The sequence below is a fragment of the Ovis aries genome, chromosome 1 (assembly GCF_016772045.2).
Source record: "Ovis aries strain OAR_USU_Benz2616 breed Rambouillet chromosome 1, ARS-UI_Ramb_v3.0, whole genome shotgun sequence".
Lineage (NCBI taxonomy): Eukaryota > Metazoa > Chordata > Mammalia > Artiodactyla > Bovidae > Ovis > Ovis aries.
In genome coordinates, this window is record NC_056054.1 from 13711392 (window position 1) to 13782676 (window position 71285).

A 71285-nucleotide genomic window follows, 5' to 3' on the forward strand; every position below is an offset into this window, starting at 1 on the left:
TGACAAGATCTATTGAACATGTACTGTGTTTTCACTTTTGCCTTGGCAGCTAGAAGACTGAGAACAAAAATATCAAATTCAGTCACAGCCATGTTTAATTTACAGGATAATTGTGATCTCCTTTTTCTTTGGCCCTAGTGCTCTATTCCCTAGTGGCTCGGACGGTAAAGCGTCTGTCTACAATGCGGGAGACCTGGGTTTGATCCTTGGGTTGGGAAGATTCCCTGGAGAAGGAAACGGCAACCCAGTCCAGTACTCTTGTCCTAGAAAATCCTATGGACTGAGGAGCTTGGTGCAGGCTACTGTCCATGGGGTTGCAGACTGAGCAACTTCACTTCAGTGCTCTATTTCTTGGAGTTTTGTATGTTTGTTGCTCTTGTGTTTTTTGTGTTGTTTTTGTCTGTTGTAAACCTTTATGTCCTTATGGAAAAGAAATAGGATAAAATAAGCTAAGCATTTAGTATGTTCAGTCATTTTAGAATTATTTCTGCTATTTGCCAAAGATAAATGCAAAGAAAAAAACCTATGTTTGGATCTTAAAAAAGTCTGGAGAAACTGGGAAGGACAAAGAAATGCAACAGAAAGGCGCAAACAATGGAACTTGAGGTAGTATTGCCCATTTTCTCTGATTCAAATACTGGGCCACATTGATCTGGCATAAGGTCTAGTAGAAGAGAATATTTGAAATTTGCACTGTTTAGGAAAATCCCAGATATATGGTTAGGCAGACAGATCCCAGCAGGTATGACCATTACATATATATAAATACACACACACACACACACACACACACATATATATACGTAGTTATAGATTTAGCCTTCTTTCTTTCTTTTTTTTTATTTAGTCTTTTTTCGATCACAGATCCCTTTGACCATCTCTTCAAAGCACTGAAACTGCTTACCAGTAATAGACTTTCAAATACAGTTTCTGAAAACAGAACACTCCAGTTTTCTATTTATCTTTCCAGAATATCAAAAGTACTTTATAGCTGGCACTGCTTCAAAGAATTCAGATAGACCTGAGGAAGCACCTGAGCTGCCAGGTCAAACAAGGGGCCTGGCAAATCAGCTGTCAGCTCAAGTTCTAAACACTCCGACACTATTCTTGGATGATTCAAACCAGGGGCATGTTTTGTGGTTTTTAACTATTTTGAGTAACATACCCTTTTTTGGGCTCTTCCCTGGTGGCTCAGATGGTAAAGTGTCTGCCTACAATGTGGGAGACCTGGGTTCGATCCCTGGGTTGGGAAGATCTCCTGGAGAAGGAAATGGCAACCCACTCCAGTACTCTTGCCTGGAAAATTCTATGGACAGAGGAACCTGGTAGGCTACCGTCCATGGGGTCACAAAGAGTCGGACACGACTGAGTGACTTCACTCACTTACTCACCCTTTTGATGAGCTGATAAAGATACAGGTCATAGATACATATAGATAGACACACGCAATTCTGCATACAATTTTATGGGGTTGATAGACTTCCATAAAGTCCATCCTCAGATTCTAGGTTTCGTTTAAGTGAAGGCTTTCCTGGACTGGGGGTGGGAGGGCAATGTCCTTGTAGAACTTTCAGTATAACCGTCTCTCTTATCACTGGGACTGGAGCGGCTTGGTTATAGGGTAACCGGACCGGAAGACACAGACCCCCATAGCCTCTGGACAGGCCCCTCCAGGCTCTCCCTTCCCCCAATTCCCATTCGCGCAGGTGCGAAAACCTAAGGGGCCACCCAGGCGCTTCGGCTCTGGAAGGTGGGGGTTGGATGGGACCCTGGGAGCGATAGAGGCGGAGGTGGGGGCCTTCCCGAGGTTGCTTGGTGACCAAACTCTCCGCCCAGATCGTTCCATTTCCTCAGCAGGGGGCGCCGCGGGCCCGAACGTTGCTGACGGACCTCCCAGAGCGGTCCTCTTCCGGCTTCCCCCCCTCCGCTGGGTGGTGGCGCGGGCCCGTGACGTCACAGGAGGCGGGGCCAGCGCTGCTGCCGGGTGCTGGAGGCGCCATTGGCGCCGGCTTGGCTTGAGAGCTCCGCTGAGGAGCGGGAGGTTGGGCCTCAGTTACAACCGCGTCGGCTCCTGGTCCCTGGTCTTTCAGCGGCATGGCGTGCGGGGCGACACTGAAGCGGCCCATGGAGTTCGAGGCGGCGCTGCTGAGCCCTGGCTCTCCGAAGCGGCGGCGCTGCGCCCCTCTGTCCGGCCCCACTCCGGGCCTCAGGCCCCCGGACGCCGAACCGCCGCCGCTGCTTCAGACGCAGACCCCACCGCCGACTCTGCAGCAGCCCGCCCCGCCCGGCAGCGAGCGGCGCCTTCCAACTCCGGGTAACCAACGCTGCGGGCTTGGCAGGAAGCCAGGCCCAGGCATTTTTTTTTGCGGGGGGGTGAGGGTTGGAGTGGGGGTGGGAGAAGATCATGAACGCTAGGCTAGTTCACTTGCGGACCCCTTCTTTGCCCTGAGAAAAGGGAACAGGGGTGCCGCTGGGCCTTGTCGCTTCCGGGGATGGAAGACATCCGGGAGGGGTAGTAGGGCCACAGAGTCGGTTTTCGGTTTTCCTGGAGCTGCGGAGCCTAGAGAGGTGGGCAGCGGGAGCAAGATGGAAATAGCCCCGGCCGCTCGGGGCCCTCCCAGACCTTGGAGCCTCTCCTTTCTTCGCTGCCCTCCCCTGTACTGAGCCGCCCTGCAGATCCAGTGGGCCATGGAAAATTGGATTCTACTCACGAACCTGGCCTTGAGGGTGTGGGGGTTGGGGGCGGGTTACTGAGAAGGGGCCTGAGAACGTGCTGTGCAGCACTGTGCTGGGACTTGTAGGGAGACCTGATTTCCAGAAGTCTTTAGGGATCTCGGGCCGCCCTCGGAAGTCGTGGAATCCGATTTCAACCTGTTTCTAAGAGACTGGCCATGTTCTTTTATTGTATGGCTATTGTCTTGCACCATATATGGCTTGAAATCGGTAGATCGTTAGCTAGAATTTGAGAATCCTTCAACATACAGAAGCTCCGGAAGCAGAAATTCAATTATCCGTAACAGAGATTCTCCTTTAATAAGACATTCCACACAGGCCAGGGAAAGACGAGAACTGGTGTGACAATAAAGTTAAAAAAAGAAAAAAACTCAACTAACCACAGCACAAGAATAGAGGGAAAGGTGCATCAGAATGGATATTTAGCAGTTTTAAAGGGCTCCCGGAAATGGGGGGGGGGGTGGCTCACAACTGGACTTTGGCAACTCATTTCTTTGTGTGTTTTTCTATTCCTCAAGCGTTAGCAAAACGTTGAGGTTGCCTTAAAATCTCTTTTCTTACCCCTTTCAGTTACCAGTGTCTTTAGCCATTATTTCCTCCCCACTCTGCATAATGCATATCCACAATGCAGGTTTGAGGCCCTCATCCTCTCACACCAAGATTCCAGCGGTAGCTAGTCAGGCTCTCCTAGGCACTGTGTCCTTACTCATGTTCACCTCACCTCTTCTCTTCTCTTGGTATTCAAAGGATTTATCTGCTATAGGCATTTCTTGCCTAGGCAGTCTTTTATACATTTTTCCCCCATAACTATGCCTTTGCTTTTTTTCTCCAAGCCCCACTTGGCTGTACCTTATCCTTGACTTCCATCATGATGTTTTCACCTGTTTGCTAATAAATACAATTATTTCTTCAAGTCTTCCATCCTTACCTGACTAACCCTGCCCTATAAGGAACTCTATTCTATTTTAGTTGTGTGATCACTTAATGTTGCAAAGCCTTGTGTACTGAATGAAATAATGTTTGCAAAAGCAGGAGACATAGATACCCTCTTGAAGAGAGATATTTTTCTTTCACTGCTAAAGATACCCAAGGTTAGTCACAGAATCTTTTCTGGATCGCTCTTCTCCTGCAAAATAGAATTAATACTTGCCTCACCTATCTTGATGGATTTTATGCAAATTTTTTATTTATTCCAATACTACCATCTAGATTAATTCTGTGTAGTTTACAATATAGCAAATGCTTAGTAAGTAATTGCTGAATGTGTTTGGAAGCCTAAATATGGCAGGGTGCTATACTGGGGTTGTTGGGGTATTTTTTAATCATAAAATTTTTGCATGGATTTCTTGGTTATTTTATGTGAAAGTATTTTATTTAAAATATTCATCTGTAAAGATTGATCAGTTATGTTTCTTAATGCTTATTAGATTATGATTCTGGCATGAAAGAACCAATATGATTTGTTGCTTTGGCTTAAGTGGAAGATGCCTTATGGATTTAAAAAACTGTTCTTACTGAACTTAAAAAAGAGGGGCGGGGGTAATGTATTGTAGCACTTTCTATGGAAGGAGCCTATAAAATTAAGCCTTTTGTATTGTTTAAAGAAACTAGGTGGATACCAGGCATGGAAGGAGTTGCTGACCTCCAGGAGATGTTTGTAAGCATGGATTGAGGTTAGATGTAAAACAGTTAATTAATAATTGGTCATGAACTGAGGGTTGGAGAATAACTTCCAGAAAGAGATAATATTTTAGCTGGGTCTTGAGTAATGTTAGGGGGAGAGACATCCTCAGATCAAGCAAATGAAAAGTGCTAGAGCAAAGGCCAGAAAACCCACAGATTAAAGAAAGAATAGTTTAAGGCAACAGGGTTGTAGTGGGAGATGGAACTGGAAAAGTAATTTGAGGCCAAGTCTTGGAAGGCAAGGGATACCATATTCAAGAGTTTGAATTTGGTCGGTAGCAACCAGAAGCCATTGTAGAATTTTGAAGATGGACTTAGTTTAGTATAACCTGGAAGCACAATCTCAAATAATAATGAAAGGCAGGAATTTAAATTATTATCCACTGTTAAATTTTCTTTAAAATGTCTTTTCCTGTTTTGTGTGGCCTTCTTGGGAAAAAAATCACAGCTACTTCTTTTTATCCCAAGCACACTGTGTTTGGACTCTTGGACTTGCCGGTCCTCTGCCAGCCTTAATGTTGTGTCTTTCCGTTTGTTCACTTTGTTGTACAGGAGGCGGTTAGACGTTTATCAAAGACCTTCTGTTCCCATGCGCATTGTCTTCATACTTGTCCTTTCTTGTTTCAAGTCTTGGCAGTTCCTTACATCCTTGTATTGATTCTGGCAAGTATGTGCTTGGAGAGTAATACATTTTGAAGATGAAGCAGAGACTATAAATTCAGGGATCTAAAATATGAACTTCATAGCACTGTGAAAAGAAAGGTTTGCTAATCCTACATTGTTCCGTGTTCAGGCCGAGAATTCTGGAGTTGAGCTATGTGTGGAGCTACACTGAGCTCATGTCGGACTGTATCATCACTTCCTATGGCATTCTTAACGTCTTTGGTGTAGATGCTCACAACTTTTTGGGTAGACATTTAACATTCATTTTGAAGTACTAGGCTACTCATCCTGAATGATTTCCCAGGGTCATCGTCACATAGGTAGGAAGGAAGCAATGGCATTATTAGCAATTACCCCTGTTTTAAAAAAAATATATAGTTATAGCAAGTATAAGAATAATATAAGTAGGGGAGTGACAGCTTCCTGGTTTTCGTTTTTTATGAGGAAGCTCTGTTATGTGGAAAGTGAATACATGTTTTAATCCCCCCAAAAAAAAAAAAAATAAAAAACACACACACCAGAAAACTTGAAAACCACATCCTTTCAGATTCTGGTCTCTGGGAGAGGCCTTCAGGGTGGTTAGTGATTTGTGTGTTTTGGACTCCCTTTAATAGCATTAGCAAATTGATTTATTACCTTGACACATAATAGTAATCTGAATCCTAGCAATACTGCCTCTTATAGGATCAGAAAATTTATTGCTAAGCTCTGACCACCCATTCCGAGCAATAATGTCAGGTCTTCTCTTGGTCAATGTCCAAGCTGTGAACCTAAAGATTTCTACTGTCCCCTTCCCCAAAGATCTTAAATTCCAAACAGTATAAGAGTTTCATTGTTAGAAGCCCTTGGGTAGTAAGAGACTCTCAGTTCCCTGGTTTGTGAAATTGTGCAACTCAACAGAGATCAAAAATAGCTCTTTATTAGGTGAAGGATGGCTTTGTTTGTTTATTTGTTGCTGTAAGTTGTCCTAGTTAATCCTACAGCAAACGGCAGATCTGGTCATCATTGTCACAGGAAAAGCAAGGGAACTATTAATATCTGGGTGGTTTATGCCAAAATAGCTGCTACCCTATGTAATTATTGAAACAGTGGCAATAAGAGGAAGCACTTTGGGGGTTATAGGAGGAGTGCTGTATCTGGTATAAACATTTTTCTTGTTAATATAACATGGAAAGAGGGACAGGAAGCGGGAAGAAGTAACAATAAAGTGCATGCTCAAGTGTGTTTCTTTTTTATTAGAGCAAATTTTTCAGAACATAAAACAAGAATATAGTCGTTATCAGAGGTGGAGACATTTAGAAGTTGTTCTTAATCAGAGTGAAGCTTGTACTTCGGAAAGTCAGCCTCACTCCTCAGCACTCACAGCACCTAGTTCTCCAGGTAAGCATGTTTTAGTGTGCATAATCCATTTAAGACTTTGTAGTTGGCAATTAAAATGGTTTCCTAAGCCAGAATTTATTTCATCTAAGTAATAAAATTGGTAACGTATATACATTATATTACTACTTATAGATACTTTTAAAACCATAGTCATGAAATTACAAAAGACCTTACTTAGATTGGTTTGATTGACCTTCCTTCCACCCAGTTCAAGAGTACCCTTTGTAACTGCAGCATTTAGTACCATAGCCAGTGGCCACATGTAGCTGTTTAAATTACTTAACATTTAATAAAATTTTAGTTTCTCAACTGCTGTAGCCATATTTCAAACGGTTAACAGCCGCCTGTGACTGTTGTATTAGACAGCACTATAGAACATTTCCGTTATTGGAGAAAGTGTGTGACAGCATTGCTCTGTAACATCAACAGGTGGTCAGAGAGGATGTGCTCAAAAATAGCATCTCAGGGTTGGAGGGAACCTTCATGGTCATAGTTCAGCCATGAGTCCCTGCAAGTAGTCAACAGGCCAGGGCTCAAACATCACCACTGGTAGTGAACTCTGCCTACTTTAACAGTAGAGGAGTTTATTTCCTCACAGAATATTTTCCTTTTAATAGTTCGTAGAGTTAAAAATTGCCTTGATTAAAATTCGTCTCCTTATAGAACACAGATTAATGTTAGCCAGGAGGTCGGGGGAGTGGGGAATGGGGACAAATTGCTTAATGGGTAAGTGGTGTTACTTGGTGGAAACATTTTGAAATTACATAGAGGTGGTAGTTGTACATTATAACTTTACTAAATGCTACTGAATTGTTCAGTTTTAAAATGGTTTGTTTTATGTGAATTTCACATCAAATAATTTTTATTTGAATTGTCTTCTTCTAACCCAGAGGTCTTGGCTCTCAGACAACACCCTTTCCAATTAATTATTCTTGTACATACTTGAGTGATAGATCTTTCAGTGATTGTAACTAGCAAGTCTTCTTAATATTTTCTTGGGATTTTAGTAATATAATTTTGACAGAATATTATGAGTAGAGAAACAATTATAAGTGATTTAACTGGTCTATAGACTAAGAGGGCTCAAGAAACAGATTTCAGGCTGAGCTTTGAGGAAAATTCAGAACTGGGACAGAGCTGCTGCTTTTATCATGATCAGGAAGCCAATTTCCATCTGGCATCCCAGTGGAAATTTTGCTTTCCAGCTGCAATCTTATGAACATTTCATTTTCCTCAACCTAGTTTTAAAAGGGATCAAAGATGAGATGTGTAGTGCCTAAATTGTCTCTTTCCTTCATATGTCAGTGACTTAACAGTTTTTTATATCAGGCAGGTCAGCTATTTCTTATCAGAATCACCTGTGTAACTTAAACAGTCCCCAAGCCCTTTTACCCCAGAATTAAATCAATGTGTATCTTTTTTGTTGTTTATTCTACAGAGAATTATGATGTACTGCCATGATTAGGCATTGGTGTAGATGATCTACAAGGATCAGGGTAGCTCTTACATGTGCTGTGCTGTGCTTAGTTGCTCAGGCATGTACAACTCATTGCAACCCCATGGACTGTGGGGGTTCTCCGGGCAGGAATACTGGAGTTGTTTGCCATGCCCTCCTTGGGGAGTCTTCCCAACCCAGGGATCGAACCCAGGTTTCCCACATTGCAGGCAGATTCTTCACCACCTGAGCCACCAGGGAAGCCCAAGAATACTGGAGTGGGTAACCTATCCCTTCTCCAGGGGATCTTCCCAACCCAGGAATCAAACTGGGGTCTCCTGCATTGTGGGCGGATTCTTTACCAGCTGAGTTACCAGGGAAGCCCAGCTCTTACACTGTGAATCTGTTTTCTCTAATGCAGTCTGTCTATCAGCTTTAACCTTTTTGTTCTTCACCAGGTGAGCATTCTATATGGGCTCAGATTATTAATGGCATCAGAACCATTTTTCTGTGTGCAGACACGCTAACACACTTGAACACACGTTCTTCCTACTAAATTTACCTTGTAGAACGAATGTCAGAAACAGAATTTTGTGAAACTATTTCATGTATTGTAAAGTAGTGGAAATTACTATTTTTTAAAACAATTTTTATATTCTAGGACTCTGCTTAGTTACCAGTTCAGAACCCTACAGTAGCTGGAATGTGTTATGTAAACTAGATTTGTCTTTTGGCCAGGTTCCTCCTGGATGAAAAAGGACCAGCCCACCTTTACCCTCCGACAAGTTGGAATAATATGTGAGCGTCTCTTAAAAGACTATGAAGATAAAATTCGGGAGGAATATGAGCAAATCCTCAATACTAAACTAGCAGGTAGGCTGACGCAGTGGCTATGACCGTTGTTAATAGGATTCAGTAAGGATTAATCCCACTTAAGTAAATGGTAATTTAGAAAAAGCATAAAACTTAATACCAGAGAGTTCAATGAATTTTAAGTATTAAGTTACTCTCCTTGATTACTCTCTTTTGGATTCTAAGCATTTTATATATTATACATTGTATGGAAGGACTTTTCATTTACATTTTTGAAACAAAATAAGCCAAGCTTTTCTTTCAAGAATTTTCCATACGAATAAAAGCATTGAGAAGGTTATTTGGACTAGCTGATGAGTAGACAGGTGGGTAGGGATCATGCTAACCTCCCAACAGGTGGTTGGAAAGAGTATAGTCGACACTTTCAGACTTCTGGTGGGAGTCTCTTTGTGGATGTGGGAAGTCAGGCGTCGTGTGATTTAGAGGTACTTTAATGTCTGGAAAGCACCGCTCAGGCTAGAACAGAGTGATTAGTGATGGCAACAAGTAAAGCCTTTTGTAAAAGGAAGGGATCTAAATCAAGAATAGAAAGTAGTACCTATTTAGTGAGAGAGGATGATGTGATCAGAGAGGTTTTTAGGCAACAACTTCTTCCTATAACAGTATTGTTTTCTCACCTGGTGGCCCACATTACAGAATGTCAGTAGGTCGGCTTTAAACTGAGAACTGTTGACTTAACAGAGTTAAATGAATTTCTTTATAGCAGCACCTCTTTGATCCTTTAATACACTAATGGTGTGTATTGTAAGAAGAAGCTGTAGTATGTCATTCCCCTCTTCCGCCCCCACTCCAAAATTGTTTGGACTTCTTTGGTCATGGATGTCAGACTGCCTTCTGTCTTTCTACTGAGTTTCCCTTCAGAAGGTAGCTTCTGTGGAACTGTCTGTAGTTAGGTACTGTGGAATTTTCTCTTAGCTTTCTAGCCATTCCACCTCTATCACATTGAAATTTATAGCAAAGATAAAGTGCAGAAAAGAGCTTCAAGCTTCATGTCCTATAGGAGATACACTAAAATTTGCTGATTTGTAGTAGTAAGCACAGCTGCCTGTCTTGGAGAGCCATTAGCAGGAGATGAAATTATGGCAGGGGTGAGATTATTACGAAAATGTTAGAGGTGATCAGTGACCAAACCTAGGAGCTAGGGATTTGGCTCTGGGATCTAAGAAAAAGGAATAGATCTCAGAGTGACCATTATAAGGAGGGCCTAAGAGTGGGTAATGTTAAATGGGAAGCTGTATGTGATTCTGACACTTGATTCTTGAAAAACTGTGGGAGGGTTTCTGGGGATAGTATATACTGTCTTTCCCCTCACAGAACAATATGAATCTTTTGTGAAATTCACACATGATCAGATTATGCGACGATATGGGACAAGGCCAACAAGCTGTAAGTATTGCCAAGTCTTTCATTGACTTTTTCAACTTCCAAGAGCAAGAGTTTGACACTGAGTACCTTGTCTCTTGGGAGCAAAAAGCCCCTAGGAAGTAAAATAATAGATGACATTTGAAGAATACTTGTATGTCCAGCACTGTGCTGAACCATTTAAATCCTCCCAAAGTTTATTTAATGCATAATTCCCCTGTGAGGGAGAAACTACTACTTGTCCCATTTTAAAGGTAAGAGTATTTAAAGAAGTTAAATAATTTGTCCAGGCTCATATTGCTAGTGGTTCAGCCAGGATTAAAACCCAGGTAGTCTCACTTCAGCCAGTTTCTTACCTGACTTTTCCCTCAGAAAAGCTGTTAATTTATGAAAATTGAGTCCTTAAGATAGCTTATCAAATATGTAGTCAGAATTTCTTAATTCTAAAGATCTTGTCACCACTGGTTGCTCAAAACATAAATTATAAACAGCTATATATGTAAACTGAATCTAAGTTCTTAAGAATTGTCTTCTCTTAAATTCTTGCGAATTTAGGACCTCTTGAATGGTGATTCGTATCCTCCGTACTGTTTATCACATTCACCATTAGTTAATATTAAAAATGCATGACCCTATATTTTTAATATTCTTAACTCTTTTGTTTTTTACTCCTAATTTATAGATGTGTCCTGAAGCTTTCTTGCATATCTGGGTACCAGGTTTGACCTCAAGAGATGGCTGCTGTACACTTTTTGCAACTGGTTTGATATCACATTTCAGCTCCAACTTTTCATCCTGAGAACACTTAAATGTTTCTGCAGGTCCATTTTATACAACTTGAAAGACCTTAAAACTTTCTGGTTGCCACAAGCATATCTTTCTTTTCTGCTCATCGAATAAACAGCTGTGCCCTACTGTGATAGATTTTTCAAACAAAAACACCTGGAGCAGCAGTTTAGCAAAAATATGCCCTCAATGGCACTCAACAAATGGAGTTTCCCCAAGCACAGTTCTGTAAGAAGTGTGTGTGAGAGTGTGTATATGTGTGTATGTGTATTTTAAGTTATTATTTGTATTGTGCAAATTTTTTTGATCTTGGGGATTCTGGCTGTGAATTTGATGCACGACAATTATGGTTAAAAACATTTGCTTGGTCTACAGAAGATCATTAATGTTTTGTGACCATATAAGTTGTAACAGTGGATTGTTTTATGTGTAGGTATTATTGTTAAATACAGGGACTGTTTCCAGGCACAGAATATGAATCATAAGTTAGGATGGACATTAGATGTGATTATGATGACATAGCAAAGGTCTGTGGTCCTAGGTCTACAAATGTGTGGTGAGGAATAGAACAAACTGGAGACAGGCCATTTGACATCTGATTCTGCCTCGCCGTGTTAGAACATTACTTTGACTCCAAGCCTTAAAAACCCACATGGAGTCTGTGCTCACCTCATTCACACGGGAGCTCCCTGGACACTGAGCCTCTCAGAAGGAAAAAGTCTCCTCTGGAACAAGAGCATCAGGGTTTGATGGGGAGCACAACAAAGGTGGGTGCGGGCTGGGACAGGCCCCAGAGGCACTGCTGCTTGGGAGGAGCCACTTCACCTTTGTATCAGTTATTAAAAATAGAATTTGGATCCTTTGGTCAGGTTCCCCCAAATTCTTTTAAGAGATGTCCGTGTTCAACTGCTTAGGCTTTGTTTTGGCAACCCCTGCCCGAAGTTGCTTACAGACTGTTCTTCACCTCATTTCCAAGGCTGAGGAACAGAAAGTAGCCTCTGTTTTGAGGAGGTGGAAGTTAAGTATATGTTTATTTTTTACTGTGACTTGTTCAGGACCACATTTTACAAAATGCCTTGTTTCCTTTATTATTTCTGGAAAGGAAAGTTCTATTAAAATTGTTTTAGTTTGAATATAGACTAGTTTTTTTAATTAAGGCTTATTTTGGGGAAAAACAAAACAAAACTTGAGTTTAATTCAAACATATGCCAGTACCTTCCAAAGTAAGGTAATATTCAGAGACAGTTGTCCTGATCATATGGCTTAGAAAAATTTCTGGAATATTCACATTCGAAGATTCCTTATTAATGAATGTCTTTGACTTAAATCTAACCAAAACAACAACATTATTCTTTGTACATTTTCATTATATAGTGTTAATAAGCTTAGTTGCAAACAAATAAAATACTTAAGCTATTTGTTTACCTTGCCTTCTTAATACTGTGATATGTTTATTAATTCAAATAATTTATGTGAGGCTGCTATAACTATTGCTCCATTTCAACATTACATTTAAGATTTAAAGACTTTTTAAAGCCCAGAAGTGATCTTTTAATTATTAAAGAATTATTTTGACTTTATATTTGAAGGGCAGTGTGTTTCATCTCTTTGCCCAGGGTAGTCACTTCTTCCTGGAAGAGAAGAATAGCAGTCAGCGGCTGTAATGAGAGTGGCCTTATGGTGGGATAGTCCCAGCAAAACAAGGGACGGGCGAGTGTGGGGGCATCAGACATCCTGATGGAGGGGCCGGGACTGGGGCATGCCGCTTCACCGAAGCCTGGCTGATGCAGAGCCAGTGTGATGCACCAGCTCCCCGTCGCTGGTGTCAGTCCGTTCCTACTAAATGGCTTCTGGGTGGGAAATAGAGTAGGCCTCTAAGGAAGAAGATAGGCACCCTCACGGCACCCAGTATTAGGCTGCTGTATCGTCATGTGATTACCCTTTGGGGCCATGGGCTATAAGACCACACCACCATGACTGGATTTGGGGCTCTTCTCAAAAGGGACTAGACATGTTTGTTTAATGTTTCATGCAGAGAAAAGATGGATCCTAGATCAGAAAATGGGGACATGGAAGGTGATCAGACAAGTGAAAGGAATTTTTTCTCTAGAACTTGATTGCTAGGGCTTTGAACTTAGGGGCAGTTTCCAGGTAGGGAAGTGTCTTTGGCTCACGGAAATAGGTTAAGGCCAAGGGAAGAAGTCAAAGACCTGTAAGGATGGGCCAGGACCTGTAGTCTCAGAAGAGCTGTGTATAGTGAACTAGTTTAAAAATTTTTAATTCCATTTATTATCTTTCAGTAAAGTCTTCCTCTTAAGGGGAAGGAAGGGAGTAAGTGTCCAGGCATACCTAGGTCAGAGGAGTACAGGGGAGATTAAAGTTATGAGGCAGTGATAATTGTTAGGAGTTGCCAAGGAAGAATAATATCAGGAGACTTAAGAACTTGGGCCAGCCTTCCCCACATGGTGAGTCTTCTCTGTCCAGCAGGGAGGATTGGTTGGTTCATGTAGTAGTTACAGGAATGGTCTTTGGATGTTTGTAGCCCTAGAGTTTAGTCTGCTCTGCCACTAATTTGCTATGTGAGCCTTGCCAAGCTACTGAACTTGCTGAGCCATAGTTTCCTTGTCTGTAAAAAGGGTTAATTGTATGTACATCATTGGGGTTTGTTTTCAAATGTAAGATTGCATTTTCCATGTAAAGTATTTAGCACAGTTTGGGACATAGAATATACACTTGAAAATGTTACAGCAGGTCTCTTTACAGTGGTCTTCATCAAATCTGAAGACCAAAACCCTTTCTTTCTGCATTGGTGATTCTCAACTTCCAGAATGAATAGCCCCTTGTTAACATCAAGTCTACATTCTCTTAGAATTTGTACTTTCTAAGTGTTTGACTGAAAAATAAAAAATGAATGACAACTGAATTCAGTGATGCCTTTCAGTGAATCTGTATTTTGTTACTCACTTAGCAGGGATCAGCAAACTGTGGCCTATTTTTTGTAACTGAAGTTACATTGGAACACTGCCCCGCCTGTTTGCATCTGTGGCTGCTTTCACATCACACCTCCAGAGCCAGAGACTGTGGCCCACGGGGTGAAAATACTCTTTGGCCCTTTACAGAAAAGTGTGCGGGCTCCTGCACTGTAGCATCAGTAGACATATTAGAAAGTTTACAAAAAAGGCAAATTGGTACATCATGGATGGGAGAGTCACACCTCGGGTCAAGGTATGAAGAAAAATTCCTCTGCTTACCAAGGTGAACTGAGTGCTGTTAAGGAACAGTGACTTCTGTGCTGCCCTGGTGATTCTTTCCTTGAAAAGGCCTTGAGAGTGTGTGTAGTCTTCTATGGTTTCAGTTAACCTGAGCTTTGAATAAGGTTGACACCTCCAGCAAAAAATGATGCAGGTTTACCTAGGAAAAAATCTCCAGGTCTCAAGCCAAACCACACATTAGCTCTTCATTGTAGGGATGGTGTGACACTTTCTCTAAAATTTCAATATCTGTATTCAGAGACCTCATGTTTTTGCTGCTGTGGCTTATAGTGTTCTGTCTCTGTGCCTGGTTATCTGTGAACTGGACAGTATATTTGAAAAATTATTTGTAGGAATAAACAGGAAAAGGATGCTGCATCTACCTGTAGGAAGGCTATCTGGCTGCCTGTTTTTTAGGAATATTACTAAACCTTAATTGAGATTGAAGGCTGGAGGTTCCATGGATCATCCAGGTAACACACAGCCAGGTGTCAGGTCCATGTGAGAAGTGGTTTCCTTTTGTTTCACCCGTATCTTGAAAGCGTAATACTTTGGAATCCATGCTTGAGGTGTCTGTAGTGGCGGATTTGCACTTTAGCTCAGCCTTAGGTTTTGACTTTTGTCTCCTTCAGTCCATGGTGTTCCTAAAAGTGTAATTCGGGCATCCAGGGGCTTTTTCCATGTTAGCAAATACCTTAAGAGACAGAGCAGCTCTGAGTTCTAGGCTGTCTGGGTTCTCTCTTACCTAGATCTTGGCTCAGTGATTCCTTGAAACTAGTTGGTGCTGTTAAGAAAATGATTTTTATATTTCAACTGTTCAGCTGCTCTTGGCAGTAGCCTGATCCACATTTTCTGAGGCATAGTACCCACTATGCCTTCAGGCTAACAGGACAAAAGTAGGGAAAGATGTTTATATTGGCTTTGAATGTTTTTCAGTCATTCAGCAAGCCTTGCATTACTGGTATCTTCTGAGTTATTTATTTGCGGAAGAGATATATGATTTTTTTGGGGGTAGGGGCACACCCAGTGGCTTGCGGAATGTTAGTTCCCTGACTAGGGATTGAACCCAGGCCTGTGGCAGTGAAAGCACGAAGTCTCAATCCCTGGACCACCAGGGAATACCCTGTGAGTTTTAAAAGCCTGACAAGTCATGTTAAATAGCCCTACTCTGTCTTGTATCACATAAATACTTAGATGGGTCTTGATTCCTGAAAAGGAGCTCAGTCTAGCAAAGAAATGTAAGCGGGGAAAGTAAAAGCTGCTGTGCCATGTGAATGGTACAGGTAGTGGACCGAGAGAAGAGATGGAAGATGCTTCTAAGTAGCAGTAGTGGTCAGGGAAGGCTTCATTTAGGGTGGTAGTGTTGGAATGAGGTTTCAAAGGGTGAACAGGGTTCAGACAAAAGTAATTAGGACTTGAAATAAGCAAAGGCTGGGTGATGGGAAATTGTGCCAATGTTCAGGCACAACATTCTTGTTTCAACCAGAGTAGAAAACGCATAATAGATCTTGGGAAGAGAGCTCGAAGGTAGGTAGTAGGGGCTAGATAATGAGGGGCTTTGACTACCAGGAGTTTGACCTTTCCTCTGTAGGAATCTGAAGAGTTTGAGGGAAACTAACTGAAGTGTGTACCAGACAGAAGGGCAAATACCAAACTAGAGACAGACCAGTCACAGGCCTCTTTGTTGTCCAGTTAGAGATAACAAAGGCCTGAACATTGATGGGGGAGGATGATGAAATGAGGCTCTGGCTTTGCCTGGCTAAGAAGGGCATGGTGCACTTCCCAACAGGCACATTTTTAAAGATCCTTTTTCTTTTGGCTTGTCTTATCTGTGTCTTATTTAATCCAGCCCAGTTCTATAGCTGCTGCTGTTGAATGGTTCTCTTAAATCCACCTGTTATTCTTAAAGGTTCTGGTTATCTCTTGCATGGATTATTAAATTTTCCTCTCAGACTGTCCATCATGGTGCCCCTATTGTTCTGCCTGGAATTAAATCCCTAAATGGCTGCCCCAAGTGGCAGTTGTCTTTGCTCCCTTCTTGAAGGCAGTGTTAATGTAGCCCTTTGATGAATGCTTGTTGAGTACCTCCTGTGTTCTGGGCACTAGGAATATATATATCACTGAGCTGGATAGACCAAGTCCCTGCTCTTAATGGTGCTGACATTGTGAGGCAATACAAACTAGTAAACAGTTTAGTCCAAGATTTAAGTTTGAAGGAAATCAAATGGGAGTGATAGAACTGGATGCCTGAACTGGGTGGCAAAAGAGACCTGAGGAAGTAGTTGTGTAATGCATTTATGAGTCTACATGACTCTTCCCCTATACTGAGCTGTTAGTAGCACCTTGAACTATTATCTATTGGCTCTTAAATGATGAGTGACTAATGGATTATGTGGCCACTCCTCCCCTTTGCTAGTAGTCAGTACACTACCTGAAACTCTTCCTTAACTCTCAGATAAGTAACTTTAAGCTTTCTGCAGGTTGTCTCTCTGTAGCAAAGGTAAGAGATGCAGTCCTTACCCTAGAGAGGCTCACAGTCTCTGGGCAGGAAGGTGATGAAACTTGCTTTGATGTATTCTGTGCACCTGGACGGACTTCCTTTGTGGCTCAGATGGTAAAGCATCTGCCTACAATGCAGGAGACCCGGGTTCGATCCCTAGGTCGGGAAGATCCTCTGGAGAAGGAAATGGCAATCCACTCCAGTACTCTCGCCTGGAAAATCCCATGGATGGAGGAGCATGGTAGGCTGCAGTCCATGGGGTCGCTAAGAGTCAGACACGACTGAGCGACTTCACTTTCACTTGTGCACCTGGACAGAAAGCAGTGTTTCCTGTGGAAGGCCACTCTTGACAGCTTCCCTCCAGGTGTTTAGTTACCCTAATCTGTACTCAGGAAGGCTGACTCACTGGTAAAGCTATGGTGAAGGTGAAGTTGCTCAGTCGTGTCCGACTCTGCGACCCCATGGACTGTAACCTACTAGGCTTCTCCGTCCATGGGATTCTCCAGGCAAGAATACTAGAGTGGATTGCCATTTCCTTCTCCAGGGGAGCTTCCTGACCCAGGGATCGAACCCAGATCTCCCGCATTGGAGGCAGACGCTTTAACCTCTGAGCCACCAGGGAAGCCCAATTGGTCTGTAAAACCAGACTCTAGTGTGTTAATTCATGAGGAGAGAGATGTCTGGTGCAGTAGACGGCCCCATTGGCCTTACTGTGTTTTCTGTATACTTTAGCAGCACTCAGGGATCTTAGTTCTCTGACCAGGAGTGAACTGGTTACCCTGCAGTGGAAGGCCGAGTCATAACCACTGGACTGCCGGGGAAGTCCCTTAGTGTGTTTTCATGTAATCATACCACTTGGGAAGCCTAATTAAAGTCAAGAAAAAGCTCCATGTAAAAGAGCAAGGGGACTTTAATTCTAGGGATGGAATGTTGACCAACATCCAATTATGCCTCCCACAAGCCTCCCTCCTGCCCCCCCTTTCCTCCCCACTTCAGTGGTTCCTGGTTTTGTTGCATCTTTTACCTGATACTGTGAAAGTGAAGTCCTTCAGTCGTGTCTTTGCGACCCCATGGACTGCAGCCTACCACACTCCTCCATCCATGGGATTTTCCAGGCAAGAGTACTGGAGTGGGGTGCCATTTCCTTCTCCACCTGTATCTCCCCCCAGATGCCACATCTTTTGCTCTTTAAGAGTCACTCTGCTATTTTGGGCTCTTCCCTGGTGGCTCAGATGGTAAAGTGTCTGCCTACAATGTGGGAGACCTGGGTTCGATTCCTGGGTTGGGAAGATCTCCTGGAGAAGGAAATGGCAACCCACTTCAGTACGCTTGCCTGGAAAATCCTATGGACAGAGGAGCCTGGTAGGCTACCATCCATGGGGTCACAAAGAGTCGGACACGACTGAGTGACTTCACTCACTCACTCTGCTATTTTATTTCAGGCCTTGGGATCCGTTACTTTCACTTTCGGATTGCTTTGCTTATTGCTTTTGTTGAGTCTATCCTATAGCTCCAGGCTTGGGGGTGAGGGTTGGGGGGAAAGCTTTCAAACTTTGTCTTTTCCACTTGTGCTAGGATCCTTAGGCTACCCAGTTTATTCAAATCTGTTGGACAGTGGTATCAGATAAGGCCTTAAGTTCCCAATGTGCTAAACTATAGATGGCATATCTGCAGAAAGGTAGCATTAAATGCTTTTATCAGGTTATGACTGAGGTGTGTAAACAGGAAATCCTACAGATCAAGGATCAAGGACAGAAGTCTCGTGAAATAGATCCAGGGGTCATTAAATCTGTGGCTGTCCACAGCCCCAGCTCACGCAGCAGCGAGGCTAGTTTTCAGGAGAACGGGAACAGGAACGGGTTGGAGGGGGTGGTGGGGCTTCGATTAACACTGAGCCTTCCTCTTGTTCTTTGAAGATGGGAGCAAGACTCTTGGGGAAGCACAGAATGCCTAGACCTGTTCCACCCGGCCTCTGAGCCTCAGGGTTCCCCAATAAACAATGAACAAGGCAACAGCTCAGGCTTGTTTCTCTGTGTATAACATCTTTTGATTTCGTTGTAAAACTACAATTCCAAGAAGCAGAGGCTTGCAGAAAAAGGAAAAAAGAGATAAACGAGAGGAATACAAGAGGTGGTAACGAGCGCCCCCCCCACCCACCCCCGCCCCCCATGGCAGAGTTAAATCACTAAAAAGCCCAGGAATCTAAGCTGGCGCCCATGGTCGGCATAGCAACGGCGCAGGCGCAGTTCTGGCGTAGGATTTCTGGGAACTGTAGTTTTCCCATCTTCGGGAGCGCCTTGTCGTGGACATCCTTGCACAGCCGCACCAACACCGGGGCCGAATGGAGGGGCTTGGCGTATCAACAGTTAACATCTATAATAGGAAACAGTATACGTTTAACTGGGCTGGTTGGGACCTCAACAAAGCCCTAGTAAATGCTCAGAGTTCAGAAAGATTCCGCAGAAAGCTTCGTGCGATAAACGACGAGAACGGATTAGGCATTTGCCCCAGGGGACATTGGGAAGTCTGTAATGATCCTACAAAATTTGGAAGCATGAGAACAGTTCTGGATGTTTGAGAACACCAGGGTATTGAATACCGGTTGATGAACAATGGGATCTGAGGAGTTACCAATGGAAAGAAATCAGATCATGGTCTTGAATGCCAAACCCCAAAATCTGGACCTTTTCTTGAATAACCTTACACAGAGCCCAAGCAATATGAATGACCCCCTTCCTTTGCATTCTCCATTTATTCATCTTTGTTTTAACCACTTGTCACGGCATTCTGTGCCTTCATCCCAAGAACTCAACAAGGGTCATGGTTGAGATAAGAGCTCAGGAAGTGTTTTCTGAATGATCAGATTTGAATCTTCAGAAAAGCAACAATAATAAGAAGAGAGGGTAAGAAGAGAGTAAGGCTGGATGTGAAAAACCATCAAAGTTCAAAGTAAATTGCTTTCCCAGTCTGTAATTTTCTCTCCATCCAAGATTCGAAATCTGGCAGCTCAAAGGCCATTTCCATGATGGGTTTTGTTTGGTCAGCACTTGAAAAACAAAAAATTAGTTGCCTGGCTTTTTACAACGGAATGTTTCACATTTAAGCAATAACAAAAAATGTCTGGCTTCTCGTGAAAAATTTGAAGAGTTGACAGTTTGGAGCCCTGATTCTTGACAGCAAGAGTGGAGCTGAGGAGCTGCTGCCCCCTTTAGCCGGGACATATGCTCTTCAGGTTGCATATTCCCCACCATCCCTCTCCCCCAAACTGAGGCCAAGGATCAGTTCCCATTTATCATAATGCTTTTGTTTTCATTTCCTTACAGTGAGCTAGCTCTGGCCTTGGAGGCTTTTGAACTGCCATCTTTGTACTAATCTACCCCACCTGGTATCTGAGGAATGATTCAATGAAATTAATATTTTAGAAAGATTAGTGCAAAACAGACTGAAGTGAGGAGCCAGGAGGCAGAAAGGAAGAAATAAATTTGAAAATCTATTGAAGGAATATTCGAAAGCATTTGGCCAGTGATTAAATATTGGATGAAGCAGGAGGAAAAGGCAAAATACAGCTTCAGAGTTTACTACCTGAATGGCTGGAAAGGTGCTATCACCAACATTAAATGGGAGAAGTGAAAGGGGTGGTGGTGATCACTCCCTTGCTACCTCTAGTATTTTGTAGGCAAGGGCCATGAGTTACCACTTCCATCATCCTCCAGTACTGTGCTGGACATGCATTAGGTGCCCAGGAAATTCTAGCTGAACTGAAACTGATCTAAGATGGGGTACATATCTGATGAGGAGGGAAGGAAAGGAGAATTGGAATGCTGGAACAAAACCAGTACATCGTGGGACCTCAGGCATTCTCCTCAGAGTGGATGAAACTAGGGCTTGGTTGATAGTTGATGCATTTTGGAGAAAAACCTATGCAAAAGTCCTGAAGCAGAACAGGAATTTGGCATGCAGAAATGGAAGTGGGGGAGGGAGGAATCAGTATCCTTCCAAGGAAAGAAGAAAAAAAGGGAGAGAGAGACTGGATCACAGGATATTCCTGGAATACACGGAAGAGCAAGCTCTCGGTCGGGGCATTAGGCAGTTTTGGACAATGAGCCTGGGAAGTTTGGAACACTGGACTTCTCTAACAGTTTTGAGAGCTCATCACTTAAAAGAAAAAGAAATCTGCAGTCCAGAGCCACTGCCGCCACCCCCATCTTCCCTGCCTTGGGGAGGGCATAAGGTCACTGATCCAGGAGGACTCAGAAAAGGAAAGAGGCATAGTCTCCACCACAGCACCTGCATCCACCATGCAGAGCATCAGGTGTGTGGTGGTAAGCGAAGGGGCTGTGGTCAAAACACGCTACACAAGCAACGCCTTCCCCAAGGAGTACATCCCCAGTGTTCAACAACTATACGCCCAGAGTGCAGTTGACGGGTGCCCAGTGAACCCGAACCTGTAGGTACAGCAGGCCAGGAGGAGTATGATCACCTCCGCACTCTCCTGCCCTCAGACCAACATGTTTGTCATCTTCTCCATTGTCATCTGCCTTCCTATGAGAATGTGCAGCACAAGTGGCATTCAGAGGTGTGCCACCACTGCCCCGAGGTGCCCATCCTCTTGGTGGGCACCAAGAAGGACCTGACACCCTAAAGGCGCCTGAAGGAGCTGGGCCAGGTGGTGGCCCAGCAGATCCAAGCTGTGCTCGGCCCTGCAGCAGGATGGCGTCAAGGAAGTGTTTACCGAGGCCGTCCGGCAGTGCTCAACACCGTGCCAATCAAGCATGGGCAGTCCTGCATCCTCCTGTGACCTGGCACCCAGCTTGGAGGCTGCCCCTGACCCTCCACCGGTTGCGCCTTTGTGTCTCGGTGCCTCGTCTGCCCCCAGCTGTGCCTTAAGGACTAATTCTGGCACCCCCTTGCTTATGGGGGTCCCCAAATGTCTTTTTCCCCTTAAGGGGGACCCACAGGAAAAGGGGCTTTGGGCCCTGCCCCATTCTGCTTGGAAACACCAAGTATTCTTGAGAGCTCACCCAGGTCAAAGTCGGACCCCTCCTCCAAGAAGCCTCCCCATTTCCCCCTACTCACCAGTTGACCTAGTTTTCCACACAGATATTGCTGCCTGTCCTGGTGCCTTCTCTCCAGAGGGCTCGGCAGAACCTAACCTCTCCCTCACTGCTCTTCAAATTGCTCCGCCCTCAAGATGCTCTCTCTTCCACAGGGAAGAAGCCACTGAATCCTAGTAAGATGAATGTGCCCGAACCTACCCCCATGTCCCTGGGCCTCATGCACCTGCTGACTGACTCGGTTCCACCCACATCGGGCTCCTGGGGCCCCTCTACCCCCATCTGCATCAACAAAACCTTCTGTCTCCAGTGAATCTGGGGCTCCTGCTGTAATCAAGGGGAACCTCTGGAGGTTCGGAAACAGAGGGGCATGGTCTCTGACGACTCTCCAAAATCCGTAAACTTTAAAAACTGAGACACAAAGAACTGCGATTGTCTTAGAGTGCCTTCCACGTGCTAGGAAACGCCTCAGTGGTTCGGTGGTGGTTTACTCGCTAAATCCTGTCCGACTCTTGAGACTCTATGGGCAGTAACTAGCCAGGCTCCTCTGTCCATGGAATTCTTCAGGCAAGAATATTGGAGTGGGTTGCCATAGAGGATCTTCCTGACCCGGGGATCGAACCCTCTTCTCTTACGTCTCTTGCATTGGCAGGCGGGTTCTTTACCACTAAGGCAACCTGGGAAACCCAGTGCTTTAATAGAACTCACTTAATCCCCCAAGCAACTCTATACACTGTATTATTATCTTTTAAGATTATTTTTATCTTAGATGAAACAGAAACATAGTGAGGTTAAGAAATTTTGCCAGGTGACACACAAGTGGCGGAGCAAGAACTGGAACCCACCCTGGGTGTGTTCACACTCCATGAGCTTAACCGCCACTGGAAGGGGATGAAGAGGGTTTCCTTGGTCAAGTCCCGCACCAATCATAGCTGTGGTGAGAGTCCCAGGCACTGAAGAAGGAAGCAGCAGGAAATCACTAAACCCTGGGGATGCCTCTCACGCGGTTATCTGGGCAAGGTCCGCTCGTCAGCAGTCTCTGGAGGTCAACTCAGACGGCCGCGCAGGCGCAGACAGATGGGCTTGGTCTCTATGGTTCCGGGGCGCGACGGCGGAAGGCAGGTCGGCTCCCGGCGTCGCGCTGCAAGAGTCGCGCAGCGGGCTTCCTTTGCGGCAGGCCTCTTCGTAGCCTGAGGATCGTCTAGGAGAGGCGGCCAGCGAGGAGAAAAGGACACAGCGGCCGGACGGTAGGGGCTGTGTGTGTCCGCTGGGCGATAGCGCCTAAAGCGCGTCCTTCCGAGAGCTCTTTAACAGATTTTCTCTTGGCTTGCTGGGTGGATGACCTTTCTCCTGGCCATATTTTCTGCTTTCCCAGGCTCCTTGGTCCACACAGCCTATGTCACTGAAGCCTATAGAGCGCGCCTCTCTCGGCTCTTTTTCCAGGTTGACTTAACTTTCTGACAGACTCATACTTGGCCTTTTGTTTCTTAACCTGAAGTCCACGTTCCTTTCCCAGCTTGCTGAGTGGCCTTGCGGGATTTAGGCCCTGCCAGCCTCTAAAGCTCTTTGCGTTCTTCCCGACGTGCACTCTGCGCTCCAGCCGCGTCTGGGTGCTCAGTGTACCCCAGACATAACCCAGCACACCGGCTGTAACTCGTGCAGCGTGTGCCCCAATGGAATACTCTGTCAACGACCTGCCCTTGATCCGTATCAAACGCCACCCATCTTAAAGGCATTTCCCCAGTTTCCTGGACAGAATAGGTGCTTCCTCCTTACGTCTTGTGCTCGCCCGTTGATTCCCAGCTCCCTCTGTGTGTCCTATGCTAGTGCTTAGGTTGCAGCTGCTCCCCACCACCCCCATCCCAGTGACTGGAACATTATTACTCAGTAAATGACTGAAAGAAAATTATCAATCTGGGTAGAAATGACTGGGTAGAAAACTTTAAAATTACATTCACCTGTAAGCCTACCACTCATAAACGTAACTGTTGACCTTTTTTTGTGCTTCCTTTCAGTCTTCTTTTGAAGTTTTTTTTTTTTTTACATTACTGTAACCCCCTCCTTTTTTTCATTAAACATTAAAAGGTATATTTCATGTGTATTATCCTCCCCCCACCATTGTCTTACCAGATGGGTACTGGATTTAATTATTCATTTCTGTTGCTTCACTGGTGGCTAAGACAGTAAAGAATCTGCCTGAAATGCAGAAGCCCCGGGTTCGATCCCTAGGTTGGGAAGATCCCCTGGAAGGGCATGGCAACCAACTCTAGGATTCTTGCCTGGAGAATTCCATGGACGGAGGAGCCGGGTGGGCTACAGTCCATGGTGTGGAAAAGAGTGGGGACATGACTGAGAGACAAACACTTTAACTTTCTCTATTGTTGCACTTTTAAGTTGTTTGAATTTCTTTTTTTTTTTCCCCCAACAATTATTGAGCTCCTACCTGACTGGTCCCTATCCTCAGAGTTGTTCGAAAAGGAGATGTGCATATGAATAGTACATTACAGGGGCGTGCAAGGTACTATGGAAGGTCTGCGAGCTGATGCTGTGCTAACACAGGATGACATTCCCGCTTCAAGATGGCTTCTTAGAAGTGTCATCTAAGTTATTATGGATCGAAAAGTGGAAAGAAATGTTTTTATGCTGTGCTTTTTTATTTCAGTTATTTCTTCAGATCTATCTCAAAGCATTGGGATTACTGAGTCAAAATATTCAATACAGGGACTTCTTTAGTGGTCCAGTAGCTTAGACTCTACACTCCCAATGCAGAGGCCTGGCTTCAATTCCTGGTTAGGAAACTAGAGCCCAGTTCGCCTGCGGCAGCTAAAGATCCTGCATGCTGCAACTAAGACCCTGCACTGCCAAATAAATAACATATATTTTAAAAATTCAATAAAACACACTTTTCAACTTTTGATTAAAATGACCTTATCAATATAGAGGATTTTTAATGCATTGTTTTTTGGTTCTAGTTCCCTTTTCCTGGAGTTTGAGTTTTGTGAGAGCATGAAAATTGCTTATCTACCATGAACTGGAAGAACTTGTGTAATGAAAAAGTTTGGGGAGAAGAAATTGGGAGACTGGTACAAAATATCTTTCTAGAGGGTGGTTTGTCATAATTATCTCATTTTTCTCAGAAATTTCTCTTTTGACTGCAACTTTATGGCATTCCTTTTTTTCCCCTTCCACTTCAGCCATGCCGTTCTTTGATGTGCAGAAAAAGCTGGGTGTTGACTTAGACCACTGGATGACAATCCAGAGTGCTGAGCAGCCTCACAGGATTCCAGCCCGATGCCATGCTTTTGAGAAAGAATGGATAGAGTGTGCACATGGAATCGGTAGTATCCGAGCGGAGAAGGAGTGCAAAATAGAATTTGAGGATTTCAGAGAATGTCTGCTTCGACAGAAAACGGTGAGGAAGTGATGAAGATGGGAATGGAATTACTTCCTTGTTTCTCTAGAGCTACTTTTAAATACTTCTAACTGATCACTGGGCATTGGCTTGCCCCATGTGAATTGGCAAAACTTTTGTGTGAAATACCTTCTCTACTTAGGTACCATGTCAAGGAAGTTAACTGTGTTAACCTGTTCAGTGTTCTTCCTCATATTCTCACATATTGGGTTGGCCAAAAAGTTCATGAGGGTTTTCCCATCAAACTTTTTGGCGAACCCAATATTTTCCTTAGCATTGTGCCCTGCTGCAGCCATCAGGTTAGAAATTGCATGTGCAGATTTCCATTTTTGCGTAGGCTGGAAAGTAAAGAGTATCAGCTAGTCTTGGGTGTTTGTCCTTGAAAATGTTTGGGCAAATATATTTCAAATTCATTGAACCCTCACTGGGGAAGAGATTAAAATCCTGTAGCTCTATTACACTGAACCTAATAAAACAACCTCTAGATTTCTACTCTGCAGAAGATGGAGGTGTTAATGAGATTGTTTTAGGTGATCCTGACCGAAAATACAGGGGAAAAAGTGTTAGTAGCATAGTGTTTACCTCCTCAAGAGTTGAATGAATTGCATAACATATAGGGTCCTGTTCCCCTTTAGAGAAGAAATCTTTAGCTATGGGCTGTCATTTTGCCTATTTCTGTGCTCCACATATAACATAGAATTATGTTTATTACTGTCAACTCCTTGGGATTCAGGAATACAATTTAGATTTTCAGTTAAATGTATCTCTAAAGTTATCTGTATCCATTTTAATATAGCTTGTCTTTTATAATCTGCTATTGGCATTTGGGTGAAGTAAAGCCAAATTTGGAAGGAATAAATGGTTGTCAGGTAATAATTTTGTCATGTTCTCTGGAAGAATATTTATCATCGAGTGATACTGTAGTAGACAAGGAGTGGGTGGTGGCTGGCCACCAACCAGCTAGTTAGTTCGCAGCATGTCATAACTTCTCTTCTTCTCTCCCCACTTCTCTCCCCACTTATTCCTTGCTCAGATTAACACTTGATTTATTATGGAAAATTTATACCAAGAGGAGACAGTGTGATGAGGTGGAAAGAATATTAGATTGGGAGTTGGGAGAGCTGGATTTTGATGCTGGTTTTACCACCACATTTTTGTGACTTCAAGAAAGTCTTTCCCATCCAATCTTGGTTTCCTTATTTGGAAATATAGTGTTGCTCTAAGGTCACTTCCTCATCCTGTGAATTTCTGAAGAGATGTTACCATTTTAGAGGTCATCTAAGTGAAGATGTTAGTGAATCAAAGAATTAGAATCAAACACTTCTCTAAGTTCTTAGAATGTAATAGTACATATATTTCTTGCAATAATCTCAAATGAGATGCTGTAGAATTATTTTCCCCACTGTATGATTAAAACATTGAAGCAAGGAAATATTAAGTCCATTACCTAAGGTCACATAGCCCAGGAAGAGGTGGAAATAGCATTGGAACCTGGCAGTGCTGATTCTAGACCCTGTGCTTATATTCAGAACACCAAGTCATGATTGGTTCTAGCTGGGAGAGACATTTGACATAACGGCTGTATGATACCTCAACCATAACTAGTTTTATGTTGGGAAATTCTTTACTAGAGAAATGTTAAGAATACAGTTTTTAAAATGGTTAATGTTTAGTATTGGGAATACCTAAAGTTTTTTTCTACTGAAGTTACGTCCTCATTCTTTAAAGTTAATGGGATGTTTAATTGAATGTACTGCCCCTTCATGCCTTTGTGAAAACCTAGTCATTCACTCAAAAAGTATTTTTTGGATCACCTATTATGTCAGGAACTATTCCAGGTACTGGGAGTATAGCAGTAAGCAAAACAGCAAAAAGTCCCTGCCCTAATGGAACTCATTCGTGGGGCAAGGGTTGGGGGTGGGATACAGAAAATCTACAAACAAGGTAAGAAATAGCGTGTCAGGTGTTGGCAAGTGCAGTGGGGAAAATAAACAGAAGGATAGGAAGCACTGGTATGGTTGCTCTGTGCTTCAGCGGAGTGCTCCTAAAAGAGCTCAAGGATAGAAAACATTTGAGCAGAGACTTGGAGATTGTGAACCACGTACACTTGAGGGAGGAGGCAGCGAATGGAAGGGTCTCTGAGTTGGAGCAGAGAGAGCTGGAGGAAGGTAGAAAGACATAAGAGAAGGGTCTTATAAGTCCTTCTAGGGAAGGATTCAGCTTTTCCTGTCAGTAAGATGAAAGCCATTGGGTTTTGAGCCAAGGAATAGTGCATTCAGGATTGGTAAGTCTGTTTTCCATGTCCCAGAATCCGTTAATTGCGGCTCTCACACAGTCTTGGATAGCTTGATTTTCATCCGTAGGGCACGTCCTGCTGAGGGGAAAAGGCAGAACTCAAGGCCCTGCCTCTCTGAGCGACTACTGGCTGGGCACATAGCAGGTCTTTCAATGCGGCCCACAGACCTCATTGGTCTGTTTCTGCTTCATTCATACCTAGTGAGCAGTCACCAGCATATGTGCGAGGTGATGTCAGCTTTTCATATTTTAAAAGATTTTAGCATGCACAAGTATACCTCTTAAAGCTGCTGTATCTCTATTATTTTTGTAAATGCTTATATTCCTCTATATAATAGAAACATACTAGTTACCCGTTTTCAAGGAGGTATTACTATATATACAGCAGAAATTGATTCTTTAAAGATGAGATTTATCTCAGAGGCCCTCCAGGATGAAAAGCTTCCATAGTTTAAAAAGGAAACCAGTTTTGTATTCAGCTTCTTCAGTGCTCACTTTCTGGTGCGTATCTCCCTCCGAGTTTAAATATTTTCCTCCTTTGACAGATGAAACGTCTGAATGCCATCAAGAGACAGCGGGATAAGCTAATCAAGGAAGGGAAGTACACACCTCCACCTCACCACTCGGGCCAGGAGGATCTTCGGCCCTGAGTGGAGCAGCTGCCAGTGGCTGGAGACTGATTCTCACGTTCTCTCTTCTCCACTGGAAACTATGTACTAAAAACCCCTTTGTGAGAGAGTCTAAAAATAAAGGGTTGCTCCATCCTATTTGTTCTATTTTCTTTTGGATCATACTTTTCAATAATGAGGTTGCAACCTATTTTTTAAGTTTGGTAAAATGCCTTTACCTTAAAAATTAGCATCAAGGGAATACCAGTGGTATGTTAGTACTTCTGGTTGAAATGCTTAGAAACATATTTTTAAAAGAGAAAATTCAGATGTAGAAGGGAAGGTATGATCCCTAGAAAATTAAATGTTGAGAATATAATGAAAACCTCAGATATCTTGAGAATTTCTTGAACTATTTTTTGTCTTAAAATGCATATAACATAAAACATACCATCTCAATCTTTTTTTTCTTTGACCTTGTGGCTTGCAGGATCTTAGTTCCCCGACTAGGGATCAAAGCTGCATCCTCGGCAGCTAAAGCAGAGTCCTAACAACTGGACCAGGAAACCAAGAAATTCCTCATCTTAACTATTTTTCAGTGTACAGTTCAGTGGTATAAAGTACGTTTACATTGTTGTACGACCATCCATCTCCAGAAGTCTTTTCATCTTGGAAAACTGAAACTATACCCATGAAACAATAACTTCCCACTCCCTTGTCCCCCTAGCACCCGCTTTCTAGGTCTGTGATGCTGACTGCTCTCAGTACCTCATTATAAGTGGAATCATACAGTATTTGTCTTTTTGTGTGAGAATTATGTCACTTAGCAGACACAGCGTATATCAGGACTTCTTTGAGGCTGAGTACTTTTCCGTTGTGTGCATGTAGCACATCTTGTTTATCCATTCATCTGTCAAGAGACTCTTGGGTTGCTTCCGTGTTTAGCTGTTGTGAATAATGCTGCTATCAATATGGCTATACAGATGCCTCCTTGAGACCCTGCTTTCAATTACACTCCCACCAATAGTGCAGAAGACTTCTAATTTCTCCATGTCTTCACCAACATTTGATGTTTTCTGGAGTTTTTTGATAGCCACCAGATAGAAGTGAGGTATCTCACTGTACTTTTTATTTGCATTTCCATAATTAGTAGTGGTGTTGCATCTTTTCATGTGCTTACTGGCCATTTGTATATCTTGACTATTATATGGATATATGTCTATTAAGTCTTTTGTTCATTCTTAATTGAGGTGTTTTTTTGTGACGGAGTTTTAGGAGTTTTCTATATATTTGGGATGCTGATTCAGATATGTAATTTGCAAATGTTCTCTCCCATCCTGTAATTGCCTTTTTACTCTGTTGATAGTAGCTTTTGATGCACAAATGTAAAGTTCCTCCAGGGGATTTCCCTGGTGATCCAGTGGCTAAGCCGCCAAACTCCCAATGCAGGGGACCGAGTTTGATCCCCAGTCAGGGAACTAGATCCCACATGCCACAACTAAAGATCCTGCATGCCACAGTGAAGATCGACGATCCCACTTGCTGTAACTAAAGTCTGGCACAGCCAAATAAATACTAGAGATTCTATGAATTTTAGGATGAGCTTTTCTGTTTCTGTAGAAAAACTGAGATTTTGATAGAGATAGCATTAAATCTGTAAATTGCTTAGGGTAGTATTGCTGTCTTAATAAGTCTAACAGTCCCTGAACATGAGATTTCTTTCCACTTATTAATGTCTTTAATATTCTTTCAGATATATGTTATAGTTTTCATGGTATAAGTCTTCCATCTCCTTGGTTAAGTTAATTCCTAAGTATTTTTTAGATGCTCTTTAAAAACATGTTTATTTTAAACTGGAATATAGTTGATTTACAATGTTATATTTGTTTCGGGTGCACATGAAGTGATTCAGTTATACATATTATTTTTCAGATTCTTTCCCATATGTTATTACAGAGTATTGGGCAGAGCTCCCTGTGCCATGCAGTGGGTCCTTGTTGATTATCTATTAGATGCTATTTTAAATGGAATTGTTTTTGTAATTTTCTTTTCAGATTGTTCATTGTTAGTCTTAGAGCATTTTAAGCCATAAATGTCAACTGTAAGGCTTGAATATAACAAACTGAAGCAGTGAGCAGTGCTCAGTTGTGTCCAGCTCTTCTCAACCCCATGGACTATAGCCTCCCAGGCTCCTCTGTCCATGGAATTCTCCAGGCAAGAACACTGGAGTGGGTTGCCATTTCCTTCCCCCAGGGCTCCAACCCGAATCTGCATCTCCTGCACTGGCAGGCAGATTCTTTACCACTGTGCAATTCTCAAAAGGGAAAGCACATTGTGTCCTAGTCTCAGAATTGGAAATAGGGGATTTGGCATTCAAGCAGGGTCCTGCTTATTCCTTGTGTGAGCCAAGCACGTTTTCTTAAACTAATCATTAATCCATCACAATGGAGAAGCAAACTGGAGGCCTTCCAGCAAGATCCTGTGCTGTGGCCCTGGGTTAGGGTGTTTTATTTTCTCTAAATACACAAACTTCTCTGAATTCTTAAAGTCCCAAATGGTTTTAAGTACATACATATTTATGGGAAAGCAGAGGCCAATTGGAAAAATCAGAGAGGATAGCAGAATACTAATCAAGGCTTAGTGTAGGTACATGCTCTTTCATTCAAAGATATCTTTTATTCCTGAGCTCTGGGTTGTGTCGACAGAATGAAGGGAAAGCAAATCCCACAAGATTATATTTACCTAAAGGTAAAAAATGTGTGATAGAGAACACTTAGTTGTATTTGTTGGGAAGAATTGCCTTGATGTCTTTACAGGATATCAGAAAGCTTCCTTTACATCAGATACCCATTAACAGCTCTGGGACCAGCAACCCTGCTTCTTTGTCTTTGTGTATTTAGCAAACTTTGTTTCTTAATCGGTATTTTGAGAAAGTAGGACAGCAATGTTATGAGTCGGTGAAAGCAAGGAGCCAGCTCCAAGACCCTCATCCTTTAAGCATTCTAATAAGAACAAGCAGAGCTATCTTTTTGAACAACTAGGCTGGTAAGAATAGGACTGAGAAGGTTAGCGGACAGAATGGCTGTGAAGTTCTTTGCTTTTGATGATGAAACATGAAGTTACTTGCTGCCCTTGCCACCTCCCTTCATCTGGCAAATGGGACTCATAACTTATTTGGTCTGTGCTTTTTAACCCTGACTGCCACAAAGGAAACCACTGAATATTTTGGCAACTGCATTTCAATTTTTCATTTAATTTTTTTGAATAGGTAACTTATGTGGCTTAAAATTCAAACTGGATATACAATGAAAAATCTTTCCCAAGCATCCTGTTCCCCTCCCTATAGGCCACCAATGTTTTCGGTATTCTAGAGATTCTGTCTACACATATATACACACATTTTCTTTACCCTTTTTGAAACAAATGGTAGCAAATTGTTCCCATAGTTTATGCGTTTCGCTTTTTGTCCTTACTGTATTCTCAAAAATGGTCTATGTTAGGCACATGACCCAGTTGAAGCCAACGAATGACTCTTGCTTGGAATCCTAGAAAAGAGGAGTTATATTTCCTCTGGGTTTAATGCTGAGGAGATTTAGTTTTTATGCTGACAGACATAAATAACGTAGTCGTGCATGTTCTCGGGGTGATTACATTTTGGGACTCTGTCGGAGTTGACTCTAGAGATGAATCCCTTAAGAATCTGCCTGCTAATGCAGGGGACACAGATTCAACCCCTGGTCCAGGAACTGAGATCCCACACTCCATGGGGCAACTAGGCTTCTGTGCCGCATCTACTGAGCCTGCACTCTAGAGCCCACGAGCTGAACCTCCTGAGCCCAAGTGCCCTAGAGCCAGTGCTCCACAAGAGAAGCCGCCGCAATGAGAAGCCCAGGCACTGCAAGTAGAGAGTAGCCCCCACTTGCTGCAACGAGAGAAAGCCCACTCACAGCAATGAAGACCCCGTGCAGCCATACATAAATGAAAGTTTATAAAAAGATGAATCACAAACACATAGAAGTGCAACCAACATATTTACAGCTCAAATTCTAGCAAGATCAGAAAGTAGCACCTGGGAAGGTTGGCATTTGGATTAACCACAGGTGAAATCAATCTAATTAAGTGACGTCACTCCCAAAAAAGTGACAACTTATCTTCAACCCTACTCTAGGGGGAATCTGAATGATCATTTCCTCTAACGGTTAGAGGAAAGGGTTTTACTTTGGGGGAAACAAGTAGTATACTATATTAGGGGCTTCTCTGCTGACTCAGATGGTAAAGAATCTGCCTGAAATGCAAGAGACCCGGATTCAGTCCCTTGGTCAGGAAGATCCCCTGGAGAAGGGAATGGCGACCCACTCCAGTATTCTTGCCTGGAGAATCGCATGAACAGAGGAGCCTGGTGGGCTACAGTCCACGAGCTGGCAAAGAGTCAGACATGACTGAGCGTCTAACACACACACACATTGCATTAGCTTCTGTCCTTTTATAAACAGTACCTGGAATACACTATGAAATCATGAGACATGCAGAAAAGCAAGAAAACTTGAAATTTATGAAAATTTAAGAAAACTTGACCTATAAAGAGAAAAAGTTAACCAAGCTATTGTAAACATAAACAAATGAAAATTCTAGAACTGGAAAATACAATGTCTGAAATCAACTCATTGAATGGGCTTAATGGTAGACTGGATACTGTAAAAGAAAGAATCAGTTAATGTGAAGACAGATCAATAAAAATGATCAAAATTAAAGTAGAGAAAAAAGACTGTAGGGAAAAAATATCAGTTATCTATGGACTAATATAAGGCAGTCTATGTATAATTGGGCTTCCCTGGTGGCTCAGCTGGTAAAGAATCCACCTGCAATGTGGGAGACCTGGGTTCAATCCCTGGGTTGGGAAGATCCCATGGAGGAGGGAACAGCTACCCATTCCAGTGTGCTGGCCTGGATAATTCCATGCACTGTATAGTCCACAGTGTCACAAAGAGTCGGACACGACTGAGAGACTTTCACTTTCACTTCACATATAATTAGAGTCTCAAAAGGAGAGGAGAGAGAGAATATGGCATATAACATATTTGAAAACAATCTGAAAATGCAGTTAAGAAAACAATTCCATTTATAATAGCATCAAAAAGAATTTTAAAAATTTAACAAAGAAGGGTAAAACATAAAGTACAAAATATTAGCAAAGGAAATTAAAGAAGACCTTTAAAATGTAAAGTCATCCATGTTCATGATCAGAAGACAAGATTCTTACGATGGCAATACTTCTCAAATTGTTCTGCGTATTCAGCATATTCCCTATCAGACTCTCAGCTAGCTTCTTTGTCAAAATCAGCAGTTCAGTTCAGTTCCTCAGTCGTGTCCAACTGTCTGCGACCCCATGGACTGCAGCATGCCAGGCTTCCCTGTCCATCACCAACTCCTGGAGCCTACACAAACTCATGTCCATCATCCCCATCAGTGATGCCATCCAACCATCTCATCCTCTGTCGTCCCCTTCTCCTCTTGCCTTCAATCTTTCCCAGCATCAGAGTCTTTCCGAATGAGTTGGTTCTTCACATCAGATGGCCAAAGTATTGGAGTTTCAGCCCCCCAAAATCAACAGATTAATCTTAAAATTCACATAGAATTATAAGAGGCCCAGAATAGCCAAAAGAATCTTGAAGAACAATGTTGAAGGACTTTCACCTTCCCAATTTCAAAACTTAATACAAAGCACACTAATCAAGATAGTGTAGTATTAGTGTAAGGATAAATAATTAGATCAATGATTCCAGAAACTAACTGAGTCCAGAAATTAACCCACATATCTACAGTCGATTGATTTTTGACAAGTGTGCCAAGACCATTTAATGGGGAAAGAATAATCTTTTTTAAAAATGGTGCTGCGATAGCTGGATAATCCTCTTGTAAAAGAATGAAGTTTGGACTTCCCTGGTGGTCCAGTGGGTAGGGATCTGCCTGCCAGATGGGTACATGGGTTCAGTCCCTGGTTTGAGAAGATTCTGAATGCCACTGGGCAACCAAGTCCATGTGCCACAACTACTGAAGCCCATACAGCCTGTGTACCGCAACAAGAAAAGCAACCGCAATAAGTCTGTGGACTGCAACTAAAGTAGCTGTGCTTGCTGCAACTAGAGAAAACACACACAGCAACAAAGACACGGTGTTGCCAAGAATTAATTAAATTTTAAAAATAAAAAATATGTATATATTTTTTAAAATGAAATTCGATCCCTAGTTACCATATAAAAATCAGAGTGTCTTTTCACAGACCCATTCTAGCACTGGATAAAATCAAGTTTCCACAAATTCAAGGAAATCAACCAGTAATAATAACTGCCTGAAAGAACAAAAATCAACTTAGAAAATAACAGCAAAAGTCAGAGTCTCTATAACTTATTTTATTCCCAGTGTTCAATATACAGTAGACATGTTTACTGTAAACAGGAAACATGACCCATAGTAAAGGAAAAGAGCAGTCAACAGAAACAGACCCCCAGGAGACTCAGAAGTCCAATTAGCAGGGAAGGACTTAAAAGCATCTATTAAAAATATGTTCAAGGAATTAAAAGAAAAAATTATCATAGTGCATGAACACATGGGAAATCTTAGAAGAGAAATAAAAACCCAGGAAAAGAACCAAAGAAAATTTTAGAATGCAAAACTGCAGTATCCGAAATTTCAAATTCACTGAGTGGGCATAACAACAAATTGAAGACAATATATGAATAAATGTAAAGGTAGCTTTTTTCTTCTTTAACATCTCTGAAAACTACAAAATAGTGATGAGAAAAATTAAAGGGGACTGTGGTAGGCTGCTTCTACAGTGACTCCCAGTGATCCCCATACCCTTACACGATGCCCTAAGTAATCACCTTTGGTTGTGTGTGACCTGATTTAGTGACTTGCTCCTAACAGATAGAATAGGGCAGAAGTGATGGGGTGTCACTTCAAAGACTGATTTACAAAATACTGTTAACTTCCATTTTGCTGATTCTTTCTCTCCCCCAGTCTCACTCACTCTTCTCACTTGCTCACTCTGAAGAAGAAAGCTGCCATGTTTTAACCTGCCTAGGACTTTGACACCACCACCCAGCAGTAAGAAGATGTCACTCATCCATCCAGAAGAGGTTTTGCAAGAGAAAAAATTGATGAAAGGGATTTTTAAACCTGTGTATGAAGTCCAAAGCAAACCCCTGAGTGATCCACATGTCAGACTGAATAGAATCAATATGGCAAATATTTGAGAACTGAATTATAATGTGCCGTATTATGTAGGTTTTCAGCTTGGTCTCAGGTAGCACACAAATGAAGCAGACCAGAGTAGCACCCAAGCACTCTGAAAATTAAATCATCTTTGGAATGACAGCCCATGAAATTAAGCCAGAACCTGCATGCTAAACTCAATAGGGTGACTGCCAGCTAAAACAGAAGATTTAAATAGGATCAGAGTTTTCTAACATAATATGCAAAGTGCCTAACTTTCAATAGAAAATCACTCATTATGCCAAAAACTAGGAACCTGAATGAGAAAACATAATCAATAGATGCCAGCACTAAGACTTTAGATGTTGAACTTATCTAACAAAGATTTTAAAGCAGTCACCATAAAAATGCTTCAACAAGCAATCACAAACCCTCTTGAAACATAATAAAAATCTCAGCAACTAGAGAAATATACAAAAGAACCAATCTGAAATTATTGAACTAAAAAATATAGCAACCAAAACAAAAATTCACTGGATGGGCTAAGCAGTGGAATGAAAATACAGAAGAAAAAATTGGTGAACTTGAAGACAGAGAAATAGCACAGTTCTAGAAAAAAATATAATAGAATGTATTTATGATCTGGGGTTGGCAAAGATATCTTACAAAGAACATAGAAGTTACTAACCATTATTTTTAAATTGATATATTGGATTTCATCAAAATGAAGACATTATTCATCAAAAGACACTATTAAAAAATGAATAGGTAAGCCAAGATTGGGAGAAATCTTCAAAATACATATCTTATATCCAGAGTATGTGTGTGTGTGTGTATATATGTATATATATATATGTAGTGGCAGAGGATGTATATACACACATGTGCATATATTATATTTCTGCAAATCTATAATTAAAAAGCTAACAACCTCAGGGTTTGTTTGCTTGCTTTTTTAATAGCAGAAGATTTGACTAAATACTTCTACAAAGGAAGATATATGAATGGTCAAGGAGAATATAAAAGTACTCAGTCCTCACTAATAACCAGGAAACTGCAAATTGAAACTATAGTGAAAGGGACTTCCTTGGTGGTCTAGTGGTTAGGACTCCGAGATTCCACCACAGGGGCACAACTTCAATCCCTGGTGGGAGAACTAAGATCCTACAAGTTGTGCAGCCAGAAAAAAGAAATAAATGGTTTATTGGTCAGCATTCTGAGCAATAACAACAAATACTCAAGAATCATGGGGCCCAAATGCGGAATATCCAATAGATGAGATGAATCAGGAGTTTACTGATGGCAGTGTAGGAGTAAAGGGATGATGTGGTCAGAGTTTTGGAAAATTGATCAGGTGGTCTCTGAGAAGGATGGGTGGAAAGGACAAGAAAGCTTTTTTAACTTTTTATCACATATTGGAATATAGTCAATTAACAACGTTGTGGAAAAAAAACAACAGCAATGTTGTGATAATTTCAAGTGAAAGTGAAAGTTGCTCAGTCATTTCTGACTCTTTGAGACCCCATGGCTATACAGTCCGTGGAATTCTCTAGGCCAGAATACTGGAATGGGTAGACTTTCCCTTCTCCAGGGGATTTTCCCGACCCAGGGATAGAACCCAGGTCTCCTGCATTGCAGGTGGATTCTTCACCAGCTGAGCCACAAGGAAAGCCCAAGAATACTGGAGTGGGTAGCAGCAAAGGCCTCAGCCATACATAGATCTATGTTTTTTAACAGGAAGCACATATTGGCCCCGCAATCTGTTGCTTGGAGGAAGCAGGGAGACAAGTTGAGGCCGATGCAGGGACACAGACTTGGCCTGGAAGAGTGATAGTGAAAATGCTTCACTATCAGAGGCGTCAGATAGAGGAGGGGGTAGAAAAGAGTCACCTTGAAGGTAAAATCCCTGTCATCCTAAGGGAGGGCAGCCCTGGGGTCCCCACCAGGAGTCAGTTGAAATAGTGTCCTCTCCTCCACCCCACTACCCAACCTAGGCGCCTGGAGGACTCAATTCCAGTGACCACTCAAATTCCTGTAACTGGCACTTGTCACTTGTGGATCAGAGAGATTTGCAAAGAAACAATCCAGGCTGGGTTATTTATTATTAATCTACATATCATTTGAAGACACTTATCTGCCAGAAGATAAAAACCTGAGCAACCCTGGACTTCTGTGGCTCTCACTGCCTGGCAGTTCTCCCAGCCACGAAAGAGACAAGGAGAACTCAAAGTTCCCACAGAATCCCAAATGAAGCCTCAAGTTTGGTGGACATGTTATTTGCATCATAATATCAGGTATCCTCAAACCCACTCTTGATGAGTTACATCTGGAGTGGGGTTTGCGGCATGTAGTGTCTACCAGGATTGGGTATCTAGCCCAGGACGAGTTCCAAAAGGAAGGCCTGAGCAAAGTGTCCAGCCAGCCCACACGGTGGAGAGTCTGGTGCTAACCACCCCAGGAGGGACAGCTCCATAGCACCGGGCTCTGTCCTCCTGCTCCCGCCAGAACGAAGGATACCAGCCACTATGCTGCCCTGTGTTCTTCAGAGTAAGTCCTAGCTGGGGTTCTGAAGGGCTGATGAGGCTAAACCTGAAAACCGAATCTGTGGTACAGGCTATGAACTGTCCTCGGAGGGTCCCAACAGGAAACACACGGCACAACCAATTCAGCAAGATTTGAAGACGGTTTAATCAGCTTTCTGCTTACAGTGGTGCCGGCAGGATATAGAGAAGCCACAAAGGAGAATGTAACACTTTAGGGTGTGAGGAGGCACAGAAGGGAGCTGCTCCTGGAAGCCAGAGACACACGGAGCTGGGCAGAGCGGACCTGGGAGGAACTGCCAGCCTGCAGCAGCCCCGCAGTGGGGGAGGAGGCTGGGGAAGAAGTGCCCTGGTTTCACACTCCTCTCTCCCCGTCTCCCACCCATCCAGCTCCTCACTAGCCAAACCTAAACAGAGGTCAAAGGAGAAGGGAGCCCAGTGATGTTGTCTTATCACTCCTGGGGCATGGAGAAGGGTGAAGAAGAGCGGAGAGCAGAACTGGAGGGGCCAATGGAACATATCCTGCACACAGGCAGAGAGATCTGGAGCCAAACTCCTGCTGTGTGACCTTGAGCAAGTCACACACCCTCTCTGAGCTGCAGTTTCTTCAGCTGCAAAGTCGAGATCATTCTATTTACTTCACAGACTTTCCCTGACAATTAAGTGAATACACAAACACACACACACACACACACACACACACACACACACACACCCCAGAACTACTATGGACACAATAGGTATTAGATGAAAGATAACTGATGTTGCTTCTTCTCTTCCCCTCAGCCTCCTCCTTTTCCTCTGCTCCCTCCTTGTCCTTCCTACTACACTATGGGGCTCTTGAAGGGTCTCTGAGTTGAGCTTCCTCCTAGTCTGCTCTTGTTCCCTTACGCCGCTGAGGGCCATGCATTTGGCACTGTGGCCAAAGAGAATGATAATGTCGCAGGCCAAACACACCTGCAAGATATATTGAACTGAGGCCCTTGTTGATAACCTTGTTTTGTGTTTGACCTCCCCAGAGGTGGATCACCTAAGGGAAGCCAAAGCTCCTGCAGGAAGCCCATGTCCAGTGTCAATTGTCAGGCTTTGTTTTATCCGAACAGAGCACAGAGGTTCTCATCATTCCTCAGCTCTGGTCAGAGTCAATGGTGGCTGTTCCTGCACATAAAAGACCAGAGGTGGGAATTCCCTAGGGGTTCAGTGGTTAAGACACCATGCTGTCATTGAAAAGGGCCCAGGTTCAATCTCAGGTCAGTGAACTGAGATCCCACAAGTTGTGTGATGCAGCCCCCAGGAAAAAAAAAAAAAAAAAAAAAGGCCAGAGATCATGTGCTGGGGACAGGGAGCGCTGAGGATTCAGGCAGCAGAAGGTGGATGCCTTTCTCTTGATGTTTCCCTCTCATGAGGAAGCCAGAGTGCAAGGTATCAAAGGGACTAGGTGGCCCATGAGGCCTCATGCCCCTGAAGCGGGTCCGTGAACTCAGAAGTCTGTTTTGTTTTTTTTTTTTTTCAATTTTCATTTTGTACTGGGGTATAGCTGATTAATGATGTTGTGATAGTTTTAGGTGAACAGCAAAGGGACCCAGCCATGCATATACATGCATCCATTCTCCCCCAAACTCCCCTCCCATCCAGGCTGCCACATAGCATTGAGGAGAATTCCATGCGCTATACAGTAGGTCCTTGTTGGTTAACTATTTTAAATATAGCAGAGTGTACATGTCCATTCCAAACTCCCTAACTAGTCCTGTGTTATGCTATGCTCAGTCACTTCAGTCATGTCCAGCTCTTTGCGATGTAACCTGCCAGGCTCCTCTGTCCATGGGATTCTCCAGGCAAGAATACTAGAGTGGGTTGCCATTCCCTTCTCCAGGGGATCTTCCCACCCCAGGGATGGAACCCACGTCTCTTATGTCTCCTACATTGGCAGGCGGGTTCTTTACCACTAGTGCCACCTGGGAAGCCCAGCTATCCCTTGCCCCTGGCAACCATATGTTCAGAGCTCAAGAGTTTGAAAACATCTGCCTTGAGATGATTTTCCTGCCCTGCTAGTACTGGCAGGTTTGGGCACTGAAATGGCAGAGTGTATCAGGCTCTTTTTTGAATCTAGAACAACTAGTTTGAATCTGTGATGAGAAACAGAGCATTTTTAGATTTCTTCTTGGATCTGTTGAACCTTCCACATTACTGGGATCACCAGTCTGCCTGGAGCCACCAACACAGCATTCTTTGGTGTTTTAGAACACAAAGCTACTTCCCCTCAGGGCTTCACTTTGCAGCCACTGAACATCTAAGGCTTTTGCTGACTTACATTTTTCTCTGGGCCAATTGGCTCATTCTGTAGGGCTTCCACAAGAATGGGCTGGGAGCTTAACTCTGGGTCATGTCCTGATTAGGGGTTTCTCAAGAGGAGGAATGAGCTAGCTATTTCCTGAGATGAGAGAGGGGAATTTGTTTCTTTCTTACTGTAACTGCTCAGAACAATCTGTGCTAAAGCTGAGTTTTGTGCCGGGAGAGAGAGAACATTTTTGCAATGATGTAGCAGAATCCTCAAGGATTCTGCCAATGGCTGTTTCCCTGGTGTCACATTCAATCTCTCCTGTGGCCAACACTTCCTGGAGATCAAAGACAAGTTCTGAAGCAGAGATAGCAAGCTCAGCCTCCTACAGTCACGTAAGAACTAGCAATACAAGTCTTTTGTCACGATAAATACAGTCACTGCAGAGGAGTGGGACCTGTGGTCAGCTCATCACATAACCTCATCACGGGGGCAGGGGATGCCCAGCTCCAGCCGATTGTTACCCAGCAGAAATGCAGGCCAGGATGTTTACCTTCCAGTGTTTCAGGAGAAACCTGAAGTCTACATTTTTATGGGAAACACGGGATTTTCAAGGGTTGCTTTTAATTTTTTTAAAGGATGTGGAACAACTTCCACTTCTGAAAGTATGGACTAGATCTATTTTCCCTATTCCTCATACTAAGCACTGATTAAAACCCTGGACATTATATATTAAACAAACGCAAGACTGTGAAAGAGAAGAATGCAGGCTGGCTAGGGACTTCAAGACCCAAGAAATGACTCAGCAGTGAGTTCTCCGCACTTTCTCTTTGCCTCAAATATGTTTGACTGGGTGCTGGAGAAGCCAGCAACCTCAAAATGTAATGGGTACAGAAAAAAGCCCCAAGAAAAGCCTGCTTTCTCCGGTCAAAGAGCCAGAAAAGGAGCAGCTTAGAAAGACAACCTTTAGACAATATGCCCTCTACTCCGAGCCTGCCTCTACCCCCATCAGCCAAGGTCAAGTGGAAAGCCTAGACCTCTGACCTCCCCAGGCTATGAGGCATCTCCCCTCCTTTCTAGGGTGGTGTCAGAAGAGACCTAGCTACCCACTCAGGACTTTCACCACTGGTCAGTAATACAAGGCCACCTCTCCCCACAGTGACAATAGAGGAAGTGAGAAGGAAGCCCTTCCTCTCTCAGCGGGTGAGGTGTCAGTGAGGACCTAGCGGGAAATCCGAACTTCCACCCGTTCCCAGCAGAAGGTGTCACTGGAGGCCAAGCGGAGGACGAGGACTTCCACACCCACCTGGCAGTAAGGAGGCAGTACCCCCTCTTTCTGACGGAAGCAGTGTTAGAGGAGACCTCCTGAAACATAAGTTAGGAATAAGATCCAGAGTCTTACAACACAATATCTAAAATCTTCAGGTCTTAATCAAAGGTCACTTGTCATAACAAGACCAGAAAAATATGAACTTGACTAAGAAAAGACACACTATAGACCCCAATACTGAAATGACACAGACACAACAATTGGCGGAAAAGGATTTTGAAGTAACCATCGTAAAACTGTTTCAGTGTGTTCAGGGAGAACAAACTTGAAGCAAATGAAACAACTGAGAAACTCTCAGCAAAGAAATATAAAGCCTCAAAAAATATCATGCATAAAACAAGAACCAAGCAGACATTTTAGATTACAGAAATACTATAACAGAAATGAAAACTCAGTGCATGGGTTCAACAGTGAAATGTAAAGAGAGGATCAGTGAACTTGAAAACTTCAGTTAGAAAGCTAGTTACCCTAATCTGCACAACAGAACGAAAATAGAATGAAAAACAACAAAACAAAACAAAAAGACCAAAATATTGCCTCAGGAACACGTGGGACTATAACAGAAGGTCTAGGGGGACTTCCCTGGGGGCCCAGTGGCTAAGATTCCATGTTCCCAATGCAGGGGGCCTGGGTTCGATCCCCGCTCAGGGAACTAGATCCTGCATACTGCAACTAAGGATCCTGCATGCCAAAATGAAGGCAGTAGATACCACATGCCACAGCTAAGACCCAGCACAGCCAAATAAGTAAATAAATCTGTGTGTGTACACATATACCTTTATATATATATGAAAGATCTAACATTCGTGTCATCGGAGTCACAGGAAAGTGTTCAAAGAAATAATGGCTGGAATTTGCCCCCAAAATTGGCAAAAGACTCACAAAGCTAAGTAAACCTCAAAAAGGATAAATTTATGCCAAAACACATCAGAGTCAAACTTCCGAAAACCAAACACAAAGGCAATAATCTTGGAAGCAGCCAAGGAGAAATGACACATTACTTATAGAGAGAAAATGACTCAGATGAGGGCAGATTTCTGGTCAGAAACCACGGAGACCAGGAGAAAGTAGCACAAGATTTTTCAAATGCTAACAGAAAAGAACTGTCGATCTAGAATCATACCTGGTGAAAGCATTCTTCAGAACTGAGGGAAAATCGAAACATTCCTAGATAAAGGAAACTGAGCGATTAATTTGCAATGGACTTACCCTGCATGGATTGCTACAGGAAGTTGTTTAAACAAAAAGGAAATAGTAAAAGAAGGAATCTTGAAACATTGGTTAGGAAAACAAGAACAACAAAAAAAGCAAATATATGGATAAAAACAAAAAACTTTCCTTCTCTTTTCCAATGTCCTGAGTTGTGTTCGACTATAGAAGCAAAAATTATAACATTGTTTAATATGGTTCTCAATGTATGTAGAGGAATTGGTTAAGACAATTACATTATAAAGAGGGGGGCTTCTCTTTACATTATAAAGAGGGGGAAGTGGTAAAGAATCCGCCTGTCAACGGAGGAGGCGGGAGTTCCATCCCTGGGTGGGGAAGATCCCCTGAAGAAGGAAATGGCAACCCACTCCAGTATTCTTGACTGGGAAATCCCAGCGACAGAGGAGCCTGGCTGGCTACATCCATTGGGCTGCAAAGAGTGGGACATGAGTTGGCGACTAAACAACAACGAAAGGTTCTACATTTCATGTGAGTTGATAAAGTATCAAGGGAGTATACTATGCTAAGTTATGTATGTGTAATGTAATACCTTGAGCAACCAAATGATAAAGGAAAATACACTCACACCACTATTTGTTTGTTTGTTTTGGCCATGACACAAGGCTTTCAGGATTTCAGTTCCCTGACCAGGGATTGAACTGGGGTCTTGACAGTGAAAGCACCAAGTCCTAACCACTGGACCACCAGGGAATTCCCTCAAAACACTGTGGATAGGACTTCCCTGGTGGTCCCGTGGTTAAGAATCCACCTGACAATGCAGAGAACAGGGGTTCGATCCCTGGTCCAGGAAGTCCAGGAAGAGCCCACGGAGCAACTAAGCCCGAGAGCGGCAGCTGCTGAAGGCTGTGTGCTCTAGAGCCCGTGCTCCGCAACAAGAGAAGCATCACAATGAGAAGCCCTCCCACCGCAACTATAGAGGAGCCCCAGCTCGCCCCAGCTAGAGAAGACCCTATGCAGCAACCAAGACCCAGCGCAGCCAAAAACAAACCATTAAAAAAAAATGAAAAACACTGTTGATAAATCAAAATGTGCTGAGAGGGAAATTATACCCCTAAATGGTTGTATTTTCCTAACATAAGGAAAAGTCTCAAATCTAATGAGGAAAAGTCCCAAATCAATAATCTAAGCTCCTGGTCATGAAAACCCTGCACATCTGAAGAACATGAACTGAGCTGCTCTAGACATCCCTCACAAAGTTAAAGTTGACATTTGCTCTGTTTTTATTGAGAGTTAATAAAATAAATGCCTACAAGAAAAAAAATCTAAGTTCCCACCTGAAGGAAGCAGAAAATTAAGTAACCCCAAAAAAGCGGATTGAAGGAAATAATAAAAAGCAGAAATCCACAAAACTGGAAAGAGAAAAACAATATGGAATATCAATGAAACAAAAAAGCTCACTCTTGGAAAAGATCAACAAAACTAACAAACCTATAGAAAGACTGACCAAAAATGAGAGAAGACAGGAATCCTTAATATTGGTAATAAAATAGGCTGCCTCTAAAAATCCCACAGATATCAAAAGACAAATAAGGGATTATTGTGAACAATATTATATACATACATTTGACCACATAGATGGAAAGGACCAATTTCTCAAAAAGCACAAACTAAAAAAAAAAAACAGCACAAACTACTACAACTCATCCAGTATGAAGTAGATAATTTGAATGATGTCTTAACTATTAAGGAAATTGAATTCATAATTTTAGAACTCCCCGAATAGAAATCTCCATGCCCAGATGGTTTCAGAGTAGAATTCCCCCAAACATTTAAAAAAGAGTTAACACCAATTCTGTACAACCTTATCCAGAAAATAAAAGAGAGGAAATAGTTCCTAACTCTTTTTATGAGGCCAATATTACCTGATACCAAAACTAAAAAAAGACAATTTAAAAAAAAAAAAAGGGTACAACTGACCAATATCCTTCAGTACAGATACAGATACAAAAATTCTTTACAAATTGCTAGCAAATAGAATTCAGCAATGGGCTTCCCATGCGGCGCTAATGGTAAAGAATCTGCTTGCCAATGCAGGAGATTCAGGAGACATAGGTTCGATCCCTGGGTCGGGAAGATCCCCTGGAAGAGGGCATGGCAACCCACTCCAGTATTCTTGCCAGGAGAATCCCCATAGACAGAGGAGCCTGGCAGGCTACAGTCCATAGGGTCACAAAGAGTTGGTCACAACTGAAACTTAGCACTTAGCACAGAATTCAGCAACATGTAAAAAAACAGCATGACCAAATGGACTTTATTCCAGGGATACAATGCTAGCGCAACATTCAAAAATCAATTAATTTAGCTCAACAAATTAGCAGGCTGAAGAAAAATAAACTGAAACAGAGAAAGCACCTTACTTACGATAAAAAGCTTTCAGAAAATAGAGGGAAATTTCTTTAACTTGGTAAGGAGTATCTATAAAAACCTACAGCTAACACCATACTTAAATGATAAAAGACCAAATGCTTTCCCTAAGAATGGGAACAAGGTAAGGATGTCCACTCTTACCAGTCTTATTCAACAGTGCTGGAAGTTCTAGCCAGTGCAATAAGAATAGGAAAGGAAATAAAAGGCATACAGATTGGAAAAGAAGAAATAAGACTGTCTTTGTAGATAACATTATGACCAATGTAGAAAATTCCAAGGTATTTTAAAAGAAAACTCCTAGAACTAATGAGTGAATTCATCAAGGGCCCAGAATACAAAATCGACATACAAAATTCAGCTGTATTTTTATATATTAGCAATGAACATACGGACACCAAAGTTAAATTTAAAAAACAATTCCACTTAACTTAATAAAATGCTTTGATGCAAGTCAAATAAAACATGTACACATATGGTAAAAACCAAGGCTCCACACTTCCTCTGCAGGGGTGCTGGCTGTATCCCTGGTCAGAAACTGGGAGGGGGAGGGGAAGAACCAATGAATATTTAAATAAATGGAAAGACATTCTATATTTATGGACTGGAAGACTCATCATAGTAAAGATGTCAATTTCCCTCAAATCATTATATAAGATTAATGAAATTCCAATCAAAATCCCAGCAGGGTTTTTTGGTGGATATAGACAAAATTATTCTAAGTTGTGTAAGGAAAGGCAAAGGAACTCAAATAGCTAAAACAACTTAGAAAAAGAGGAATAAAGTGAGAGGAATCACTCACTATCCAATCTGCAGGGTTATCACAAAGCTATGGGAATCAAGCTATGCACTATTGGCAGATGGGGAGGCAATGATCAATGAAACAGAGAACGCAGAAGCAGCCGCATGCAATTCAGTGGAGGAAAGATAAACAACAGAACGCCCAGCCCTACCAGTCAAGCCTCACGCCTCATACAAATATCAGCTCAAAATGATCACAGATTTAAATATACAATCACAAAAACTTTTAGAAGATAACCTAGACTATGTTTAAGACCCAGGGCTCGGTGAAGCTCTGTTAGGCAGGACACCAGACACATATTCCATAAAAGAAAAATACACAAGTTGGACTTTATCAAAATTTAAAACTTTTTACTCTGTGAAAGTTCCTATTTAGGGAGTTTCCTGGTGGCCCAGTAATTAGGACTTTGCCTTCCAATGCAGAGGGTGAGGGTTCAGTCCTTGGTCAGAGAGCTATGATCCCCCATGCCTCAGGCCAAAAAACCAGAACACAAACAACAGAAGCAATATTGTAACAAATTCAGTAAAGACTTAAAAATATAGTCTTTTTTTAAAAAATGAAAAGAAAAGATCCTGTTAAGAGAATAAAAAGAGAAAATACAGAGTGGGAGAAGATATTTGTAGACCATTTATCTGACCAACGACTCTAATCTAGAATAAAGAATATTCAAAACTCAAAAGTAAAAAAAAAAATCTAATTAAAAAATGGACAAAAGACTCGTTGGGACATTTCAGCAAAGAGAATATAGATGGCAGATTAGCATGTGAAACAAAGTTCAATGTCATTAGCCACTCAGTTCAGTTCAGTCGCTCCGTCGTGCCCGACTCTTTGCGACCCCATGAATCGCAGCACGCCAGGCCTCCCTGTCCATCACCAATTCCCGGAGTTCACTCAGACTCACGTCCATCGAGTCTGTGATGCCATCCAGCCATCTCATCCTCTGTCGTCCCCTTCTCCTCCTGCCCCCAATCCCTCCCAGCATCACAGTCTTTTCCAATGAGTCAACTTTTCACATGAGGTGGCCTAAGTACTGGAGTTTCAGCTTCAGCATCATTCCTTCCAAAGAAATCCCAGGGCTGATCTCCTTCAGAATGGACTGGTTGGATCTCCTTGCAGTCCAAGGGACTCTCAAGAGTCTTCTCCAACACCACAGTTCAAAAGCATCAATTCTTCAGCACTCAGCCTTCTTCACAGTCCAACTCTCACATCCATACATGACCACAGGAAAAACCACAGCCTTGACTAGACGGACCTTAGTCGGCAAAGTAATGTCTCTGCTTTTGAATATGCTATCTAGGTTGGTCATAACTTTTCTTCCAAGGAGTAAGTGTCTTTTAATTTCTTGGCTGTAGTCACCATCTGCAGTGATTTTGGAGCCCCCAAAAAAATAAAGTCTGACATTAGCCACTAAGACAGTGTAAATTAAGATCATGATGAGTCATCACTACACACATGAGAACAGCTAAAATAAAAATAGTGACAGTAGCAAACGCTGATGAAGACAAGAGGAAACTGAATCATATACATTGCCGGGATGTAAAATGTCAGACACTCTGTAAAATAGTTGGATCTTTTCTTTACTTTCTATTTACTACTTATTTTTTTATGGATATGTTGGATCTTCATTACTGCACTCGGGCTCAGTAGCTGTGGCTTGAGGAATCTTGGCAGACCAGAGATCAAACTTGAGTCCCCTGCATTGGCAGGCAGAGTCTTAACCACAGGACCACCAGGGAGTCCCTGTTATTTTCTTTAAAAATTAAACATATATTTGCCATACAATCCATAAATCAAACTTACTGCAGATAAAAAGAAACTTATGTCCACATGAAAACCCATAGATGATTGTTTGCAGCAGATTTATTTGTAATAGCCTAGACCTGGAAACAACCCAAATGTCTCTCAGTTAGGTGAATGGTTAAAGAAAGTGTGGTATATTCATATCAAGTGTAATGGGTTAAATGGGGGCCCCTCAAAAGGTATGTTCACCTCCCAACTCCCACTACTATGAACGTGACCTTATTGAAAAAAGTTCTTCACAGTGTGGTTAAGGATCTTCCGATAAGATCATTCGGAATTATCTGAGTGGACCCTAAATTCAATGATAAGCATCCTTATATGAGATGGAAGAGAGGATCTGTGAAGAAGCCTGCCTTAAAATACAGCTGGAGATGGGATTTATGCAGCCGCAAGCCAAGCAATGGCTGGAGCCAGCAGAAACTGGAAGAGGCAAGGGAAGACTCTCCTCTAGAGCCTTTGTGAGCAGTGTGGCTTGGATGGCATCTTGATGTGGAACTTCTGGCCTCCAGAACCAGGAGAGAATAAGTTTCTATTGCTTTTAGCCTCCAACTCTGTGCTCATTTGTTTTGATAGCTGTAGGAAACATATATACTATGAAATGCTGTGCAGCAAGGACATGGACCAATCAGCAGCAACTCAGACGGATCTCAGGGGCTGAGTGAAAAACATCATCTCATAAGATCACGCAGTGTGTATAATTCCATTCACCTTGCATTCCCCAAAGACAAAACTTTAGAGAAGGAAAACAGACAAGTGATCACCAGGGGATAGGAATGGTGAGGGGAGGGTTGTGACCACAGAGGAGTCTACACGGGCGCTCTTTGAGGCGATGGGACAGTTCTATACCTTGGTTGCCCTGGTGGCTAACTGGCTGTGAAGATGCTCAAACGACACAGACTTATCTGTTCACATCATAGATGTGTAAATTTCCTGTTCTTGATATTGTATTGATGCTACGATTAGGTAAGATGTAATCATTGGGGAACACTGGGTGAAGGGCACATGTGACCTTTCTGTACTGCCTTTGCAACTTCCTATGGATCTATAATTATTTCAAAATAAAGAAAAAAGGTTTTTTAAAAAAGTTTAGTGGCATGAGAGAGCTTTATGGGTTAATGTGTATATTCTGTGCTTTGATTATGATAGTGATTATAAGGGTGAATACCACTCTCAAAACTCATCCACCCAGACTCTTAAAATGGGTGTATGTTATTGCATGGAAACTACACCTCAATAAAGTTGAGGTATTTTAAGTTAAAAAGCATCAAGTGTTTTTTCTCTCCCTAGGGTGGTATCCAGAGGCATTCAGAATGGTCCAGGGTTTGACATCTTTGTAGGCTCTGCTCCAGTACAGCCTCTAACAAAACTAGGCTGTCCTGAATCCCTGATAATAGCATCATTTACCTTTATGCTGAGGAGGCTGGGAAAGCACCAACATCCACACATGGTGTGTGCCCAGGTGGACTTCGAGGAGTTCAAACTGTGAGAGATAAAGTTCTCATGAGGTTTTTCTGAATGAAAACACATCAGCAGGCCTGTGGTGGTTCCGTGTGTGCTAACTGTGTCTATGACAACATCAGGCACACTTTCCTTATTGAGCAGCAGAAAATCACTGTGAAGATGTTGAAGGCACGAGCACAGAGTCAGAAAGCTAAATTTTAAAACATGAAGCTTTTTGAGTAACCAGAAGTCAGAACAATAGCCAAAAAAAAAAGAAAAACGTGTGTGGACCAAACTTTCAACCTCAGTTTTTCTAGGTCAAGCACTGGTATAGTCAACCTTTTCTTGCCCTCTTTGCAATCCCATGGACTGTAGCCCGCCAGGCTCCTCTGTTCATGGAATTCTCCAGGCAAGAATACTGGAGTGGGTTGCCATTCCCTTCCCCAGGGGATCTTCCCAACCCAGGGATGGAACCCACGCCTCCTACATTGGCAGGTGGGTTCTTTACCACCAGGCCACCTGGAAGACCCCTTTCCTACCCTATACCTTAGAAATGAACACCTACACCTGAGTACTTAAATGCAAGTGCTCCTTTGCCTCTGCAATATCTGATAGGGAATATAACAGCAACGTTTACCAGTGAAGGTCTGTAAAGGCCTGCTGGAAAGGAGGCAGAGGCTCTGGCCTACAGTCTAATAGAATAACTTGTTTTTTTGCCGGGGTGAGGGGAGCAGGTACACGCCTCACACTGCAGCATGCAGAATCTTAGTTCCCTGACCAGGGATCGAACCCTTGCCCCTGTAGTGGAAGTGCAGAGTCTAAACCACTGGACTGCCAGGGAAGTCCCCAATGGCAGAGTTTAGATTGTCTGTTGCTAACATACCTGAAGCCATTCCCTCTCCTTTTGGTCCGAGAAGTAAGCACATGAAACCAAACAACCTTAGATTATACCCTCTCTGTCCTAGAGAACAAATACTCCTGGATATCGGACTAGAAGGTCTGAACCAGGGGCATTACTCTTTGTATCATTTGGACTGTTATTTCTCTTTCTATATCTTTATTCTTTATTAGACTATGAGCTGGCGGGCAGGACTTTCTTGTTTTTCTAACCCTCTCCATGCTTACCATCTAGCAGGAACTCGAGCATCCTTTGCTGGGCTTCTCTGGTGGTCTAGTAGTTAAGAATCCATCTGTCAATGCCAGGGACCTGGGTTTGATCCCTGGGCCGGGAAGATCCCACATGCTGTGGAAGATCCCACATCCCAACTAAGCCCATGCACCCTAGAGCCTTGGCTCCCCAACAAGAGAAGCCACGGCAATGAGAGGCCCGGGTACGATGCTGAAAAGTGGTGCCCAGCTCACTGCAACTAGAGAAAGCCCTCATGGAGCAGCAAAGGCCCAGCACAGCCAAAAACAAATCAATCCATCCATCTCAAAAAGGAACCCTTTGTCACTGGTGAATTATAACGCCGTTTGTTCAGGGAACACCCAGCTATTTATGATATGAAATGTGAGTTTATATTTAAGAACAAATTGGTAAGCGGACTTGTTTTACGTGAAGACACTAGGTAAAATACTTAAATGGAAGCCTTTCCTGTCGCAGATCAGCCTATTTAGCTTCACACCATTTATCATTTTAGCAGCCAAAACCACTTCTAGGAATAGAGCCTAAAGAAATAATAGCATATGTACGCAAAAAAGCATGTGAAAGAATATTCATTGTAGCATTGTTTGTATTCAACAAATTAAAAATAGAATGTCAATGAGGAAATAGTAAACTAGATTATGGCACTCCCCAAATGTCATACTGCTGCTGCTGCTGCTGCTAAGTCGCTTCAGTCCTGTCCAACTCTGTGCGACCCCATAGATGGCAGCCTACCAGGCTCCCTCGTCCCTGGGATTCTCCAGGCAAGAACACTGGAGTGGATTGCCATTTCCTTCTCCAATGCATGAAAGTGAAAAGTGAAAGTGAAGTCATTCAGTCGTGTCCGACCTCGCAGCGACCCCATGGACTGCAGCCTTCCAGGCTCCGCCGTCCGTGGGATTTTCCAGGCAAGAGTGCTAGAGTAGGGTGCCATTACCTTCTCCAAATGTCACACTAAGTAGCCACAAAAATGGAGAGGCAGACCTTGAAACAGTTCCAATTGTAGTTTATTATTCATTTATTTATTGGTTGTGCTGAGTCTTCGTTGCTGCCTTCAGGCTTTCACTAGGCGTGGTGAGCAGGCCAAGTGCACAGGCCACAGAAGTGGAGCCCAGAACCAAGGTCACCTCTGAAGCTGACGGAGCCCCTTTGTAACTGTTGCCAAAAGCCCCCATGATAAACACTAACTGGCTCCCAGTTAGGCAAACATGCCCACTCCAGTAAACACCCTATGGTACCCCAACCAGTCACCTAAAGCCAACCTTCCAGCAAGAATTTTCTTGGTCTTGAGGTTATAAAAATTGGCTATTAACCCATGAAAACTGTCACCTTTCTCTGATCAGTCAGGAGGTCAGCCCACTGTGCTTGCAGCATCAACTTTACCTCTGCTCTTTGTTCTTAATAAAATCACTCCCTTCTGAATTCTCTGTGTCTAGAAATTCTTTTCCAACTCATGCTCGAACTGCCTCAACATGTACCACCAGCGAAGTCCCAAAGTTCTACATTAAAAGAGATGTAAAGATATCTAACACAATCATCAAAAACATGACTGACAAAAGGTTAAAAAATTTAAAAGGAAATGCAAGTTTCAGAGTTCAGGTATATTCAGTTCAATTCAGTCTCTCAGTTGTGTCCAGCTCTTTGCGACCCCATGGACTGCAACATGCCAGGGTTCCCTGTCCATCATCAATTCCTGGAGCTTGCTCAAAGTCATATTCATGGAGTTGCTGATGCCTTCCAACCATCTCATCCTCTGTTATCCCCTTCTCCTGCCTTCAATTTTTCCCAGCATCAGGGTCTTTTCCAATGAGACAACTCTTCGCATGAGGTGGCCAAAGTACTGGAGCTTCAGCTTTAGCATCAGTCCTTCCAATGGAATATTCAGGACTGATTTCCTTTAGAATCAACTGGTTTGATCTCCTTGCGATTCAAGGGACTCTCAAGAGTCTTCTCCAACACCACAGTTCAAAAGCATCAATTCTTCGGTGCTCAGCTTTCTTTATAGTCCAACTCTCACATCCATACATCACTACTGGAAAAACCATAGCTTTGAATAGATGGACCTTTGTTGGCAAAGTAATGTCTCTGCTTTTTAATATGCTGTCTAGGTTGGTCAGGCTTCCCTGGTAGCTCAGCTGGTAAAGAATCCACCTACAATGCAGGAGACCTCAGTTCAATTCCTGGGTGGGGCGATCCCCTGGAGAAAGGATAGGCTACCCACTCCAGTATTCTTGGGCTTCCCTGGTGGCTCACATGGTAAAGAATCTTCCCTAAGTGCAGGAGACCTGGGTTCAATCCCTAGGTTGGGAAGACCCCCTGCAGGAGGACACGGCAACCCAATCCAGTATTCTTGCCTGGAGAATCTCCTTGGACAGAGCAACCTGGCAGGCTACAGTCTATAGGTCACAAAAAGTCAGGCACAACTGAGCGACTAAGCACAGCACTAGGTTTGTCATTGCTTTTCTTCCAAGGAGCAAGCATCTTTTAATTTCATGCTGCAGTCACCATCTGCAGTGATTTTGGAGCCCAAGAAAATAAAGTCTCTCACTGTTTCCGTTGTTTCCCCATCTACTTGCTGTTAGGCAATGGGACCAGATGCCATGATCTTCGGTTTTTTGAAATGCTGAGTTTTAAGCCAGCTTTTTCACTCTCCTCTTTCACCTTCATCAAGAGGCTCTTTAGTTCCTCTTTGCTTTCTGCCGTAAGGGTGGTGGTATCTGCATATCTGAGCTTATCGATGGTTCTCCTGGCAATCTTGGTTCCAGCTTCTGTTTCATCCAGCCCGGTGTTTCACATGATGTGCTCTGCATAGAAGTTAAATAAGCAGGGTGACAGCCTTGACATACTTGCTTCCCAATTTGGAACCAGTCCCTTATTCCATGTCTGGTTCTAACTGTTGCTTCTTGACCTGCATACAGATTTCTCAGGAGGCAGGTAAGGTGGTCTGGTATTCCTATCTCTTGAGGAATTTTCCACAGTTTGTTGTGACCCACACAGTCAAAGGCTTTAGCATAGACAATGAAGCAGAAGTAGATGTTTTTCTGGAATTCTCTGGCTTTTCTTTTTGTTGGCAATTAACAACTATATATATATATATACTTTATATATATATATATATAAAGCCACCTCACGCCCAAGGCCAGGGCCGGTGACCCTGAGGAACCACCCCAAGCCCAAGGCCAGGGGCAGCAGCTGGGAGGAGCCACCAACGCCTGAGGCCAGGGCCGGCAGCCGGGAGGAGCAACCCGAGGAGCAGTGGCTGCAGACACAGGAGGGCCTAGAGGAGCTATCCTACGTTGAAGGTCAGGAACTGCAGCAGTAAGGAGATACCCCTCGTCCAAGGCAAGGAGCAGTGGCTGTTCTTTGCTGGATCAGCCGTGAAGAGATACCCCATGCCCAAGGTAAGAGAAACCCAAGTAAGATGGTAGGTGTTGCAAGAGGGCATCAGAGGGCAGACACACTGAAACCATACTCACAGAAAACTAGTCAATCTAATCACACTAGGACCACAGCCTTGTCTAACTCAATGAAGCCAAGCCATGCGTGCGGGGCAACCCAAGACAGGCGGGTCATGGTGGAGAGGCCTGACAGAATGTGGTCCACTGGGGAAGGGAATGGCAAACCACTTCAGTATTCTTGCCTTGAGAACCCCATGAACAGTATGAAAAGGCAAAATCATAGGATACCAAAAGAGGAACTCCCCAGGTGAGTAGGTGCCCAATATGCCATTGGAGATCAGTGGAGAAATAACTCCAGAAAGAATGAAGGGATGGAGCCAAAGCAAAAACAATACCCAGATGTGGATGTGACTGGTGATAGAAGCAAGGTCCGATGCTGTAAAGAGCAATATTGCATAGGAACCTGGAATGTCAGGTCCATGAATCAAGGCAAATTGGAAGTGGTCAAACAAGAGATGGCAAGGGTGAACGTCGACATTCTAGGAATCAGCAGGCTAAAATGGACTGGAATGGGTGAATTTAAATCAGATGACCATTATATCTGCTACTGCAGGCAGGAATCCCTCAGAAGAAATGGAGTAGCCATCATGGTTAACAAAAGAGTCCAAAATGCAGTACTTGGATGCAATCTCAAAAATGACAGAATGATCTCTGTTCATCTCCAAGGCAAACCATTCAGTATCACAGTTATCCAAGTCTATGCCCCAACCAGTAACGCTGAAGAAACTGAAGTTGAATGGTTTTATGAAGACCTACAAGACCTTTTAGAACTAACACCCAAAAAAGATGTCCTTTTCATTATAGGGGACTGGAATGCAAAAGTAGGAAGTCAAGAAACACCTGGAGTAACAGGCAAATTTGGCCTTGGAATGTGGAATGAAGCAGGGCAAAGACTAATAGAGTTTTGCCAAGGAAATGCACTGGTCATAGCAAACACCCTCTTCCAACAACACAAGAGAAGACTCTACACATGGACATCACCAGATGGTCAACACCGAAATCAGATTGATTATATTCTTTGCAGCCAAAGATGGAGAAGCTCTATACAGTCAACAAAAACAAGACCAGGAGCTGGCTGTGGCTTAGATCATGAACTCCTTATTACCAAATTCAGACTGAAATTGAAGAAAGTAGGGAAAACCGCTAGACCATTCAGGTATGACCTAAATCAAATCCCCGGCCTAGATCTAATAGATAGAGTGCCTGATGAACTATGGAATGAGGTTCATGACACTGTACAGGAAACAGGGATCAAGACCATCCCCATGGAAAAGAAATGCAAAACAGCAAAATGGCTGTCTGAGGAGGCCTTACAAATAGCTGTGAAAAGAAGAGAGGCGAAAAGCAAAGGAGAAAAGGAAAGATATAAGCATCTGAATGCAGAGTTCCAAAGAATAGCAAGAAGAGATAAGAAAGCCTTTCTCAGCGATCAATGCAAAGAAATAGAGGAAAACAACAGAATGGGAAAGACTAGAGATCTCTTCAAGAAAATTAGAGATACCAAGGGAAAATTTCATGCAAAGATGGGCTTGATAAAGGACAGAAATGGTCTGGACCTAACAGAAGGAGAAGATATTAAGAAGAGGTGGCAAGAATACACAGAAGAACTGTACAAAAAAGATCTTCACGACCCAGATAATCATGATGATGTGATCACTAATCTAGAGCCAGACATCTTGGAATGTGAAGTCAAGTGGGCCTTAGAAAGCATCACTATGAACAAAGCTAGTGGAGGTGATGGAATTCCAGTTGAGCTATTTCAAATCCTGAAAGATGATGCTGTGAAAGTGCTGCATTCAATATGCCAGCAAATTTAGAAAACTCAGCAGTGGCCACAGGACTGGAAAAGGTCAGTTTTCATTCCAATCCCAAAGAAAGGCAATGCCAAAGAATGTTCAAACTATCACAAAATTGCACTCATCTCACATGCTAGTAAAGTAATGCTCGAAATTCTCCAAGCCAGGCTTCAGCAATACGTGAACCGTGAACTCCCTGATGTTCAAGCTGGTTTTAGAAAAGGCAGAGGAACCAGAGATCAAACTGCCAACACCCACTGGATCATGGAAAAAGCAAGAGAGTTCCAGAAAAACATCTATTTCTTCTTTATTGACTATGCCAAACCCTTTGACTGTGTGGATTACAATAAACTGTGGACAATTCTGAAAGAGATGGGAATATCAGACCACCTAGCCTTCCTCTTGAGAAATCTGTATGCAGATCAGGAAGCAACAGTTAGAACTGGACATGGAACAACAGACTGGTTCCAAATAGGAAAAGGAGTACGTCAAGGCTGTATATTGTCACCCTGCTTATTTAACTTCTATGCAGAGTACATCATGAGAAACGCTGGGCTGGAGGAAGCACAAGCTGGAATCAAGATTGCCGGGAGAAATATCAATAACCTCAGATATGCAGATGACACCACCTTTATGACAGAAAGTGAAGACGAGCTAAAAAGCCTCTTGATGAAAGTGAAAGAGGAGAGTGAAAAAGTTGGCTTAAAGCTCAACATTCAGAAAACGAAGATCATGGCATCTGGTCCCATCACTTCATGGGAAATAGATGGGAAACAGTGGAAACAGTGTCAGACTTTATTTTGGAGGGCTCCAAAATCACTGCAGTTGGTGACTACAGCCATGAAATTAAAACCTGCTTACTCCTTGGAAGGAAAGTTATGACCAACCTAGTTAGCATATTCAAAAGCAGAGACATTACTTTGCCGACTAGGGTCTGTCTAGTCAAGGCTATGGTTTCCCCATGGTCATGTATGGATGTGAGAGTTGGACTGTGAGCACTGAAGAATGGATGCTTTTGAACTGTGGTGTTGGAGAAGACTCTTGAGAGTCCCTTGGACTGCAAGGAGATCCAACCAGTCCATTCTGAAGGAGATCAGCCCTGGGATTTCTTTGGAAGGAATGATGCTAAAGCTGAAGCTCCAGTACTTCGGCCACCTCATGCAAAGAGTTGACTCATTGGAAAAGACTCTGATGCTGGGAGGGATTGGGGGCAGGAGGAGAAGGGGACGATAAAGGATGAGATGGCTGGATGGCATCACGGACTCGATGGACGTGAGTTTGAGTGAACTCCAGGAGTTGGTGATGGACAGGGAGGCCTGGCGTGCTGCGATTCATGGGGTCGCAAAGAGTCGGACACAACTGAGCGACTGAGCTGCACTGAACTGATATATATAGCTAAGTATATGTATACTTAGCAACTAAACAACTATATATATATACATGCATATACATGGTTACCATGTGGGCTTCCCTTGTGGCTGAGCATGTAAAGAATCCAACCTGTAATGCAGGAGTCCTGGGTTTGACCCCTTGGTTGGGAAGATCCCCTGGAGAAGGGAAAGGCTACCCACTCCAGTATTCTGGCTGGAGATATCCGTGGGCTGTACAGTCCATGGGATTGTGAAGAGTCGGACACGACTGAGTGACTTTCACTTTCATAGTTACCATGTGCTCAATTGTGTCTGATTCTTTGCCACACCATGGACTGTAGCTTGTCAATGGGATTTCCCAGGCAAGAATACTGGAGTGGGTTGCCATTTCCTTCTCAGGGGATCTTCCCAATCCAGTGATCAAGCCCACATCAGTGCTGGATCTTAGTTGTGGCACGCAGGATCTTCCATCTTCGTTTCGGCATAGAAGTCTTAGCTGCAGCATGTGGGATCTAGTTCTCTGACCATGAAAGCTTTCGTTGAGATTGAGAAGTCTTAGTGACTCTACCATCAGGGAAGTCCCTCTTGTCTGACTTCACTTCAGGGCCTTCCCTCTGGTTGGGCTTTGACCAGCCCTTTCAGAGGCTAGAGTTTATACATCCATTCATTCGATCAATATTGAGCACTATAATCGCCACATGGCATTCTGGACAGGGAGGGTGTAGCAGTGACCAAACAGGCACAGACTGCCTTCATAGAACTTACAATCTCCCTTGGAACCAGATCCCGCGGCCGAGCTCCATTTTCCACTGCTTATGTCCACAGCCTGTCGCCCACATGAGAAAAGATCTGCAAAGCATCTGTCTTTATTCCTGACACTTAAAAGACAGTGTGGCATCATAGAAGGTAGTCAGTTTTGGGACCTTATGACTTGGGGCATATCTTCCACATGGTGCTTACAAGCTACGAGACCTGGCACAAGCCATTTATCCTCGAGCCCTAATTTCCACGTCTGTAAAAATGGGACGATGACAATACCTATCTTGTAGGGCTGTAAGATGGAGAAGGCAATGGCAACCCACTCCAGTACTCTTGCCTGGAAAATCCCATGGATGGACGAGCCTGGTAGGCTGCAGTCCACGGGGTCGCGAAGTCGGACACGACTGAGCGACTTCCCTTTCACCTTTCACTTTCATGCATTGGAGAAGGAAATGGCAACCCACTCCAGTGTTCTTGCCTGGAGAATCCCAGGGATAGGGGAGCCTAGTGGGCTGCTGTCTATGGGGTCACAGAGTCGGACACAACTGAAGTGACTTAGCAGCAGCAGCAGCAGGGCTGTAAGGATTGAATATATTGGTATCTGCATAGCGTAAGTCACCCTATCTGAACAGTAAGAATTTAACACATGGTAAATGTTTGAGCTTTGTATGTCAGAACCAGGAGCCTTGTACAGAGGGCTTGGGAGAGAGAGTGAGTCAGCATCCAGGAACTGGGACAAGAAAACAGAAGAGTGTCAAGGAGAAGTAGGCTCTAAGCAGCCGTCCCTAGCCGGAGCACATCTGCTCAAAACGGATGGAGAAGTGGCAGACGGTGGGCAGCCGCCCCTGCCAGCATCGTCTCTGGTCTGGTGTGTGTGTGGGGTGGGGGGCTCTGAGAGCAACTAGCAAAGAAGAGCAGGCAGGGCTGAGGCAGCACGCAGGTCCCAGGAACCCAGATGACGAAGGGACAGGGGCAACAGGAGACTAGAACAGGCATCCAAGCCTGCCCGCAAGTCCCCTGCCTACATCCCTGCTTGCCCTTCCTCCACTCCTCTGTCCCTGGCCGCCTCTTTAGGAAACTCGCATGGATGGCATTCTTTCCGATTTCTTCCTTTTTATTACTTCTTTCAGATCAACAGTTGAGCAAGGAGACTTCCTCAGTGGTCCAGTGGTTTAGAAACCACTGTGCAATGCAGTGGGTACGCATTCCATCCCTGGTCAGGGAACTAAATCCCACATCCGTGGGGCAACTAAACCTGAGTGCCAGAAAGAAGACCCAGTGCAGCCCCCCCCCCAAAAAAAATTATAATAACAGTTGAACATGCCCAAATCTTTCTCTGCTTAAAAAACATATAAGCAAACAAACCCCCACTCCCATATCCCCTCTGTCACTACCCTCCCATCCCTGCATCCCTTCACTGCCACACCCTCCATCACCTTCCCACTACTCCTCAGCTCACTCCGCCTGGCTTCTCCCCGCAAGAGTTTGCTGTGCCTACTCCTATCCAACCCCAAGAACAAGAGGCGGCTTGCTGTGCACTCTGTTGCAGGCCTTCGATGTCTCTGGGGCTCTGGTCTGCAAATGAGAGACTGGAGAGGGAGCTGGTTTGCCTGTGCAGCAGAAGAGGTATAGAGGGCTGCACCCCGCCTCCCCCGTCGCTGTAAGGGAACGCCTGCCCCGCACTTCATGGCGCAATGGCGCTCAGTGCCCCTTAGCGGTTTCCAGCCACACTGTGAATGAGGCTCACGCGGCTCTGAACTGGGCCTCCCAGGGCCCCTGCCCTTCTCTCCAGCCAGCTTCATCGTCCATCCCACCACCCCTCGCTCCCTTCTGAGCCTCCTGGCTCTCCTCTAACACACAAAACTTCTTCTTGCTACTCCTGCCTCGGCACTTGCTGTTTGTTCTGCCTGAGACATTCTTCTTCACTGCACAATGCAGAATCTACTCGCCCCTGGTGGCTCCCGAGTACCTGAAATGTGGCTCCTCCAAATTGAGATGGGCCACAAGTGTAAAATGCACGTGGGATTTTGAGAAATCAGTTCACAAAAAGAATTTTAACATTTAATGGGTGCTTTTTATACTCATTGCATTCAAAATGATATTAATAATTGCAGCATATGAGATCTAGTTCCCTGACCAGGGATTGATCCTGGGTCCCCTGCATTGGGAGCTTGGGGTCTTAGCCACTGGATCACCAAAGAAATCCCTTCAGATTCAACTTTTCAGTCACTCCCTTCTTACAGAACATGGCCTCTCCATTGTTCCTTGATTCCCCTAGCTTTTCTCCTGCCTCTCTGGGTTCTTCTCTTCCACCTAACCCTTAATTGTTGGCCCAGCTCAGGGCTCTGTCCTCAGTCTTCTCTCCTCACTTTTAACACTTGCCCTGGATGAGTACAACATGGATTCAGCTTCCATCCTTATGCAGACAGATAGGGAATCTAGCTCCAGCCCTGGCCTTTCTTCTGAACTCCAGGCCTGGGGATCCCTACTGTGTAGGCCAGTCAGTTAGTTCAATCGCTCAGTGTTGTCCAACTCTTTGCAACCCCATGGACTGCAGCATGCCAGGCCTTATGTCCCTCACCAGCTCCTGGAGTTCACCCAAACTCATGTCCGTTGAGTTGGTGACGCCATCCAACCATCTCATCCTCTGTCGTCCCCTTCTCCTCCTGCCTTCAATCTTTCCCAAGATCTGGGTCTTTTCAAATGAGTCAGTTCTTCGCATCATATGGCCAAAGTATTGGAGCTTCAGCTTCAGCATCAGTCCTTCCAATGCATATTCAGGACTGATTTCCTCTAGGATTCACTGGTTGGATCTCCTTGTAATGGAAGGGACTCTCAAGAGTCTTCTGCAACACCACAGTTCAAAAGCATCAATTCTTCAGTGCTCAGCTTTCTTTATAGTCCAACTCTCACATCCATATATGACTACTGGAGAAACCATAGCTGACTCGATGGGCTTTTGTTGGCAAAGTAATGTCTCTGCTTTTTAATATGCTGTCTAGGTTGGTCATAACTTTTCTTCCAAGGAACAAGCATCTTTTAATTTCATGGCTGCAGTCACCATCTGCAGTGATTTTGGAGTCCAAAAAAATAAAGCCCCCCACTGTTTCCTCTGTTTCCCCATCTATTTCCCATGAAGTGATGGGACCGGATGCCATGATCTTAGTTTTCTGAATATTGACTTTTAAGCCAACTTCTTCACTCTCCTCTTTCACTTTCATCAAGAGGTTCTTTAGTTCTTTTTTGCTTTCTGCCATAAAGGTGGTGTCATCTGCATATCTGAGGTTACTGATATTTCTCCCGGCAATCTTGATTCCACCTTGTGCTTCATCCAGCCTAGTGTTTCTCATGATGTACTCTGCATATATGTTAAATAAGCAGGGTGACAATATACAGCCTTGACATACTTCTTTTCCTATTTGGAACCTGTCTGTTGTTCCACGCCCAGTTCTAACTGTTGCTTCCTGACCTGCATACAGATTTCTCAAGAGACAGGTCAGGTGGTCTGGTATTCCCATCTTATTAATAATTTTCCACAGTTTGTTGTGATCCATACAGCCAAAGGCTTTGGCATAGTCAATAAAGCAGAAGTAGATGTTTTTCTGGAACACTCTTCCTTTTTTGATGATTCAGAAGATGTTGGAAATTTGATCTCTGGTCCCTCTGCCTTTTCTAAATCCAGCTAGAACATCTGGAAGTTCACGGTTCACGTACTGTTGAAGCCTGGCTTGGAAATTTTTGAGCATTACTTTATAAGCATGTGAGATGAGTGCAATTTTGTGATAGTTTGAACATTCTTTGGCATTGCCTTTCTTTGGGATTGGAATGAAAACTGACCTTTTCCAGTCCTGTGGCCACTGCTGAGTTTTCCAAATTTGCTGGCATATTGAGTGCAGCACTTTCACAGTATCATCTTTCAGGATTTGAAACAGCTCAACTGGGATTCCATCACCTCCACTAGCTTTGTTCATAGTGATGCTTCCTAAGGCCCACTTGATTTCACATTCCAGGATGTCTGGCTCTAGGTAAGTGATTACACCATCATGATTATCTGGGTTGTGAAGATCTTTTTTGTATACTTCTTCTGTGTATTCTTGCCACCTCTTCTTAATATCTTCTGCTTCTGTTAGGTCCATACCATTTCTGTCCTTTATTGAGCCCATCTTTGGATGAAATATTTCCCTGGTATCTCTAAATCTCTTGAAGAGATCTCTAGTGTTTCCCATTCTATTGTTTTCCTCTATTTCTTTGCCTTGATCACTGAGGAAGGCTTTCTTATCTTTCCTTGCTATTCTTTGGAACTCTACATTAAATGGGTATATCTTTCCTTTACTCCTTTGCCTTTCACTTCTCTTCTTTTCTATTTGAAAGCCCTCCTCAGACAAACATTTTGCCTTTTTGCATTTCTTTTTCTTGAGGATGGTCTAGATCCCTGCCTCTTGCACAATGCCACGAATCTCCGTCCATAGTTCTTCAGGTACTCTGTCTGTCAGATCTAATCCCTTGAATTCATTTGTCACTTCCATTGTATAATTGTAAGGGATTTAGGTCACACCTCAATGGTCTAGTGGTTTTCCCTACTTTCTGAAATTTAAGTCTGAATTTGGCAATAAGGAGTTCATGATCTGAGCCGCAGTCAGCTCCCGGTCTTATTTTTGCTGACTGTATAGAGCTTCTCCATCTTTGGCTGCAAAGAATATAATCAATCTGATTTTGGTATTGACCATTTGGTGATGTCCATGTGTAGAGTCTTCTCTTGTGTTGTTGGAAGAGGATGTTTGCTATGACCAGTGCGTTCTCTTGGCAAAACTCTATTAGCTTTTGCCCTGCCCCATTCTGTACTCCAAGGCCACATTTGCCTGTTACTTCAGGTGTTTCTTGCTTCCTACTTTTGCATTCCAGTCCCCTATAATGAAAAGGACATCTTTTGGGGGTGTTAGTTCTAGAAGGTCTTGTAGGTCTTTGTAGAACCGTTCAACTTCAGCTTCTTCAGCATTACCGGTCGGGGCACAGACTTGGATTACTGTGATATTGAATGGTTTGCCTTGGAAACAAACAGAGATCATTCTGTCATTTTTGAGACTGCATCCAAGTTCTGCATTTCAGACCCTTTTGTTGACTATGATGGCTACTCCATCATACTACTCCATCTCTCCTATGTAGGCCAAGGACTCTTCAAAGGGAACATGTCTAAAAATGAACACAGCATCTTCCTCCCAAACCTACTCTTCTTTCTATGTAACCTTAGAGAAGGACACCATTAATCTGCCTGAGACAGAAATCTGGAAGTCACTCTTGGCATCTCTTCTCCCTCACCCTCTAAACCTAGTTCATCCATAAGTCCCATTGGTGCCATTCTATATGCCTTCGATTCCATGCACTTCTCCCCATTTTCACCACTATCACTCTTGTCCAAGAGCTTGTCTTGCCAGGACATGTTTAAATGGCTTCTAACTGGCACCTATTGGTGGTTTTCTCGCACTCAACTTAGCCTCCTTGTAGTCTACTCTCCTATAGTACTTATGGTGATTTTTTTTTTCTAGAATGCATACAGGACAAAGTCCTCCCCTGTTTAAAATGTTAGAATGGGGGACTCCCCTGGTGGCCTAGTGGTTAAAACTCTGCACTCCCAGTGCAGGAGGCCTGAGTTTGATCCCTGGTCAGGGAACTAGATTTCACAGGCCACAACTGAAAAAAAGATCCTGCATGTTGCAAGGAAGATCAAAGATCCTGTGTGTTACAACTAAGACCTGGTGTAGTAAATAAATTAAAAATAGAACTATCATATGATACAGCAGTCTCACTTCTAGGTATACATGCAAAGGAAATGAAAATAGACAATAAAAGAGATATCTTCACTCTTGTGTTCATTGCAGCATTATTTACAATAGCCAAAATATGGAAGCCATCTGAGTGTCCATCAATAGACGAATGGATAAAGACAACGTGTGATATCACATCATCTTTATCCATTCATCTATTGCTATATGTGATATATATCATATATGTATGTGGGAATATTACTCACCCATGAAAAATAAGGAATCCTGCCATTTATGACAACAGGGATGGAGGCATTTTACTGAGTGAAATAAACCAGACAAAGAGAAATCGTGTACAGCGGCACTATGTGTAGAATCTAAAAAAGAAGAGAAAGAAGTCAAACTCATAGAAAGAAAGAGTAGAAAAGTGATCGCAGGGACTAGGGGGTAGGGGAAATAGGGAAAGGTTGGTGAAAGGGCACAAACTTTTAGCTATAAGATGAACGAATGTGCAAGCACAGCATTCACATGATCTCTCCCAAGCACTTCTCCAGCTTCATTTTGGACAATTTACCCCCTCGCACTCTTCATGTCAATTATTCTGAACTTCTTCAATTTCCTGAGTGCCTTATCGTCTCAAGTTCAGGTCTTTGTACTCACTGAATCTCTCTGATGCTAAGTCTCTTCCCCTGCTGTCCTCACTTCATTGATTCATTTGATTATTCTTTTGTTCATTTGACAAGTATCTGTTGAAAGCTTACCATGTGACCTGCACTGTAGGGATACAGCAGTGAAGAGCACAGACATGGTCCCCCCACTCATGGAGCATCCTGGAGAAGGAGACAGAAAATCAACAAGTAAACACAGGAGCAAGATGGTGGAAAAGTGACAAATGTTATGAAGGAAATAGAATAAGGTTTAAATGAGAGGGCTACATTAGACAGGTGGTCAAAAAAGGCCTCTTTGTGAAGGTGATTCGTAAAATGAGTCTTGGATAATGAAAAAGACACCAGTTATGCAAAGCATTTAGGCAGGGGGTAGTTGTAGGCAACCAGAACGGTTCTGCAAAGCCCCAAGATGAGAACGAGATTCATTTATTAAAGGAAGAGGATGATGATCTGATTTGTTGGAGTCCAGTGACCAAGGAATCTAGAGATTAGGTCTAAGCAAGGACTAGATTATATGAAGTGTTATGGACCATTTTATTCTAAGTGCAAATTGGAACTGCCCATGACATGATTTATGTTTAGAAAGATTCACTTTGGCTGCTTCTTGGATTGAAATGGGGGTGGGAGTAAGAGTGGAAATGGAGGTGATTTGGAAGGTAAGCCCAGTTGTCCAGGTGAGCGATGGATTAAGGCATTAAAAAATTGGAAGAAAAGTTATGACCAGCCTAGACAGCATATTCAAAAGCAGAGACATTACTTTGCCGACTAAGGTCCGTCTAGTCAAGGCTATGGTTTTTCCAGTAGTCAGGTATGGATGTGAGAGTTGGACTGTGAAGAAGGCTGAGCGCCGAAGAATGGATGCTTTTGAACTGTGGTGTTGGAGAAGACTCTTGAGAGTCCCTTGGACTGCAAGGAGATCCAACCAGTCCATTCTGAAGGAGATCAACCCTGGGATTTCTTTGGAAGGGATGATGCTAAAGCTGAAACTCCAGTACTTAGGCCACCTCATGTGAAGAGTTGACTCATTGGCAAAGACTCTGATGCTGGGAGGGATTGAGGGCAGGAGGAGAAGGGGACGACAAAGGATGAGATGGCTGGATGGTATCATCGACTCGATGGACGCGAGTCTGAGTGAACTTCAGGAGTTGGTGATGGACAGGGAGGCCTGGTGTGCTGCAATTCATGGGGTCACAAAGAGTCGGACATGACTGAGTGACTAAACTGAACTGAGTAAGAGAAAAGTGGAAGAAATGATTGAATTCAGAATACATTATTGGAGGTAGCTTGTCAGACCTTTCTGACAGGTATAAGGGGGATAAGAGAAAGAAAAATCAAGAGTAACTACTAGATCTTTGACTTGACTAAATGGCAGGTAGTGGGGCTGTGTTTTGAGATGGCCAAGATTCGAGAGGAACAGTTTTGAGGGTGGTCAGGGCAGATATCAAATTTCCACATGGGGCATTTTGAGTTTGAGGTGCCTCAGGGAGGGGTGGGGATGTCAAGGTAGCAACTGGATGTGAGTCTGGAGCTAGGAGGAAAGAGATGAGAACTAAGCTGCAGATGGTACGTGCGTCTGGAAGTCATCCGTGTATGGCTGGGGGAATCAGAGAAAGATCAGAGGGGAAACATTCTATGCAGAGCTTAGAAATCTCTAAGGTCCCTCCCAGTTTGGGGATTCTGGGCTATTTCCTCGGTTTGGATACTTGACTTTACAGGGCTCCAGCCTCTACACATGCTCATGTTTCATCTTCACCTTCAATCAGACACCTGTCTGATTCCAGAGAGTCCAGAGGAGCAGGTGGGGAGAGAGGGCAACAGTGGAAGGAAAAGTCAACATTGAAGAGCAAGCTTTTCCCTGAAACTTTCCAGTGAAATTTCCATTGGCATGAAGACCTAGAAGAACAAAGGTGGAACGCTTGGTAAGAATACCTGGCCTTGAGCTTCTACAAAGTGTTCCTTCTCTGTTTCCCTTCCAGGGTATATCCTGTACTTTCCCCATCGCAGCATGAATCAGTGGAGGTATAACTTCCCTTTTGCTTGTCTATCTCCCACCTAGACTGTGAGCAACACAAGGACAGGGGCCATGCTTGTCTGGTTCATTTTAAAAATTAATCAACACAAATCTTAGTGCTTGAGGCTGAGTCAATGTTTAATGAGGGTTTGCTGAATGGATAGGTTAGAGTACATGTCATTCTTCCGATGTGTCTGGAAAGCTGGTGGCCCAAGTAGTAATCTGGGAACCTACTTCAGGACTCCAAACAGGATAAAAAGTTGTTTTGTCACTCCTCCAAGGAAAGAACCCTGCCCAAGTGTATGGGGTGTAAGGTCCCCTAGTTCCAAGGTCACTAATTTCTGGAGGAAATTAGCAGAGACCTTTAGTTAGTGAAATAAAGGGCAGTAAAGGAGAATACTTATCAGGCTCAGAGGAAATTTTATTGATAGAAGGGAATAATTTTTTTGGGGGTGCCATCCTGCTCAGTATGTGGAACTTCCCCAGAGATCAAACCTGAATTCCCAGCAGTGGAATGGAAGTGTGTAGTCTCAGTCATTGGACCACTGGTGAAGTCCAGAAGGGAATCATTTTTAAGCGCCTGTCCCCTCTATCACCCTGTGACACCTCAAGGACAAAGATCTGATCGGATTCACATCTGTGTTCCCAACAGCACTCAAAACTGTCTCCAGCACATAGTATTCCTCAATAAAAAGTTGCTAAAATGAATCGAAGCCCAGTAGCCCAAGGTTACCGGCCAGCTGCCAGCTGCAAAGAGCTTGACACATGGCACCAGCAGCTCAACCCCAGGCAGGGTAGCTCTGCTGGAACTAGAGCCTCAGGGAGACACAACCGAATGTCCTAAGTCCAGAAGCTTCTGGAAGCTCCACCTTCTCATAGCCCACGGCATGAATAATTCAGGACAAGACTGGTGGTCAGGTTTGGGAAGGACACTGAGACTGGAGAGGAGCAAAACCTGTCCATGTTCTCTAGTTAGAGAGGCAGGGAACTGCAGGCATCCTGGGGACTCGACAGCCCTCCCCCAAGGGTTCCCCTCAGCTGGCCTTGCAAGGCAGATCCTGCCCCTGAGGTGACTCAGCTTCATCCCCAGGCTCCCCACACTTTGGTTATGCGTTCAGCTGGTCTTTCCCCTTGGCACCCGTGTTCTGCCCTCACCAGGGAAGGACTGCTGCATTCATTTCTAAGCTGAGAACGATTCCTTTATCACCTCTTCAGCTATGTGTCTCAGGCATAAAGGAACTTGGAATCAGGCTGGAGAATTCTCCTGGTCTGAGGCCTCTACAGGCTTCTGTGGAGAGACATCCTACACGGGGACTGGCACTATTAGTCCAAGTACTGGTTAGTTTACAACTATGGACTCCTGACCTTTCTCTGCAAGTCTTAGCATTATATGTAGCTCAAGGAAAAGAACACTTGACTGAATCAAAGCACTTGGGTTCTTTGCCTTGGCTTCAGACAGTGGAGGGGAGAAGGAAATGACAAATTACTCCAGTGCTGTTGCCTAGGAAATCCCATGGACAGAGGAACCTGGTAGACTACAGTCCATGGGGTCGTAAACGAGTTGGACATGACTGAGTGACTGACAACAGCAGCAGACAGTGGAGACTGGTGGTTAGAGCATGAGGTTTGGAGGTAGGCCTGGCTCTAACCCAAGCCTCAACACTAGTTTGCTTTGTGGGCTTTAGTAAGTTACACAAGCTCTGAAAGTCTCTGTTTCCTTATTTGTAAAATAAGGATAATAAGGATACTTACTGTACAAGGTTATGGGGAGGAGTTAATGAGATAATATACACAGAATATTCAGAGCATTGTCTAGTGCTTAATAAACTTTAGCAAATGACTTTCTTTCACTTCTTAATGGGGGAAGGCAAACAAGAACCTACAAGGTTTCAGTGAGTGGAAAACATCCCTTGCCATCCCCACTGTCCCTTTTTAGGATGAGAGCTTCATTATTTCTTGCTGGGACCATTGCAGTAGTCTCCCAGCATAACTACTGTCAACTTAAAAAATAGTCACAACCTAACAGTTGAGAGTTATATTTTATTTGGTGGGAATTTTTAGGACTTCAAGCCCCGAGGTAGCATCTCAAGTAACCCTGAGAGAACTTCTTTGAAGAGGAGGGGTTGAGGTTGGTGTGGGGGCGTCAAGGGATACAGAATTTTGTAACAAAGGGCAGGTAGTCTGAACATCAAGAGTACTTTCAGGAATTAAAGAAAACCAGACATCTCAAGTTAAGGAATTTAGTGCTTTTCTATGTATGGGAAGATGCAAGAGTTTGGGCTGACTGAAATAATTTCTTTCATATGCATCTCAGCTATCTGGGGCCAGCAATCCTGTATTTTTCCTCAGTGCTCACCCTAAGGAGTAGCTGCAGCCGGATGACTGCCCATCAAAGGTTTTGTTCTTCTTCCTGGTTGCCCTGGAGGACTAGAACTGATGATGACTGTGACATCCTTGTTTATTGATATGGCAGGAACTACTCCATTTCTCACCCCCCACACCTACCTTGAATCCATCTTTGGTTTCTTTCATTGTCCTGCTTTCCACCTTCCTGCGCAGCTCATAGCCATCTAATTTAGACCAAATTCCTCAGTTTGAAGGTCAAGATCCTCTGTAAGTTGATCCCACCCACATTTCCCCAACAGTCATGGTGAAAAATAAGGGCAGGAGGTGGGGTGTGAAGAAGACATTGGATTCCAGTCTTGGATTGACTACAATCTTCCCAAATGACTGAATAAATCATCTAATCTGTTTCCACCTCCAGAAATTGAAGTATTGATCTTAACACTGCCTCAACGGATGCCATGGTTTATAGCTAATTGTCCCTCTTTACTGCTAACCCCGTGGAGCCAATGGACGGGGACCATACACAGCGCTGTATCCTTAGCACTTAGCACTCGACTATGTCTGGGGTCCATAGTTGTTGAATGAGTGAATGAACAGCATGGTGTGGATTACCCATGGTGTGACCCAGGTGAGAAACCTTGCACGGTTCCCAGGAGGCTCGCCCAAATGGTAACTGTTGCTGTGCAGCCTACTAGTGAAGTGACTTTAGGCAAATACCCTTCTTTCTCTGGACACAGTCATGGATCTGTGCTAGGAGAGCATTGAAGGCACTTATTTACCGTATTATTAGGCAGAGCATACAGAAGGAGCTCAAAACATGTTTTCTCCCTGGATGACGCCTCTTCCAAGGCTCTGAATGGGGCGGCTGCTGCTGTCTAAACCAGTCTGAGTTTTTCCTGGGGCCTGGTTCCACTCTGCCTTTCACCCTGAGGGGAAGACGGGGCCTCCTCCTGGTCCCTCCTACATTCAGTTCCGAAGCCCGAAGCCCGGCGGGTAGGTGGACCGGCAGGGCGCTCTCGGAAGGGGGAGCAGAAGCCCTAGGAGCAGAGACGGAACATGGATGGGTTCAGGGGATGCAGGCAAAAAATGGGAGCAGGCGGGGGAACGGGCTGGTTCCGGACCCGGGGCCGGGCTGAGAGCCCCGCAGCTTGGGAGAGCGCCCCCGGGACCAGGGATGAGGAGCTCCAAGGGGGCGGGCCGCGTGAGCCAGGCCCGGGTCAGCGAGCGGCCGCGGGGCCGGGACACAGAGGGCGCCGGAGCCGAGGGCGGGGAAGGTGGGGGTGTGAGTTGGCCCCGGGGATGCGAGCGGCCGCAGGGGAGGAGTCACCGGGGGAAGGACCCAGAGCGAGGACCCGGGGGCAGCGCCAGGACGCGGGGTCAGTGCGGAGGGCGTGCGGGGCGCGCGCAAGCGGCCGCGGGTGGGGTGCAGGGCGGGGAGCGCGCATCGGGGGGCGGGGGGCGGCGCCGGCGCCGCGGGTGGGGGAGCGAGCTGGGCGGCTGCGCCGGCTCCGCTTCAGCCGCCGCCGCTAGGGCGCGGGGGGCGGGGGGCTCGGCGCCGCGAGCTCGGCCATTGTGGGAGCCGCTCCCCTCGGCTCGGCGGCGCTCCCCTCCGCTGCGCTCCTCCCGGGGCGCGCCCCGCCGCCGCCGCCTTCGCTGCCGCCCCCGCCGCCGCCGGTCCTCTGCCGCGCGGGCCCCCAGGGTAAGGCGCGGGGCGCGGGGCGCGGGGCTGGCGGCGGGCTGCCCGCCCGTCAGCTCCGGGTGCGCCGCGGCGGCCGGGGTGCGGTGCCTGCTCGCGCGGGGCGGCCGCGCCTGATCCGGGGTAGCGGGCGGCAGCGGGAAGGCTGGTTGACAGGCGCGGGCATCGCGGCCGGCCGGACCTCGCACCTGCAGCCCAGGCGGCGGGCGGCGGGCATCGCCGAGCGCGCGCCGGGATTTCCCTCGGCGGGCACTGCCCGGGCCAAAGGGAGGCGTGTTCTTCGGGAAAATGGGACACTGAGCCCTCCTGGGCCGGGCGAGAGACCTGCGGGGACGGGCAGGGCCGGGCGGGGAAGGTGGCTGCCGGGCTCCGGATCTCGGCCGCTGGCCGGGACGCCTGATCGGTCCCCGGTCGCGCGTCCGCATGGCGCGGCCCCGCTCTTTGTCAGCCGCGCGCGGCGGGCACGCGGACCCACCCCAGTCGCCTCTGGCCCTCGGCGCGCCCTCCCCCGCCGTGGGGAAGGGGTGAGGGGGGAAGGCCAGCCACCCGAGAGCTGCAGGTGAAGTGCCAGTCGCCGACCTGGCCTGCGACCTTTGGAGTGGGTTGGGGGCGTGGGCGCGCGCTCCCGGGAACGGGGAATTGATGGAGCGGCTCAGGTGACCGAGGGGTGCGGCGACAGCCGCGAGGTCAAACAGGTGTCCGTGAGGGTCTGGAGACTGACCCGGGTCGAGCTGGAGAGACCGGTTCTCAGGCTGGAGGCCTTGGTTGCGCGGGCCTTTGTAGTAAAATGGGCGTCTCGGGGAGGAGGCAGGCGGTCTGAGAGGAGGGGCGTTTTCCTGCCCAGGGCTGAGTATGGAGATGGAAGGACGACCCGAATTTCCCCGAGGTGGGGGCGGTCACTTATGCACCTGACTTGGCTAACGGAAGTGGGAGGCGGACACCAGAAGGTAACGGGGGTTACATGCTAGCATAAAAGGCAGAGCTGTGCCAGAACCCAGGTCCTTTCCTTTCTGCCTTTCGGGGGCTGGATTCCTTCTTGATCTTCCAGGGGAAGAAGGCCCAAATGCTGCTGGCACAGGAGGTGCCCTGGCAGGGCTCTTCTGCCTGCCGGAGGCTGCCTAGAAGCCTCCTGCACCATTTGATGTTTCTTTTGTTATCTCTTCTCGCTCTGTGCCTGTGATGGGGATCTGCCAGTGACCCAGGAGGTGTTTCTGCCTCTTGCTGCCTCCAGGCTGAGATTC

At 44.3% G+C, this 71285-nt stretch overlaps 2 protein-coding genes, 1 long non-coding RNA gene and 1 pseudogene across 5 annotated transcripts; 3 read left to right on the plus strand and 1 right to left on the minus strand.

The window, feature by feature from the left end:
• The first annotated feature begins 1979 nt into the window (after positions 1–1979).
• On the plus strand, positions 1980–13838 carry AKIRIN1 (akirin 1). 2 transcript variants are annotated; one of them, NM_001127672.1, is made up of 5 exons: positions 2078–2314; positions 6319–6459; positions 8633–8767; positions 10082–10153; positions 10812–11121. In NM_001127672.1, exons 1-5 carry the CDS (start codon positions 2095–2097, stop codon positions 10820–10822), a joined length of 579 nt encoding a protein of 192 aa, NP_001121144.1. In that variant the 5' UTR covers positions 2078–2094; the 3' UTR covers positions 10823–11121. The 2 variants fall into 2 exon arrangements, with proteins under 2 accessions (XP_060271661.1, NP_001121144.1); XM_060415678.1 differs by having other exon boundaries at positions 1980–2314; positions 10082–13838.
• On the plus strand, positions 11687–21518 carry LOC132657399 (rho-related GTP-binding protein RhoG-like; annotated as a pseudogene).
• LOC114114099 (uncharacterized) lies at positions 18689–22814 on the minus strand. Its single transcript, XR_003588956.3, has 2 exons — positions 22566–22814; positions 18689–19039 (listed from the first exon to the last, which is right to left on the minus strand). It is a non-coding gene; the product is annotated as an uncharacterized LOC114114099 (long non-coding RNA).
• A 91-nt stretch (positions 22815–22905) lies between these two features.
• NDUFS5 (NADH:ubiquinone oxidoreductase subunit S5) lies at positions 22906–28194 on the plus strand. 2 transcript variants are annotated; one of them, XM_060395334.1, is made up of 3 exons: positions 22906–24803; positions 24915–25132; positions 27973–28194. In XM_060395334.1, exons 2-3 carry the CDS (start codon positions 24917–24919, stop codon positions 28075–28077), a joined length of 321 nt encoding a protein of 106 aa, XP_060251317.1. In that variant the 5' UTR covers positions 22906–24803; positions 24915–24916; the 3' UTR covers positions 28078–28194. The 2 variants fall into 2 exon arrangements, with proteins under 2 accessions (XP_060251317.1, XP_004001873.1); XM_004001824.4 differs by having other exon boundaries at positions 22906–22967.
• Positions 28195–71285: the final 43091 nt, after the last annotated feature.

Bases quoted from the DNA above. Each gene is read 5' to 3' on its own strand.
- AKIRIN1 (XM_060415678.1), top strand. From the start codon at position 2,095: ATGGCGTGCGGGGCGACACTGAAGCGGCCCATGGAGTTCGAGGCGGCG. The intron at 2,315-6,318 runs GTAACCAACGCT...CTTTTTTATTAG, and splicing joins GCGGCGCCTTCCAACTCCGG to AGCAAATTTTTCAGAACATA. The intron at 8,768-10,081 runs GTAGGCTGACGC...TTCCCCTCACAG, and splicing joins CCTCAATACTAAACTAGCAG to AACAATATGAATCTTTTGTG.
- NDUFS5 (XM_060395334.1), top strand. From the start codon at position 24,917: ATGCCGTTCTTTGATGTGCAGAAAAAGCTGGGTGTTGACTTAGACCAC. The intron at 25,133-27,972 runs GTGAGGAAGTGA...CTCCTTTGACAG, and splicing joins GTCTGCTTCGACAGAAAACG to ATGAAACGTCTGAATGCCAT.